The sequence below is a fragment of the Balaenoptera borealis genome, assembly GCF_965194805.1.
Source record: "Balaenoptera borealis genome assembly, chromosome: 20".
Classification (NCBI taxonomy): Eukaryota; Metazoa; Chordata; class Mammalia; order Artiodactyla; family Balaenopteridae; genus Balaenoptera; species Balaenoptera borealis.
In genome coordinates, this window is record NC_138879.1 from 34,353,439 (window position 1) to 34,414,386 (window position 60,948).

Genomic DNA, 60,948 nt, shown 5'->3' on the forward strand with positions numbered 1-60,948 from the left:
TGGCTCTTAAAAAGAGATACAGAGAGAAAGAGATGGTGTCATGACTGTGTGGGATACCTGCAACCACTGAGGTCATTTTTTTAACCAGGAGGTAAGCAGAACTGAGGGCAAAGCCAACAGGGCAAGAATGGCCGTGTGGGAAGTTGGAAAGACCCATTGATGACAATGTTGAGGCACTGAGTCAGCCAATCCTGGAACTGCCCTTCCTTGGGACTACATGGTATGTGAGATGAAAATTTTCCTTATTTTTTAAAGTTGGGTTTTTTGTTCATGGCCACCAAAAGCAACATTCTAACTGATATGTTTATGTCAAGTGTGGTACGTTATAAGGAACATAGGAACACAGTAAGTGGAAATAAATGTCAGCTATGATGATGATGATGGTGATGAAGACAGAGGGTGGATTCTTGGAGAGCAGAATACTCAGGTGAGAGTAGCAGAGATTCTGGATTTTGAAGAAAACGCTCCCCTTTATGGGGGAGTGGACAAGTAGAATCAACAGAGGACAAGGTGACAAATAACCAGGAAAGGAAAGAAGACGTGACGTATGATGCAAGCCAAGGAGATGAGATTACAGGTATCTCCCACTTTCTGAAAGTTCACATTACACTATTTTGCTTTTACAAAACACCTACCTTAGTCCCTGTTTTCAACAACCGAGAGACATCCAAAGAGGATTTTCGCTTTTATGAAAAAAAGCCATTGTCATATTAATGTACTAACGTACATTTTTTGTAAAAGCAAAGTGATCTAGCTCAAATTATTTGAAAGCAGGAGGATACTCTTTGCTTTATGCCATATAGGAGCACTCTACTCTCAGATAGCGGGGGAAACCTGTATCAATACCAAGGGATGACTCCACCATATAGAATCCTGCAGAGCAGATTCTCTTGCCGTCACATCAGTGGTGAGCTCAAAGGGGACAAACTTGACACGCAAAACCCAGGTGGTCGTATTTGCTGATACCCCATGAGGTGTTCTGCTAGATCAGTGATTCTCAAAGTGTAGCCCCCAGATCAGCAGCATCAGCAACACTTGTGAACTTGCTAGAAATGTAAATTCTCAAATCTCACCCTACACCTACTAAATCAGAAACTCAGGGGTGGAGCCCAGGAATCTGTTTCCACACGTCCTTGAGGTGATTCAAATGCTTCTAAAGGCTGAGAATCACTCAGACTTAACACCTAGATGCTAGGAAATTTGCTCCTAAGGATGTTGTGTCTATGAATTGCCCTGTGGGGAGAAATGGAGAGAACTAAATCTGGGGGCAAAAGCAATTCTTTGGGGGGAGGGGGTTGGTGAGAATTTCCTATAGGGGTGTTACTGAGTCCAAGCTCTCTCTGCTTGCTGCATGACAGGCCAATAAATCGGGAGACAAGGTGTTGAGGCAAGGAATAATGACTTTATTCAGAAAGCCGGCAGACCGAGAAGATGGCGGACTAGGGTCTCCAAAAACCATCTTATTGGGGTCTGGATGTCACTTTCTTTTATAGAACAGAGAGGGGAGGAGGTGAGGAAGTAAAGTAAAAAGGCCATTAGTTTTGCCTGGCTTGGCCAGCATCAGGGAGGGGATGTGTTAATTTCTTCTTTTCTGCAGCCATTCACAGGTGGGCAGGGTCAGATTGTCTTCCTGTGTGCTGAACAAAGACGCTTTAGTTTAACATGCAGGCTGAGGGGCAGGGTTCCCTGAGACAGGCCATTATGTATGATTATAATAACAAAAGCAACGAAAAGCAAAGGTTAAAGTCAAAGAAGCAGATCCAACATGGAGTCAGAATTGGATCTTCCCTGTTACAATTTTCCACTGTCAGTGTCCATTCCACAATCTTGTGGGAAAAGGGGTGACAACTATTCTAACTGCTTTGTCAGATGGATCTTTCTGGGAGGGTCCACCATTGGTGCCAGTGTTCCAAATGTTGAGATTTGTCTTTTTTGTTCCTCTTTGGAAAGTGTCTACTTTACATCTGTAGACTTAAAAAATACTCATGACCTAAAAGTTGAGACTTATGTTTTATTCAGTGGGAATTTTGAGGACTTCAAGACCAGGAGGCAGCATCTAAAGTTAAGGAATTTAGCACTTTTCTATGTATGGGAAGATGCAGGATTCCGGGCTCACTGAAATCATTCCTTTGATATGCACCTCAGATATCTGGGGCCTGTATCCTGTATTCTCATATCCTGAGTTTCCTCAGGGCTTGCCATGAGGAGTGGCTGCAGTCTGATGGCTGCTAGATGGCAGGTATTCTTCTCCTTCCTGAGTTTCCTCAGGTCTCACTGGCTCACGTTGAAGGGCTGCAATTGCTGATGACTGATAATGGAGGGAAATATTCCATTTCTCATATCTTCTCCTCTTGGTCAGGAATTTGACCAATATTTGGGAGACATTTCATGATCAAATTTTGTCCCATGGCGCTGGGAGGCTCATCCCAGATCAGGGGGAAATTCTTGATATGTCACTCCAGGTGTTAATTTTTGGATTAGGCCCTATTGATAATTAAAGATTCTCTGGATCCTCTGTCTAATTATGATCCAGGAGACATTTTCCCTTGTTGCTTCCTCCCATACCTAGAATCACACTATTACAATTATTTTATGTTATAAATGTGATCTATTTCCTCAAGATGTTTAGCCATAGAAGTTTTGTTGGAGGCCTGGTTACACACTGGGTAGTGTAAGAGACAACAATCTTATAAAATAGACAGGATATAAGTAATGCAGCTAGTAACATTGACAAAGACATAGTGCAGCAGGGAGACACAAAGCACAAACAATTTGGAAACAAAGAACAAATTAAACCAATGATTAGCATAACTAGTTGTAATCCAGTTGCAATAACAAGCAACCAAAGAAACCATAACTGATTTAATGAGCCATCCGCAGTTTCACTGTACCGGCCATGAATACTTAGACGTGCATGGCTTAATCTCTGAGACAAGCATATGGTACTAGCAGGATCAACCAGGTAGAGAGAAAAAGATAAATGTTTCAATTCTACTTACCAAGGTATAATTTACCAAATTACTGTAAGTCATAATTAGTTTTCCTTACACCTGGAAAACACAGATTTAAACCAATAATTTTTCAGATAGAAACCATAAAAATTATAACCATATTCACCAGTTTATTCAGTCCTATGTAATTAATTCGTGTTGATCTGGATGAAGTAATCAGGTTTTCCATTAGTTTTGTTATTCATTACCCAGTCCAGTGATATTATCTAAAGGCTACCAGAAACTTATATTTGTTAAAAAATTCCTTTTTATGAGTCCTCTTGAAAATCTTCATTTTGTAAAAGCATCAGGACAAAACTTAAAATAACCTGGTTAAAGATTTGAGTACAATACAATTAGCAGGAAACTTGGATATTTCTGTGACATGTAGCATTTTAGAATAACTAGAATTATGATTGATAACATATCAGGACATATCAGATGTTAGGGATTCAAATTAAATTTTGGAATATCTATATTAATGACATTAATACATACTCTATAACCTAAGGTTCATCTCCAATCAATCACTTGACAATATTTCTGAAATAATTCAACATGCCAAATAAACTTAGTTTAACATTCCTCTCTGAGATGTCTCAGAGATGTTCTTTTGAAGTATTCCAGAGTCAGCAGGAGGCTAAAAAAGCTTTAGTCAGATTTTGATATTTGGGAAGTTTGTTAAAAATATCAAAAAGGTTTTAAAACACAACAGGATCATAGGTCACTGTGAAACAATACTTATTCATTTAACCAAAATCACAAAACGATTAAAAGAAAACAAATATGGATCTCCTAAGGGCACAGAAACTCATACAATCTGTTATCAAAAAGGAGCACTTCTAACAGAGAGAGAGGTCAAATTCCAGTCTTGTATTAGCTTACTTAACAAAATCCGTTTACTTAGTTAACTTCAACCTAAATTTAGTTCATCCTGACCATGTATAAAACTTTCTCAGTAAAATGTACTTCCATTCCTCACACTTTCGTAACTGAAAACACACATTCTACCATACTGAAATGTTCTATTATTTTCAGTAGCTTTAATTATATATTTAAAATAGAATCCCTGACTCTTAAAAATCTTAATTTCTAGTGAAAACCAAGAGGCAAGTAATAGTTACCAAAATCTGGAGAGACTATTTTAGATAATTTTTCAAACCTAAAGGCTCTTATCTCGTTTACATTTTCTTTCCTTAGAAGTTTATTAACATCAAGTTACTTTACTTGCTGACAAATTTGCAACAGGTATAACAAGATTTCATTTAACTTCTATTAAACCTAGGTGCAGTGAAAGTATTATACTTAATGTTGATGACTCTAAAGACATGTCTATATTAATTAGATCACAAACTTAAACATTAATTTAATACTAAGTATTTCCCAGTTCACGTGAAACTGAAACTAACTGAGCTTAATTTCTCTTGTATTTAGAATTGTTTGGTTTGTAAGTGCTTACTTTTCTTTAAGCCAGTTAAACAGAGCTCATCCACAAATCAACCTCAGCAATGTTGTCCAAAGACAAAGACACACACAAACACAGAAACAAACAGAGAGACCTCATAGTTCTCATTTCAAAATTTCAGCCCTGCAGGTACAGCAATGTAAAACTCATCAGTTTACAAGAGGTTGGATTAAAGTTGGGTTTCTGGTAGATGGAACAATAAAGCTCACTTCCCTAGATGATGGCTAAATATTTACAGGAATAACACTGAGGATTTCTATTTACCCTTGACAAGTCAATTTCTAAATTACTTTACACTTTTTTCAAAATTTGCATTTTAAAAAGATGGCAGAGATGAGGGTTCTTGAGAACACCAAATAGGACATTTGCATCTCAAAGATACAGGCAAGTTTCTCCTAGGATGACTTTGTTTCCTTCTCTGTGGTTTCCATGAGCACCATTTGTAGGCTTTAAGCTCCAGTGGGACCCTGATATCAAGCTGTTCTGGCGAAAAAGTTACTTGAGCATTTAATTTACAAAGGAGATCTTGTCTCAAAAAAGGGGGATTGGATGCTCTGGCATATATAAGAAGCTATGTTTCAGGGTGAGGTCCCTTAGTTGGTCTTCTAGAGGTTGTAAGAATGAAGGGTTTTGTACTTCTCCAGAACCTCCCGTGAACGAGATAGACTGCGATGTTTTCTGTGCCACCTTGGCATTTACCACAGAATATGTGGCACCTGTATCTACTAGAAAATCAGTCAACTTGTTCCCCACTGTCAAAGTTACCCAGGGCTCCTATGGGGAAATTAGAATCTGACGCCTCAAGTCTAAAGGAGTTCCCTGGCCTCTTACAGGATATCGGTGTAAGGGAAGTTGCCCTGCTGCAGAAGTGACTCCCGGTCCAAATTGGGTGCCCTGTTGGGTCTTAGATGGTAATACTAAACCAGGTCCCTGTGCTCCAGGGTTAACATAGAAACTTCTATTCGATCCCCATGGGAAGGGGAAACAGGAGGTGGTGAAAGGAGTAAATATGTTGGCGGCATGGGGGGGTGAGCAGCCCTCTGACTCCTTTTCCTCCTGATGCAATAGCATAAATGCTTCTACATATGGAATCTCACCTCTTTTCCCTGCTCTTTCGCAAAACACTTCTAATTGCGGGTTCATATAATAATTGAGGGAGCCATTCGAGCCATCACCCTTCTGAACTTAACATATATTTTGTCCACACCTTATTACAATAGTATATCATGTCTTTCTTAGTCATAGGCTCACGGCTATGTTTTGCCCATTTATCTAATATACGCCCCAAAGGGTTCTCCTTTGGGATAGATGTAGTATTTCCCACTTTTATAAGTTTGATAACACCAAAACACAAAAGATGCAAACAAATTCCAACACAAAAAGCACAAACAAATTCCAACATTGATGCACACAAAACCAAAATGAAAACCAAAACCAACAAACAAGTTCCCAAATCAGGTAAAGTCCAACAACAATTCCCCTCCCCAAGACGGTACCCCCACCAAACAACTGGCTTGTCCTGTAAAGGAAAAGACCAAATTGAGGGGAGAATATGTTCCCGGTGCACACACCAGAGCGACTTACCCTCCAAAATCGAGTCCATTGACTCGTAGAAGTTTGTCGGTTCCTTGCTTCAACTGCCAAGTGCTGGTGTAGCTGGTGCCGCTTCAGGGAATTTTGAAGGGAAGATCCTCAGGAAAGATGGTCTCAGCAGCTGCTAGGGCCTTGCCCCAATATTCCCTGACTGGGGCCAGCTAGCCACGAGCAGCACGGCTCCTAGCTGGCTCGCCAAATTTGTTACTGAGTCGAGCTTGCTCTGCAAGCTGCAGGACAGCCCAATAAATCAGGAGACAAGGTGTTGAGGCAAGGAATAGATTTTATTCAGAAAGCCAGCAGACTGAGAAGATGGTGGGTTAGGGTTCCCAAAAAACCATCTTATCGGGGTCTGGATGCCAGTTTCTTTTATAGAACAGAGAGGGGCAGGAGGAAGTAAAGTAAAAAGGCCATTAGTTTTGCCTGGCTTGGCCAGCATCAGGGAGGGGATGTGTTAATTTCTTCTTTTCTGCAGCCATTTACAGGTGGGCAGGGTCAGATTGTCTCCCTGTGAGCTGAACAAAGGCACTTTAGTTTAACATGCAGGCAGAGGGGCAAGGTTCCCTGAGGCAGGCCATTATGTATGATTATAATAACAAAAGCAACGAAAAGCAAAGGTTAAAGTCAAAGAAACAGATCCAACATCGAGTCAGAATTGGCTCTTCCCTGTTACAGAGGGATGGAGATTTTTCTGTGTGCAAGATTGAAGAAAGGGCTCTCTCTTCACTGTAAAATCAGAGGATGGGCAAGGACAGAAAAGATAGGCTAGTATCTAGAGTGCTTCGAGGGGACCCTATGAAGGATTTAAACTGTACTTTTCCTTTTTTCCTAGGACTCTGGGAATAGTCATGTTTACGGTCTGGTTGTTCTTTTTTTTTTAATTTATTTATTTATTTTTGGCTGCGTTGGGTCTTCGTTGCTGCACGCAGGCTTTCTCTAGTTGCGGAGGGCAGGGGCTTCTCCTTGTTGTGGTGCACAGGTTTCTCATTGTGGTGGCTTCTCTTGTTGCAGAGCACGGACTCTAGGCACGCGGGCTTCAGTAGTTGTGGCTCGTGGTCTCTAGAGCGCAGGCTCAGTAGTTGCGGCGCATGGGCTTAGTTGCTCCGCGGCATGCAGGATCTTCCCAGACCAGGGCTCAAACCCATGTCCCCTACATTGGCAGGCGGATTCTTAACCACTGAGCCAGCAGGGAAGCCCTATGGTCTGGTTTTTAATTTTACTCTCCCCCTCTTTTATAGATTCCTCTGGCTGCCCCCAAATGTACAGCAGAGTCTTTCATGCACTGGAGTTTGTATCCTTGAAATTCAGTCACACACTCGGCAAATGTTTTGTCTACTATGTCCCAGGCATTTTTCTGTGTATTTAGGAAACAGCAGTGAACAAAAGAGATAAAACTCCTAACCTATTGGAGCTTACTTTCTAGAGGGAAGTGAGAGAGGAGGATTAAAGGGAAGTGTGGCTTCCTCACATTACCTCAAACTTGAAATAAAATCTAAAACTATGCCACTGTGTCCTCCAAATGCCAGACATATTTCTGCCATGGAGGCTTTGCTCATCTCCCAGAACTTTGCATGGTCTGACCCTCTCCCCATTTCATTCTGGTTGCTGATCAAATGTCAGCCCATCAGAGGGGTCTTCCCTAAACACCTTGTCTGGACCAGACAAGCACACACACATATCTATCACACTATGCCCTTACCTTGCTTATTTTCATTATAGCACTTTTCCCCCAACTAATACTTATTTGTGTGTTGTGTGTACCCTCTGTTAGAATTAAGGCTCCATGAAAGCAGGGTTTGTTTGGTTTTACTTCCACTGTATCCCCAGCATGAGAACAATGCCTGGCACATAATAGGAACTCAAAATGTACTCACTGAATAAGTCACCTGTACATGAGGCCACTGTGGCAACATTAGCATTGTATGGAGAGGGGTGGTGGCCAGAGTTCTAGGTGAGGAAGCACTAATGAACCAGAGCCGTACCTGGGGGAGAGTGGGGACAGGACAAGTCCCGTGGAGGTGAAACAGAGCAAGACCCTGTGGGCCCCTCCTGGGTGCAAGTCCTTTTTGTGTTGCCCATTTCTTATTTGTAGGAAATAACTTTCATTCAGCCTCCTTGACCTTCCCTGAGTTCCAAAGGGCAGATTCAAACAGTTGCTAATCAAGGAAGGGAGGGAATACAGAAGCAAAGGAGGAGCAGTCAAGAAACAATAGTGCATCCTTGGGGCAGCGTCCTGGTTCCTCCTCAAGGAATATACATAACAATATCTTTGAGCTCTTCTGCAGGCACTAAGGCCCCCACCGTGGTGGAGGATGGTAACTTCAGGATGATCACAAGATCCCTGGAGCACCACCCTGTTACCTCATCACCAACCAGTCAGAAGAAAGTCACACACCATGCAGCCCTCAACCCAAATTTTGCCTATAAAAACTTCTCCCCCAAAACCATTGGGGAGTTCAAGGTTTTGGGGGGTTTTTTTCAATAATTATTTATTTATTTGGTTGTGCTGGGCCTTAGTTGTGGCAGGTGGGCTTCTCAGTCGCAGCAGGCAGGCTCTTTAGTTGTGGCACGCAAACTCTTAGTTGCAGCATGCATGTGGGATCTAGTTCCCTGGCCAGGGAGCAAACCTGGGCCCTCTGCATTGGGAGAGTGGAATCTTAAACCACTGTGCCACCAGGTAAGTCTCAGTTCCAGGCTTTTAAGCACAAGCCACCCGTTCTCCTTGCTTGGCCCTGCAATAAACCTTTCTCTGCCCCAAACTCCGATATTTCAGTTTGTTTGGCCTCACTGTGCATCAGGCACATGAACAGAGGAGCAGCTCCATCCTACATGGAGCAGCAGAAGATGACCCATGACCTACACAGGCAGACCCTTGGGCTACAACAGATTTAGCAAGTTGGTGGGGTTTTTCATTAAATATTGTTGCTTTGTTAAGAAATGTAGTGGCATAATTGGCAGCACAGGGGAAAGGAACTACCTACTGGAAAGGGAAAGATTAAAAATACACAAGAGAAAAGATAACTGTGGAATAGAATTCCAGCCTCTACTTTTCAGCTTCTTTTAGTCTCCATCTTGCCATAAGATTGGGAATTATCACTTCTGTTACTCTTTCCTTTTCCCCATGTAAAGACAGCTATTTCCCAAAAGGGTACAAGAGTGACCAGCACTGCTGTACTTAGTTTCTGGTAGTTGGTTACCTTCCAGAGAGGTGACAAAGGAAAGGTCACTGTGTGCCATTGTTAGAATGTGCTAAACAAATCTGACTTGAGGCATATTAAACAGCTAGACGTAAAGAGTCATGACTCATTATGAGTCATTAAGGAATAGAAATGCAAAACAGAAACCACTCCACCTAACAGGTGGGGGTCCTGTTAATAGAGCAAAGAGCTGCTCCCAGAATAGTACAAAATTGTGCAGCAACCCCACAACAGCAAAATAAATGCAGAAGTTTTTTGTTCACATTTCATAGAATTTTTTTTAAGGTGACATTGCTGGCATCCACTTCTGACTAAAGATAGTTGGCACTTCCTACATCATTAGAAAATTTAGATTTAAAAAAATAACTTTCCAAAAAGGGAACAGAGCACAGATTGCATTCAGCCTTTTCTTTAAGTGTTGTATAAAGAGGTGTCATTTCTTACAGATAAGCAATGAGTGCTTTATAAAGTGGGAATAAATTTTTGAGCTTTTTTAAAAAAAGAAGTAATTTCTGTTAAAAGAAGCATTGGTTTGATGTGGCATTTTAAGAATTTAGTTTTTTTGCTCTTAAAAGGTGACACTACTCTTTGTCACTTCAAGGGTTATTGCATCTGATAGTCCCAGTAACATCAGAGGGTGATTAATAATCCAATATTATTCATGGATATTGGTATTGAAGGTCAAATGCTTTGTGTGTGTGTGTCTGTGAATCTTTTACATAGGGAAAGATGAATGTAAAGTTGCAAACTGAGTCTTTTTTTTTTTTTTAATATGAACATTCCCCTATCCTCAAGAGTAAAACAACAGTATTTTTACAGAACAACAGTAAATTAACATAGGTGTTGGCAAGCTGAAACCAAGTGCTCCAGGAGAAAGAAAAGACTCAGCGGATTATGGTAGATTTTTTTTCCCCAGAGATGAACACAGCATTATTTCCCATTCTACATGCTCAATTACATTAAATGCAGACAGTCTAAACTCACTAATTAAAAGCAGATTGTCATTTCTGCAAGACCCAAATACATGCTGTCTATAAGAAATACACTTTAAATATAATGACACAGGTTAAAAGCAAAAGGATGGAAAAAAGATATATCACGCTAACATTAATCAAAAGAAAGTTAGACTGTCTATATTAATATCACTCAAAGTAGTTTTCAGAGCAAAGAATATTAGCAGGGATAAAAAGGGTCACTTCATAATAATAAAGGGGTCAAGTCACCAAGAGGACATAAAAATCCTAAATATTTATAAACTTAGGAAAAAAAGCTTCAAATTACATAAAAAGAAGAGTGATAGAGGGCTTCCCTGGTGGCGCAGTGGTTAAGAATCCACCTGCCGACACAGGGGACACAGGTTCAAGCCCTGGTCTGGGAAGATCCCACATGCCACGGAGCAACTAAGCCCGTGTGCCACAACTACTGAGCCTGCGCTCTAGAGCCCGCGAGCCACAACTACTGAGCCCACGTGCTGCAACTACTGAAGCCCGTGCGCCTAGAGCCCATGCTCCACAACAAGAGAAGCCACTGCAACAAGAAGCCTGCGCACCGCAACGAAGAGTAGCCCCCGCTCGCCACAACCAGAGAAAGCCCATGCGCAGCAACAAAGACCCAACGCAGCCAAAATAAATAAATAAATAAATTTATTTTTTTTAAAAAAAAAGAAGACTAATAGAACTTCAAGAAAAAGATAGATACATTCAAAGTTTTAGTTATAGATTTTAACACCCTTCTCCCAATAATTAATACAAGTAGACACAAATCAGTAATAATATAAAAGACCTAAACACTATCAACCAACTTGACAAATTGACACTTACAGAACACTCCACCCAACAATAGCAGCATACACATTAGTTTCCTTTTTTTATTGAAATGTAGTTGATGTACAATGTTGTGCCAATCTCTGCTATACAGCAAAGTGACTCAGTTATACACATAGAGACATTCTTTTCCTATAGTTTTCCATTATGGTTTATCCCAGGATAGTGAATATAGTTCCCTGTGCTGTACAGTAGGACCTTGTTGTCCATCCATTCTATATATAATAGTTTGCATCTACTAACCCCAAACTCCCAGTCCATCCCTCCCCCACCCTGCTCCCCCTTGGAAACCACAAGTCTGTTCTCTATGTCTGGAGTCTGTTTCTATTTTGTAGATAGGTTCATTTGTGCCATATTTTAGATTCCACATATAAGTGATATCATATGGTACTTGTCCTTCTCTTTCTGACTTACTTCATTCAGTATGGTAATCTCTAGTTGCATCCATGTTGCTGCAAATGGCATTATTTCATTCTTTTTTGTGGCTGAGTAGTATTCCATTATATATATCTACCACATCTTCTTTATCCATTCACCTGTTGATGGACATTTAGGTTGTTTCCATGTTTTGGCTATTGTGAATAGTCCTGCTATGAACATAGGGGTGCATGTATCTTTTTGAATTATAGTATTGTCCAGATAGATGCCCAGGAGTAGGACTGCTGGATCCTATGGTAATTCTATTTTTAGTTTTCTGAGGAAACTCTACACTGTTTTCCATAGTGGCTGCACCAACTTACATTCCCACCAACAGGGTAAGAGGGTTCTCTTTTCTCCACACCCTCTCCAGCATTTGCTATTTGTAGACTTTTTAATGATGGCCATTCTGACTGGAGTGAGGTGGTACCTCATTGTAGTTTTGATTTGCATTTGTGTAATAATTAGTGATTTTGAGCATCTTTTCATGTGCCTATTGGCCATCTGTATTTCTTTTTTAGAGAACTATCTATTTAGGTCTTCTGCCCAGTTTTAGATGGGCTGGTTTTTTTGTTATTGAGTTGTATGAACTGTTTGTATATTTTGGAAATTAAGCCCTTGTCGGTTGCATCGTTTGCAAATATTTTCTCCCATTCCGTAGGTTGTCTTTTCATTTTCTTTATGGTTTCCTTTGCTGTGTACACATTATTTTCAAGTGCACATGTAACATTTTCCAAGATAGATCATATTCTCAGTCATAAAGCTTGATAAATTTAAAACAATTCAAACTGTTGTAGGAAAATGGGGCTCAAGAGGATGGTCATGTCCCGTGTCTCAGGTAAGTCCCTGGAATGGGCCACCAAGTGAGGGACCTGGGCTTCATGCAGGAAAAAATTCAAGAGCCAGCCATAGTAAACTGAAAGCAGGTTTACTGAGAGAGAGACACTTCCCATAGGCAGAATGCAGTCTGTCTCAGAAGGCGAGAGCGGCCACGGGAGAAACACACTCCACAGACAGAGTGTGGGCCATCTTAGAAGATGAGAGCAGCCCCAAAATATGCGGTGATCAGTTTTTATGGGCTGGGTAATTTCATAGGCTAATGAGTAGGAGGATTATTGCAACTATTTCAGGGAAGGGGGCGGGGATTTCCAGGAATTGGGCCACCGCCCAATGTTTGGCCTTTTTATGGTCACCCTTAGAACCGTCATGGTGCCTGTGGGTGTGCATTTAGTATGCTAATGCATTACAATGAGCATGTAATGAGGCTAATTGTCTACCAGAAGTTGAAGCTTATGCAATCTTGGGCCTAGTTGGTTTTAACCAGTTTATGTTGTATCCTCAATGGCTATGTCATTCTTTTAAAGGTTGGGCCCTACCCACTTCCTTCCTGTCTCAAAACTATGGAAAGATATTCTCAAACACAATGGAATTAAATTAAAAACCAGTAAAAAAAGATATCTGGAAAACCCCCAAATATGTGAAAACTAAACAGCACACTTCTAAATAACTGATGAGTCAAAGAAGAAAGGGACACTTAAAAGTATTTTGAAATCATGAATATCCAGTTTCCAGTTCCACATGTAAGAAGCTTGGAGTTGCCGTTCCTTCCTGACAACAAGTAAAAAGCTGAACAGACTGAAAAATCAACAATGCTTCTTGAATCCATAAAAGAGGGGAGGACACAGGGCAAACCATTGCCCTCAAGATTGGAGAGACAGACAGGCAATAACAGGGAATCATGAATTACAAGAGCAGAGACTTGGGAGCTGAAATCACCTATCAGGGTTAAAAAATACAAGGGAACCCAGTCATAGGGACCCCACAATATTGTGAAATTTACCTCCAAAAGCTCAACGTGTTTCCCACAGTAAATATCAGAGGAAAATCCCCTCAAGCTTCTGGCGGGCAGATGAGAAAAGGAATTATTTTGAAATATGCCAGAGCATTCTGTTCTTCTGAACAAGGCCTGCCCTCAGGGTAAACTAATTAACCAGACCCTAAACTGCTGTGATTTTATCAGAGCCTAACTGACCTGGAGAAAGGAAAATACCCAATTCCAGCCCATTCTAGCATACTGTCCCACTTAGGGGGAGGAGGAAAAAACTGAGAAACACTGTGAAGTTCACAGTTTAGAAGCATAGGCTCACTAAAATACCAAGACCTAAATCATAGTACTATAGAACACTTCCCCTTCTCCCACACCAAAGGCCTATTTACAGCAGTACCATTTACCTAGTACAACACATTTGGCTAGCAAGAAAAAATTACAAGATATACCGAAAGGCAAAAACACAATTTGAAGAGACAGAGCAAGCATCAGAACCAGACATGGCAGAGATGTTGGAATTATCAGACTGGGAATTTAAAACAGCTGTGATTGATGAATGGATAAAGAAGTTGTGGCACGTATATACAATGGAGTATTACTCAGCCATAAAGTGGAACGAAATTGGGTCATTTGTAGAGACATGGATGGATCTAGAGATTGTCATACAGAGTGAAGTAAGTCAGAAAGAGAAAAACAAATATCGTATATTAACACATATATGTGGAACCTAGAAAAGTGGTACAGATGAACCAGTTTTCAGGGCAGAAATAGAGACACAGATGTAGAGAACAAACTGGACACCAAGGGGGGAAAGTGGTGGGGTGGTGGTGGTGGTGTAATGAATTGGGAGATTGCGCTTGACATATATACACTAACATGTATAAAATGGATAACTAATAAGAACCTGCTGTATAAAAATATAAATAAAATAAAATTCAAAAAAAAAAAACCCAGGGCTTCCCTGGTGGCGCAGTGGTTGAGAGTCTGCCTGCCAATGCAGGGGACACGGGCTCGAGCCCTGGTCTGGGAAGATCCCACATGCCGCGGAGCAACTGGGCCCGTGAGCCACAACTACTGAGCCTGCGCGTCTGGAGCTTGTGCTCCGCAACAAGAGAGGCCGCGGCAGTGAGAGGCCCGCGCACAGCAATGAAGAGTGGCCCCCGCTTGCTGTGACTAGAGAAAGCCCTCCCACAGAAAAGAAGACCCAACACAGCCAAAAATAAAAATTAATTAATTAATTTTTAAAAACCCAGCTATGATTAATATACTAAGCGAGTTAATGGATAAAGTAGACAGCATGCAAGTACAGATGGACAAGGTAAGCCAAGAGATGGAATTCTTAATAAAGAACAAAATGAAATGCTAGAGATCAAAAACACTGTAACAGAGGGAATTCCCTGGAGGTTCAGTGGTTAGGACTCTGCACTTTCGCTGCCAAGGGCCCAGGTTCAATCCCTGGTTGGGGAAAAAAACAAAAACAAAAAACCAAAAAAACACTGTAACGGAAATGAAGAATGCCTTAAATTGCAGCAACATCTTTACCGATCCATCTCCCACAGTAATGGAAATAAAAACAAAAATAAACAAATGAGACCTAATTAAACTCAAAAGTTTTGCACAGCAAAGGAAACCATAAACAAAACAAAAGGACAACCTACAGGTTGGGAGAAAATATTTGCAAATGATGTGACCAACAAGGGATTAGTCTCCAAAATTTACAAACAGCTCACGTGGTTTAATATGATCAAAACAAACAACCCAATCGAAAAATGGGCAGAAGACCTAAATAGACATTTTTCCAAGGAAGACATATGGATGGCCAAGAGGCACATGAAAAGATGTTCAACATGCTAATGATTAGAGAAATGCAAATCAAAACTACAATGAAATATCACCCCACACCAGTCAAAATGGCTATCATCAAAAAATCCACAAACAATAAATGCTGGAGAGTGTGTGGAGAGAAGGGAACCCTCCTACACTGTTGGTGGGAATGTAAATTGGTAGAGCCACTATGGAGAACAGTATGGAGGTTTCTTAGAAAACTAAAAATAGAGCTACCATTTGACCCTGCAATCCCACTCCTGTGCATATATCTGGAGAAAACCATGGTCCAAAAGGATACATGCTCCCCAATGTTCACTGCAGCACTATTTACAATAGTCAGGACATGGAAGCAACCTAAATGTTCATCGACAGAGGAATGGATAAAGAAGATGTGGTACATATATACAATGGAATATTACTCAGCCATAAAAAAGAATGAAATAATGCCATTTGCAGCAACATGGATGCACCTAGAGATGGTCATAGTGAGTGAAGTAAGTCAGACAGAGAAAGAGAATATCGTATGATATCACTTATATGCGGAATCTAAAAAGAAATAATACAAATGAGCGTATCTACAAAACAGAAATGGACTCACAGACTTAGAGAATGACCCTATGGTTATGGGGGTGGGGGGAGGGGGGAGGGAAGGAATAGTTAGGGAGTTTGGGATTGACATGTACACACTACTATATTAAAAAGGATAAGCAACAAGGACCTACTGTATAGCACAGGGAACTCTACTCAATGTTATGTGGCAGCCTGGAGGGGAGTCTGGAGGAGAATGGATACGTGTATATGTATGGCTGATTCGCTTTGCTGTGCACCTGAAACTATAACAACATTGTTATTGTTAATCAGCTATATATATATATATATATATATATATATATATATATATATATATATGAAATGAAGAATGCCTTTGATGGCTTATTAGTAGACTGGACGTGGCTGAGAAAAGAATCTCTGAGCTAAAACATACACCAATAGAATCCTCAAAAACGGAAAAGCACAGAGACCAAAGACTGAAAAAAAAAAAGAACAAATATCCAACAATTATGGGACAACTACAAAACGTGTAATATATGCATAATAAAAATACCAGAAGGAGAAGAAAGAAAGAAAGGAACAGAACTATTTGAAAGAATAATGACTGAGAATTTCCCCAAGTTAATGTCAGACAGCGAATCACAGATCCAGGAAACTCAGAGAACACTAAGTAGGAAAAGTACTTTAAAAGGCATATCATTTTCATGCTACATAAAATAAAAGATAAAGTAAAAATCCAGAAAGAAGCCAGAAGGAAAAAAAACACCTTACCAATAGAGGAACAAAGATAAGAATTACGTCCAATTTCTCCTTGGAAATCATACAAGGTAGAAGTGAAATATTTAAAGTGTTGAGAGAGAAAAAAAAATACCATCCTAGAATTCTGTACCCTGTGAAATCATCCTTCAAAAGTAAAGGAGAAATAGAATTTTTCAGACAAACAAAAAGTGAAGGAATTTGCTGTCAGTAGACGTACTTTGCAAGAAACGTGAAAAGAAGGTCTTTAGAGAAAAGGAAAATAATGTAGGTCAGAAACTCAGATCTACACAAAGTAAGGAAGAACACTGAAGAAGGAATAAATGAAATTTAAAATTTTATTTTCCTTATTCTTAATTGATCTAACAGATAACTGCTTGTTCAAGATAATACCAACAATGCATTTGATTATGTGTTTATGTATATATCTTATGTTTATGTATGCTTGTGTATACTTATATATAAGTCAAATAAATGACAGCAATGATAAAAGGGACAGGAGGGATAAATTATGATAATTTTGTTATTTTAAAAATTTTATTTATTTATTTTTGGCTGCATTGGGTCTTCATTGCTGTACACGGGCTTTCTCTAGTTGTGACAAGCAGGGGCTACTCTACGTTGCAGTGCACAGACTTCTCATTTTGGACTCTAGGCGCACGTGCTTCAGTAGTTGTGGAGCATGTGCTCAGTAGTTGTGGCTTGCGAGCTCTAGAGCGCAGGCTCACTAGGTGTGACGCAGGGGTTTATTTGCTCCATGGCATGTGGGATCTTCCCGGACCAGGGATTGAACCCTTGTCCCTGCATTGGCAGGTGGATTCTTAAGCACTGTGACAACAGGGAAGTCCATGATAATTTTGCTATTATAAGGTAATCACACTACCTGTGAATTAGTATAGAGGTATTTGAAAGTGGACTTCGATTAGCTGTAAATGTATATTGCAAATTCTAAAAAAAAACAAACATTCAAAAAAAGTTTTTTAAGTGCTAAGAAGTATGCTAAGAAAGAAGAGAAAATGGAATCATTTAAAATGCTCAATTAAAACCATGAAAAGCGGAGGAGCTTCAAAATGGTGGAAGAGTAAGACGTGGAGATCACCTTCCTCCCCACAAATACATCAGAAATACATCTACATGTGGAACAACTCCCAAAGAACACCTACTGAATGCTGGCAGAAGACCTCAGACCTCCCAAAAGGCAAGAAACTCCCCACGTACCTGGGTAGGGCAAAAGAAAAAACAGAGACAAAAGAATAGGGATGGGACCTGCACCAGTGGGAAAGAGCTGTGAAGGAGGAAAGGTTTCCACACACTAGGAAGCCCCTTCGTGGGCGGAGACTGTGGGTGGCGGAGGGGGAAGCTTCGGAGCCACGGAGGAGAGCGCAGCCACAGGGGTGCGGAGGGCAAAGCGGAGAGATTCCCGCACAGAGGATCGGAGCCGACCAGCACTCACCAGCCCGAGAGGCTTGTCTGCTCGCCCGCCGGGGCGGGCGGGGCTGGGAGCTGAGGCTCGGGCTTCGGAGGTCGGATCCCAAGGAGAGGACTGGGGTTGGTGGCGTGAACACAGCCTGAAGGGGGCTAGTGCGCCATGGCTAGCCGGGAGGGAGTCCGGGAAAAAATCTGGAGCTGCCAAAGAGGCAAGAGACTTTTTCTTGCCTCTTTGTTTCCTGGTGCACGAGGAGAGGGGATTAAGAGGGCAGCTTAAAGGAGCTCCAGAGACAGGCGCGAGCCACGGCTATCAGCGAGGACCCCAGAGACGGGCATGAGACGCTAAAGCTGCTGCTGCAGCCACCAAGAAGCCTGTGTGCAAGTACAGGTCACTATCCACACCGCCCCTCCCGGGAGCCTGTGCAGCCCGCCACTGCCAGGGTCCCGTGATCCAGGGACAACGTTCCTGGGAGAACACACAGTGCTCCTCATGCTGTGCAACATCACGCAAGCCTCTGCTGCCACAGGCTCGCCCCGCACTCCGTATCCCTCCCTCCCCCTGGTCTGAGTGAGCCAGAGCCCTGGAATCAGCTGCTCCTTTAACCCCGTCCTGTCTGAGTGAAGAAAAGACGTCCTCAGGCGACCTACACGCAGAGGCGTGGCCAAATCCAAAGCTGAACCCCAGGAGCTGTGCGAACAAAGAAGAGAAAGGGAAATTTCTCCCAGCAGCCTCAGGAGCAGCGGATTAAATCTCCACAGTCAACTTGATGTACCTGCATCTGTGGAACACCTGAATAGACAATGAATCATCCCAACTTGAGGAGGTGGACTTTGGGAGCAACGATATATTCTTTTTTCCTTTTTTCTCTTTTTCTGAGGGTGTATGTGTATGCTTCTGTGTGTGATTTTGTCTGTATAGCTTTGCTTTCACCATTTGTCCTAGGGTTCGGTCTGTCCATTTTTGTTTTTGATTTTGTTTTTGTTTTTGTTTTTTAGTATAGTTTTTAGCGCTTGTTATCATTGGTGGATTTTTTTTTTTCGGTTTGGTTGCTCTCTTCTTTCTTTCTTTCTTTTTTATTATTGTAAAAAAAATTTTAATAATTATTCTTTATTTTTTATTTTAATAACTTTTACTTTATTTTACTTTTATTTTATCTTCTTCTTTCTTTCTTTCTTTCTTTTCTCCCTTTTATTCTGAGCCATGTGGATGATAGGCTCTTGGTGCTCCAGCCAGGCGTCAGGGCTGTTTCTCTGAGGTGGGAGAGCCAAGTTCAGGACATTGGTCCAAAAGAGACCTCTCAGCTCCATGTAATATCAAATGGCAAAAATCTCCCAGAGACCTCCATCTCAACGCCAAGACCCAGCTCCACTCAACGACCAGCAAGCTACAGTGCTGGACACCCTATACCAAACAACTAGCAAGACAGGAACACAACCCCACCCATTAGCAGAGAGGCTGCCTAAAATTATAATAAGGTCACAGACACCCCAAAACACACCACCAGACGTGGATGTGCCCACCAGAAAGACAAGATGAGCCTTATCCACCAGAACACAGGCACTAGTCCCCTCCACCAGGAAGCCTACACAACCCACTGAACCAACCTTAGCCACTGGGGGCAGAAACCAACAACAACAGGAACTACGAACCTGCAGACTGCAAAAAGGAGACCCCAAACACAGTAAGTTAAGCAAAATGAGAAGACAGAGAAACACACAGCAGATGAAGGAGCAAGGCAAAAACCCACCAGACCTAACAAATGAAGAGGAAATAGGCAGTCTACCTGAAAAAGAATTCAGAAAAATGATAGTAAAGATGATCCAAAATCTTGGAAACAGAATGGAGAAAAGACAAGAAACGTTTAACAAGGACCTAGAGGAACTAAAGAGCAAACAAACAGTGATGAACAACACAATAAATTAAATTTACAATTCTCTAGAAGGGATCAATACCAGAATAACTGAGGCAGAAGAACGGATAAGTGACCTGGAAGACAAAATACTGGAAATAACTCCTGCAGAGCAGAATAAAGAAAAAAGAATGAAAAGAATTGAGGACAGTCTCAGAGACCTCTGGGACAACATTAAATGCACCAACATTCAAATTATAGGGGTCCCAGAAGAAGAAGAGAAAAAGAAAGGGACTGAGAAAATATCTGAAGAGATTATAGTTGAAAACTTCCCTAATATGGGAAAGGAAATAGTTAAGTCCAGGAAGCACAGAGTCCCGTACAGAATAAATCCAAAGAGAAACATGCCAAGACACATATTAATCAAACTATCAAAAATTAAATACAAAGAAAAAATATTAAAAGCAGCAAGGGAAAAACAACAAATAACATAAAAGGGAATCCCCATAAGGTTAAGAGCTGATCTTTCAGCAGAAATTCTGCAAGCCAGAAAGGAGTGGCAGGACATATTTAAAGTGATGAAGGGGGAAAACCTACAACCAAGATTACTCTACCCAGCAAGAATCTCATTCAGATTTGATGGTTTTGCTTTACAGACAAGCAAAAGCTAAGAAAATTCAGCACCACCAAACCAGCTTTACAACAAATGCTAAAAGAACTTCTCCAGGCAGGAAACACAAGAGAAGGAAAAGACCTACAATAACAAACCCCAAACAATTAAGAAAATGGTCATAGGAACATACATATTGATAATTACCTTAAATGTGAATGGATTAAATGCTCCAACCAAAAGACAAAGACTGGCTGAATGGATACAAAAACAACACCCGTATATATGCTGTCTACAAGAGACGCACTTCAGACCTAGGGACACATACAAACTGAAAGTGAGGGGATGGAAAAAGATATTCCATGCAAATGGAAATCAAAAGAAAGCTAGAGTACCAATTCTCATATCAGACAAAATAGACTTTAAAAAAAGACTATTACGGTGGCTTCCCTGGTGGCGCAGTGGTTGAGAATCTGCCTGCCAATGCAGGGGACACGGGTTCGAGCCCTGGTCTGGGAAGATCCCACATGCCGCGGAGCAACTAGGCCCGTGAGCCACAATTACTGAGCCTGCGCGTCTGGAGCCTGTGCTCTGCAACAAGAGAGGCCGCGATGAGAGGCCCGCGCACCGCGATGAAGAGTGGCCCCCACTTGCCGCAACTGGAGAAAGCCCTCGCACAGAAACGAAGACCCAACACAGCCATAAATAAATAAATAAATAAATAAATAAATAAATAAATAAATAAATATTGTATAACTTTAAAAAAAAAAGACTATTACAAGAGACAAAGAAGGACACTACATAATGATCAAGGGATCAATCCAAGAAGAAGATATAACAATTGTAAATATTTATGCACCCAACATAGGAGCACCTCAATACATAAGGCAAATACTAACAGCCATAAAAGGGGAAATTGACAGTAACACAATCATAGTAGGGGACTTTAACACCCCACTTTCACCAATGGACATATCATCCAAAATGAAAATAAATAAGGAAACACAAGCTTTAAATTATACATTAAACAAGATGGACTTAATTGATCTTTATAGGACATTCCATCCACAAACAACAGAATACACTTTCTTCTCAAGTGCTCATGGAACATTCTCCAGGATAGATCATATCTTGGGTCACAAATCAAGCCTTGGTAAATTTAAGAAAATTGAAATCATATCAAGTATCTTTTCCGACCACAACGCTATGGGCCTAGATATCAATTACAGGAAAAAATCTGTAAAAAATACAAACACACGGAGGCTAAACAATACACTACTTAATAACCAAGAGATCACTGAAGAAATGAAAGAGGAAATCAAAAAATACCTAGAAACAAATGACAATGAAAACACGACGTCCCAAAACCTATGCGATGCAGCAAAAGCAGTTCTAGGAGGGAAGTTTATAGCAATACAATCCTACCTTAAGAAACAAGAAACACCTCAAATAAACAACCTAACCTTACACCTAAAGCAATTACAGAAAGAAGAACAAAAAAACCCCAAAGTTAGCAGAAGGAAAGAAATCATAAAGATCAGATCAGAAATAAATGAAAAAGAGATGAAGGAAACGATAGCAAAGACCAATAAAACCAAAAGCTGGTTCTTTGAGAAGATAAACAAAATTGATAAACCATAGCCAGACTCATCAAGAAAAAAACGGAGAAGATTCAAATCAATAGAATTAGAAATGAAAACGGAGAAGTAACAACTGACACTGCAGAAATACAAACGATCATGAGAGATTACTACAAGCAACTCTATGCCAATAAAATGGACAACCTGGAAGAAATGGACAGATTCTTAGAAATGCACAACCTACCGAGACTGAACCAGGAAGAAATAGAAAATATGAACAGACCAATCACAAGCACTGAATTTGAAACTGTGATTAAAAATCTTCCAACAAACAAAAGCCCAGGACCAGATGGCTTCACAGGTGAATTCTATCAAACATTTAGAGAAGAGCTAACACCTATCCTTCTCAAACTCTTCCAGAATATAGCAGAGGGAAGAACACTCCCAAACTCATTCTATGAGGCTACCATCACTCTGATACCAAAACCAGACAAAGATGTCACAAAGAAAGAAAACTACAGGCCAATATCACTGATGAACACAGATGCAAAAATCCTCAACAAAATACTAGCAAACAGCATGTTAAAAGGATCATACACCATGATCAAGTGGGGTTTATCCCAGGAACGCAAGGATTCTTCAATATATGCAAGTCAATGTGATACACCATACTAACAAATTGAAGGAGAAAAACCATATGATCATCTCAATAGATGCAGAGAAACTTTTGACAAAATTCAACACCCATTTATGATAAAAACCCTCCAGAAAGTAGGCATAGAGGGAACTTACCTCAACATAATAAAGGCCATATATGACAAACCCACAGCCAACATCGTCCTCAATGGTGAAAAAGTGAAACCATTTCCACTAAGATCAAGAACAAGACAAGGTTGCCCACTCTCACCACTATTATTCAACATGGTTTTGGAAGTTTTAGCCACAGCAATCAGAGAAGAAAAAGAAATAAAAGGAATCCAAATCAGAAAAGAAGTAAAGCTGTCACTGTTTGCAGATGACATGATACTGTACATAGAGAATCCTAAAGATGCTACCAGAAAACTACTAGAGCTAATCAATGAACTTGGTAGAGTAGCAGGATACAAAATTAATGCACAGAAATCTCTTGCATTCCTATACAATAATGATGAAAAATCTATACACTAATGATGAAAAGTGAAATTAAGAAAATACTCCCATTTACCATTGCAACAAAAAGAATAAAATATCTAGGAATAAACCTACCTGTAGGACACAAAAGACCTGTATGCAGAAAATTATAAGACACTGATGAAAGAAATTAAAGATGACACAAATAGATGGAGAGATATACCATGTTCTTGGATTGGAAGAATCAATATTGTGAAAATGACTCTACCACCCAAAGCAATCTACAGATTCAATGCAATCCCTATCAAACTACCACTGGCATTTTTCACAGAACTAGAACAAAAAATTTCACAATTTGTATGGAAACACAAAAGACCCCAAATAGCCAAAGCAATCTGGAGAAAGAAAAATGGAGCTGGGGGAATCAGGCTCCCGGACTTCAGACTATACTACAAAGCTACAGTAATCAAGACAGTATGGTACTGGCACAAAAACAGAAATACAGATCAATGGAACAGGATAGAAAGCCCAGAGATAAACCCATGCACATATGGTCACCTTATCTTCGATAAAGGAGGCAAGAATACACAGTGGAGAAAAGACAGTCTCTTCCATAAGTGGTGCTGGAAAAACTGGACAGCTACATGTTAAAGAATGAAATTAGAACATTCCCTAACACCATACACAAAAATAAACTCAAAATGGATTAAAGACCTAAATATAAGGCCAGACACTATCAAACTCTTAGAGGAAAACATAGGCAGAACGCTCTATGACATACATCACAGCAAGATTCTTTTTGACCCAGCTCCCAGAGAAATGGAAATAAGAACACAAATAAACAAATGGGACCTAATGAAACTTAAAAGCTTTTGCACAGCAAAGGAAATCATAAACAAGACCAAAAGACAACCATCAGAATGGGAGAAAATATTTGCAAATGAAGCAACTGACAAAAGATTAATCTCCAAAATTTACAAGCAGCTCATGCAGCTCAATATCAATAAAACAAACAACCCAATCCAAAAATGGGCAGAAGACCTAAATAGACATTTCTCCAAAGAAGATATACAGGTTGCCAACAAACACATGAAAGAATGCTCAACATCATTAATCATTAGAGAAATGCAAATCAAAACTACAATGAGATATCTCACACCAGTCAGAATGGCCATCATCAAAAAATCTAGAAACAATAAATGCTTGAGAGGGTGTGGAGAAAAGGGAACCCTCGTGCACTGTTGGTGGGAATGTAAATTGATACAGCCACTATGGAGAACAGTATGGAGGTTCCTTAAAAAACTACAAATAGAACTACCATACGACCCAGCAATCCCACTACTGGGCATATACCCTGAGAAAACCATAGGTCAAAAAGAGTCATGTACCACAATGTTCATTGCAGCTCTATTTACAATAGCCAGGACATGGAAGCAACCTAAGTGTCCATTGACAGATGAATGGATAAAGAAGATGTGGCACATATATACAATGGAATATTAGTCAGCTATAAAAAGAAACGAAGTTATTTGTAGAGAGGTGAGTTATTCGTGAGTTATTTGTAGAGAGGTGGATGGACCTAGAGTCTGTCATACAGAGTGAAGTAAGTCAGAAAGAGAAAAACAAATACAGTATGCTAACACATATATACGGAATCTAAAAAAAAAAAAAAAAAAAGTGGTCTTGAAGAACCTAGGGGCAAGATGGGAATAAAGACGCAGACCTACTAGAGCACGGGGAGGGGGAAGGGTAAGCTGGGACAAAGTGAGAGAGTGGTAGTGTATATATGGACATATATACACTACCAAATGTAAAATAGATAGCTAGTGGGAAGCAGCGGCATAGCACAGGGAGATCAGCTCGGTGCTTTGTGACCACCTAGAGGGGTGGGATAGGGAGGGTGGGAGGGAGGGAGACGCAAGAGGGAAGAGATATGTGGATATATGTATATGTATAACTGATTCACTTTGTTATAAAGCAGAAACTAACAAACCATTGTAAAGCAATTATACTCCAATAAAGATGTTAAAAAAATAAAAAACATGAAAGGCAGAAAAAAAGTGGAAGAGAAAAATAGGAACAAAGAACAAGGGCGGGAAATAGAAAAAAACAATGAATATGGCAGATATTAATCCAACTGTATCAATATTCACTTTAAACATCAATGGTCTAAATGTACCAATTAAAACACAGAGATTGTCAGAGTGGATCAAAAAATAAGACCCAACTATGTGTTCTCTACAAGAAACCCACTTTAAATATAAAGACACATATAGATTAAAAGTGAATGGATGGAGAAAAATACACCATGCTAACATTAATCAAAAGAAAGCAGGAGTAGCTATATTAATTTCAGACAAAATAGGCTTCAAAGCAAAGAAAATTATCAGGGATTTAAAAAAAAAGGCATTACATAATGGTTAAGGGGTCAGTTCTTCAAGAAGACGTAACAATTCTTAATATATATGCACCTAACAATAAAGCATCAACCATGTGAGGCAAAAATGAATAGAATTGCAAAGAGAAATAGATGCATCCACTATCATTGTTGGATAATTCAACAATCCTATATCAGAAATGGACAAAGTCATAAGGACATCAGCAAACTCAACAACACTATCATTTAACTGGATATAATTGACATCTATAGACTATTTTATCCAACAATGGCAGGGTATACATTCTTCTCAAACTCACATGAAACATTCACCAAGGTAGATTACATTCTGAGCCATAAAACACACCCTAGCAAATTTAAAAGAATACAAATTATGCAATGTCTGCTTTCACACCACAATGGAATTAAGCTAGGAATCAGTAACAGAAAGGTAACTGGAAAACCCCAAAATATGTGGAGTTGAAAACACTTCTAAATAACACATGGGTCAAAGAAGAAATCTCAAGAGAAATTTTAAAATATTTTGAACTAAATTAAAATTAAAACACAACTTACCAAAATTTGTGGGATGAAGTGAAAACAATGCTTAGAGGGAAATTTATAGCATTGAATGCAAATATTAGAAAAGAAGGAAGATCTAAAATCAATAATATAAGTTCCCACGTTAGGAAACTAGGAAAAGAAGGCAAGTTAAGTCCAAATTAAGCAGAAAAAGAAACAATAAGAAATAGAGCAGAAATCAGTAAAATTGAAAACAGTAAATTAATAGAGAAAATCAACGAAACCAAAAACTGATTCTTTTTAAAAGATCAGTAAAATCAATAGGCCTCTAGCCAGATTAAGACCAAAAAAAAGGACATGAATTACTAATATCAGAAATGAAAAAAGAGACCTCACTACTGACCCTGTGAGAATTAGAACATTAATAAAGGGATACTATGAATAACTCCATGCCCACAGATTTGATAATCACTTAGCATCCCAGTCTGAAGTGTTTGCACTTGGATTATTTCATTGATGACTGGAAGTCATCCAAGGTATCTGTCCCAAGACAACGAAAATATCTGCCCAAAGAAAAATTCCCTGATTCCACTGTTAGCCATTAGACATGTAATTCAGGTGATTTTATTTTATTTTATTTTTTATTTTTTTTATTTTTTTTCAGAATCCATGCTGTTTTTGTTTTTTTTTTAAACATCTTTATTGAAGTATAATTGCCTTACAATGGTGTGTTAGCTTCTGCTTTATAACAAAGTGAATCAGTTATACATATACAATATGTTCCCAGTTCACTTCCCTCTTGCATCTCCCTCCCTCCCACCCTCCCCATCCCACCCCTCTAGGTGGTCACAAAGCACCGAGCTGATCTCCCTGTGCTATGCGGCTGCTTCCCACTAGTTATCTATTTTACATTTGGTAGTGTATATATGTCCATGACACTCTCTTACCCTGTCACATCTCACCCCACCCCCTCCCCATATCCTCAAGTCCATTCTCTAGTAGGTCTGTGTCTTTATTCCCGTCTTGCCACTAGGTTCTTCATGGCCTTTTTTTTTTTTTTTTCCCTTAGATTCCGTATATATGTGTTAGCATACTGTATTTGTTTTTCTCTTTCTGACTTACTTCACTCTGTATGACAGACTCTAACTCCATCCACCTCATTACAAATACCTCCATTTCATTTCTTTTTATGGCTGAGTAATATTCCATTGTATATATATGCCACATCTTCTTTATCCATTCATCTGTCGATGGACATTTAGGTTGCTTCCATGTCCTGGCTATTGTAAATAGAGCTGCAATGAACATTTTGGTACATGACTCTTTTTGACCTATGGTTTTCTCAGGGTATATGCCCAGTAGTGGGATTGCTGGGTCGTATGGTAGTTCTATTTTTAGTTTTTTAAGGAACCTCCATACTGTTCTCCATAGTGGCTGTATCAATTTACATTCCCACCAACAGTGCAAGAGTGTTCCCTTTCCTCCACACCGTCTCCAGCATTTATTGTTTGTAGATTTTTTGATGATGGCCATTCTGACCAGTGTGAGATGATATCTCATTGTAGTTTTGATTTGCATTTCTCTAATGATTAATGATGTTGAGCATTCTTTCATGTGTCTGTAGGCCATCTGTATATCTTTGGAGAAATGTCTATTTAGGTCTTCTGCCCATTTTTGGATTGGGTTGTTCGTTTTTTTGTTATTGAGCTGCATGAGCTGCTTGTAAATCTTGGAGATTAATCCTTTGTCAGTTGCTTCATTTGCAAATATTTTCTCCCATTCTGATGGTTGTCTTTTGGTCTTGTTTATGGTTTCCTTTGCTGTGCAAAAGCTTTTAAGTTTCATTAGGTCCCATTTGTTTATTTGTGTTCTTATTTCCATTTCTCTGGGAGCTGGGTCAAAAAGAATCTTGCTGTGATGTATGTCATAGAGCGTTCTGCCTATGTTTTCCTCTAAGAGTTTGATAGTGTCTGCCCTTACACTTAGGTCTTTAATCCATTTTGAGTTTATTTTTGTGCGTGGTGTCAGGGAGTGTTCTAATTTCATACTTTTACATGTACCTGTCCAATTTTCCCAGCACCACTTATTGAAGAGGCTGTCTTTTCTCCACTGTATATGCTTGCCTCCTTTATCAAAGATAAGGTGACCATATGTGTGTGGGTTTATCTCTGGGCTTTCTATCCTGTTCCATTGATCTATATTTCTGTTTTTGTGCCAGTACCAAACTGTCTTGATTACTGAAGCTTTGTAATATAGTCTGAAGTCAGGGAGCCTGATTCCCCCAGCTCCATTTTTCGTTCTCAAGATTGCTTTGGCTATTCGGGGTCTTTTGTGTTTCCATACAAATTGTGAAATTTTTTGCTCTAGTTCTGTGAAAAATGCCAGTGGTAGTTTGATAGGGATTGCATTGAATCTGTAGATTGCTTTGGGTAGTAGAGTCATTTTCACAATGTTGATTCTTCCAATCCAGGAACATGGTATATCTCTCCATCTATTTGTATCATCTTTAATTTCTTTCATCAGTGTCTTATAATTTTCTGCATACAGGTCTTTTGTCTCCTTAGGTAGGTTTATTCCTAGATATTTTATTCTTTTTGTTGCAATGGTAAATGGGAGTGTTTTCTTAATTTCACTTTCAGATTTTTCATCATTAGTGTATAGAAATGCAAGAGATTTCTGTGCATTAATTTTGTATCCTGCTACTTTACCAAATTCATTGATTAGCTCTAGGAGTTTTCTGGTAGCATCTTTAGGATTCTCTATGTATAGTATCAGGTCATCTGCAAATAGTGACAGCTTTACTTCTTCTTTTCCGATTTGGATTCCTTTTATTTCTTTGTCTTCTCTGATTGCTGTGGCTAACACTTCCAAAACTATGTTGAATAATAGTGGTGAGAGTGGGCAACCTTGTCTTGTTCCTGATCTTAGTGGAAATGGTTTCAGTTTTTCACCATTGAGGACAATGTTGGCTGTGGGTTTGTCATATATGGCCTTTATTATGTTGAGGAAAGTTCCCTCTATGCCTACTTTCTGCAGGGCTTTTATCATAAATGGGTGTTGAATTTTGTCGAAAGCTTTCTCTGCATCTATTGAGATGATCATATGGTTTTTCTCCTTCAATTTGTTAATATGGTGTATCACATTGATTGATTTGCGTATATTGAAGAATCCTTGCATTCCTGGGATAAACCCCACTTGATCATGGTGTATGATCCTTTTAATGTGCTGTTGGATTCTGTTTGCTAGTATTTTGTTGAGGATTTTTGCATCTATGTTCATCAGTGATATTGGCCTGTAGTTTTCTTTCTTTGTGACATCTTTGTCTGTTTTTGGTATCAGGGTGATGGTGGCCTCGTAGAATGAGTTTGGGAGTGTTCCTCCCTCTGCAATATTTTGGAAGAGTTTGAGAAGGATAGGTGTTAGCTCTTCTCTAAATGTTTGATAGAATTCACCTGTGAAGCCATCTGGTCCTGGGCTTTTGTTTGTTGGAAGGTTTTTTTTTTTTTTTTTTCATAAATTTATTTATTTATTTATATTTATTTTTGGCTGTGTTGGGTCTTCGTTTCTGTGCGAGGGCTTTCTCCAGTTGCGGCAAGCGGGGGCCACTCTTCATCGCGGTGCGTGGGCCTCTCACTATCGCGGCCTCTCTTGTTGCGGAGCACAGGCTCCAGACGCGCAGGCTCAGTAGTTGTGGCTCACGGGCCTAGTTGCTCCGCGGCATGTGGGATCTTCCCAGACCAGGGCTCGAACCCGTGTCCCCTGCATTGGCAGGCAGATTCTTAACCACTGCGCCACCAGGGAAGCCCTGTTGGAAGGTTTTTAATCACAGTTTCAATTTCAGTGCTTGTGATTGGTCTGTTCATATTTTCTATTTCTTCCTCGTTCAGTCTCGGCAGTTTGTGCATTTCTAAGAATCTGTCCATTTCTTCCAGGTTGTCCATTTTATTGGCATAGAGTTGCTTGTAGTAATCTCTCATGATCTTTTGTATTTCTGCAGTGTCAGTGGTTACTTCTCCTTTTTCATTTCTAATTCTATTGATCTGCGTCTTCTCCCTTTTTCTCTTGATGAGTCTGGCTAATGGTTTATCAATTTTGTTTATCTTCTCAAAGAACCAGCTTTTAGTTTCATTGATTTTTGCTATTGTTTCCTTCATTTCTTTTTCATTTATTTCTGACCTGATCTTTATAATTTCTTTCCTTCTGCTGGCTTTGGGGTTTTTTTGTTCTTCTTTCTCTAATTGCTTTAGGTGCAAGGTTAGGTTGTTTATTCGAGATGTTTCCTGTTTCTTGAGGTAGGCTTGTATTGCTATAAACTTCCCTCTTAGCACTGCTTTTGCTGCGTCCCATAGGTTTTGGGTCGTCGTATCTCCATTGTCATTTGTTTCTAGGTATTTTTTGATTTCCCCTTTGATTTCTTCAGTGATCACTTCGTTATTAAGTAATGTATTGTGTAGCCTCCATGTGTTTGTATTTTTTACAGATCTTTTCCTGTAATTGATATCTAGTCTCATAGCGTTGTGGTCGGAAAAGATACTTGATACGATTTCAATTTTCTTAAATTTACCAAGGCTTGATTTGTGACCCAACATATGATCTATCCTGGAGAATGTTCCATGAGCACTTGAGAAAAATGTGTATTCTGTTGTTTTTGGGTGGAATGTCCTATAAATATCAATTAAGTCCATATTGTTTAATGTATCATTTAAAGCTTGTGTTTCCTTATTTATTTTCATTTTGGATGATCTGTCCATTGGTGAAAGTGGGGTGTTAAAGTCCCCTACTATGATTGTGTTGCTGTCGATTTCCCCTTTTATGGCTGTTAGTATTTGCCTTATGTATTGAGGTGCTCCTATGTTGGGTGCATAAATATTTACAATTGTTATACCTTCCTCTTGGATCGATCCCTTGATCATTATATAGTGTCCTTCTTTGTCTCTTGTAATAGTCTTTATTTTAAAGTCTATTTTGTCTGATATGAGAATTGCTACTCCAGCTTTCTTTTGATTTCCATTTGCATGGAATATCTTTTTCCATCCCCTGACTTTCAGTCTGTATGTGTCTCTAGGTCTGAAGTGGGTCTCTTGTACACAGCATATATATGGGTCTTGTTTTTGTATCCATTCAGCCAGCCTGTGTCTTTTGGTGGGAGCATTTAATCCATTTACATTCAAGGTAATTATCGATATGTATGTTCCTATTCCCATTTTCTTAAATGTTTTGGGTTTGTTATTGTAGGTGTTTTCCTTCTCTTGTGTTTCTTGCCTAGAGAAGTTCCTTTAGCATTTGTTGTAAAGCTGGTTTGGTGGTGCTGAACTCTCTCAGCTTTTGCTTATCTGTAAAGGTTTTAATTTCTCCATCGAATCTGAATGAGATCCTTGCTGGGTAGAGTAATCTTGGTTGTAGGTTTTTCTCCTTCATCACTTTAAGTATATCCAGCCACTCCCTTCTGGCTTGCAGAGTTTCTGCTGAAAGATCAGATGTTAACCTTATGGGGATTCCCTTGTGTGTTATTTGTTGTTTTTCCCTTGCTGCCTTTAATATGTTTTCCTTATATTTAATTTTTGACAGTTTGATTAATATGTGTCTTGGCGTGTTTCTCCTTGGGTTTATCCTGCATGGGACTCTCTGTGCTTCCAGGACTTGATTAACTATTTCCTTTCCCATATTAGGGAAGTTTTCAACTAGAATCTCTTCAAATATTTTCTCAGTCCCTTTCTTTTTCTCTTCTTCTTCTGGGACCCCTATAATTCGAATGTTGGTGCGTTTAATGTTGTCCCAGAGGTCTCTGAGACTGTCCTCAGTTCTTTTCATTCTTTTTTCTTTATCCTGCTCTGTAGTAGTTATTTCCACCATTTTATCTTCCAGGTCACTTATCCTTTCTTCTGCCTCAGTTATTCTGCTATTGATCCCATCTAGAGTATTTTTAATTTCATTTATTGTGTTTTTCATCATTGCTTGGTTTCTCTTTAGTTCTTCTACGTCCTTGTTAAATGTTTCTTGCATTTTGTCTATTCTATTTCCAAGATTTTGGATCATCCTTACTATCATTATTCTGAATTCTTTTTCAGGTAGACTACCTATTTCCTCTTCATTTGTTAAATCTGGTGTGTTTTGACCCTGCTCTTTCATCTGCTGTGTGTTTTTCTGTCGTCTCATTTTGCTTATCTTACTGTGTTTGGGGTCTCCTTTTCACAGGCTGCAGGTTTGTAGTTCCCGTTGTTTTTGGTATCTGTCCCCAGTGGCTAAGGTTGGTTCAGTGGGTTGTGTAGGCTTCCTGGTGGAGGGAACTAGTGCCTGAGCTCTGGTGGATGAGGCTGGATCTTGTCTTTCTGGTGGGCACGTCCACGTCTGGTGGTGTATTTTGGGGTGTCTGTGGCCTTATTATGATTTTAGGCAGCCTCTCTGCTAATGGATGGGGCTGTGTTCCTGTCTTGCTAGTTGTTTGGCATAGGGTGTCCAGCACTGTAGCTTGCTGGTCGTTGAGTGAAGCTGGGTCTTGATGTTGAGATGGAGATCTCTGAGAGATTTTTGCCGTTTGGTATTACGTGGAGCTGGGAGGTCTCTTGTGGACCAGTGTCCTGAAGTTGGCTCTCCCACCTCAGAGGCACGGCCCTGATGCCTGGCTGGAGCACCAAGAGCCTTTCGTCCACACGGCTCAGAGTAAAAGGGAGAAAAAATAGAAAGAAAGAAAGAAAGAGGCTATAATATAGTGAAGTAAAATAAAGCTATTGTAAAGCAAAGCTATACAGACAAAATCTCACCCAGAAGCATATACATATACACTCACAAAAAAAAGGAAAAGGGGAAAAATTAATATATCCTGCTCCCAAAGTCCACCTCCTGAATTTGGGATGATTCGTTGTCTATTCAGGTATTCAACAGATGCAGGCACATCAAGTTGTTTGTGGAGTTTTAATCCACTGCTTCTGAGGCTGCTGGGAGAGATTTCCCCTTCTCTTCCCTGTTCGCACAGCTCCTGGGGTTCAGCTTTGGATTTGGATCCGCCTCTGCGTGTAGGTCGCCTGAGGGCGTCTATTCCCCGCCCAGACAGGACGGGGTTAAAGGAGCAGCTGCTTCGGGGGCTCTGGCTCACCCAGGCCACGGGGAGGGAGGGGTACAGAGGAGGCGGGGCGAGCCTGCGGCGGCCGAGGCCGGCGTGACGTTGCACCAGCCTGAGGCGTGCAGTGTGTTCTCCCGGGGAAGTTGTCCCCGGATCAAGGGACCCTGGCAGTGGCGGGCTGCACAGGCTCCCGGGAGGGGCGGTGTGGAGAGTGACCTGTGCTCACACACAGGCTTTTTGGAGGCGGCAGCAGCAGCCCCAGCGTCTCACGCCCGTCTCTGGGGTCCGCGCTGATAGCCGCGGCTCGCGCCAGTCTCTGGAGTTCGTTTAGGTGGCGCTCTGAATCCCCTCTCCTTGCACGCAGCGAAACAAAGAGGCAAGAAAAAGTCTCTTGCCTCTTCGGCAGCTGCAGACCTTTTCCCGGTCTCCCTCCCAGCCAGCTGTGGTGCGCTAACCCCGTCAGGCTGTGTTCACGCCGCCAGCCCCAGTCCTCTCCCTGCGATCCGACTGAAGCCGAGCCTCAGCTCCCAGCCCCGCCCGCCCCGGCGGGGGAGCAGACAAGCCTCTCAGGCTGGTGAGCACTGCTCGGCGCCGAGCCTCCGTGCGGGAACCTCTCCGCTTTGCCCTCCGCACCCCTGTGGCTGCGCTCTCCTCCGTGGCTCCGAAGCTTCCCCCCTCTGCCACCCGCAGTCTCTGCCCGCGAAGGGGCTTCCTAGTGCGTGGAAACCTTTCCTCCTTCACAGCTCCCTCCCACTGGTGCAGGTGCCGTCCCTATTCTTTTGTCTCTGTTATTTCTTTTTTCTTTTGCCCTACCCAAGTACAGGGGGAGTTTCTTGCCTTTTTGGAGGTCGGACGTTTTCTGCCAGCGTTCAGTGGGTGTTCTGTAGGAGCAGTTCCACGTGTAGATGTATTTCTACTGTATCTGTGGGAAGGAAGGTGATCTCCGCGTCTTACTCTTCCGCCATCTTCTCTCCTCCCCCTCAGGTGATTTTAGAATAGGTATTTTGTCCCTGCATCCAGCCATCAAGGGTTCTGAAACATTGAGGTCTAGACCCAGAATGGTCCAATCCAGCCAGTATGGAGTGAATCCTGGCTGAGTGGTGAGTAAACACTCAGTACTCAGACAGAAGAACATTCTGAATCCTGAATGGTTCAGGAATTCTCAGTGGGAATTCTGTCTCACTGAGCTCCTGGCTCTAGGAGAGGGACTGACCTAGGCAAGACCTCTTCTAGATTTGACCTGGACAAACTGGTTGTCAAGGCTGGGTGAGCAGTTACAACTTCTAATAGATGGATTAGCTCTTGTTTAATGGAGACATCATTGGTCTAGGGGTAAGAAATTGGGGAGCTTCAAACTTCATATATCCTTTCCTGGAATAAACTATCCTCATAAGACAAAGAACTGCTTTTTGCATATGACACTGGATGGAGGACTAGCATGAGTGTGGGCACAATGGTGTTGCTGCCAGGGACCCAAAGAGGATGAGCCATGGGTCAGGGTGCAGGAAGCGTGAGGAATCTCTCTCGTCATCTTTCTCAGAGGGGACACCTCTGAGAAAGCTGAATTGGATCCTTCAAGGCCATGGGACCCTTGTAGAAAAGACAGGTGAGATGAGTACAAAACGGAGTCTTCAGAGATGCTTTAAAAAGCTGAATTGTTGGCACCATGGAAATGAAAAATCATCATTAGTCACTAATAGAAGTTTGGAAATGGTGTGTGACCCCTGCTTAAGAGCCAGTTAGCAGTGAAGCAGCTTCTCAAATCCTATACTCACATTCCATCTGTAGATAATAAGGCTTTAGGGAATAAATCTTCTGGGAAATCCCTATAGAGAAAGACAATCACCTAGAGTCACACTACATTCGTGTCTGCCCACTAAGCCTCTCACAGGGATTCTGTGGAAATCTAGGATGAGACCCACATATCCAGGCTCCAGGACTCTTCAGAAGCCACAGAGCATGGATGTCTCCCATGACTGTCAGACACTGTCAGCCCACGCAGTGGACCCAGCAGCTGGACATCCTAGAAGCACTGCAGCCTGGGCCATGCCCCACGCCATGCAGCTTCTCATCAGCAAGCTTCTGAGGGAAGGGCCTGGGGGCTGCCCAGCAGGAACTTTTCCAAATCCAACTAGAAGGAGATGTGCCCCCACCTACATGTTTTCAGTCAAGAAAATCCAGAAGCATATGGGGAAATGTAAAAAAAAACTCGAGTGTCTGAACTTTTGAGAGGAAATAACCTCAGCACAGAAGATAGGCAGGGGGCTTCCTTGGTGGCGCAGTGGTTAAAAATCCGCCTGCCAATGCAGGGGACACGGGTTCGAGCCCTGGTCCAGGAAGATCCCACATACCGCAGAGCAACTAAGCTCCTGTGCCACAACTACTGAGCCCACGTGCCACAACTACTGAAGTCCGCGTGCCTAGAGCCCGTGCTCTGCAACAAAAGAAGCCACAGCAATGAGAAGCCCACGCACTGCAACAAAGAGTAGCCCTCGCTCGCCGCAACTAGAGAAAGCCCACGTGCAGCAACGAAGACCCAACGCAGCCAAAAATAAATAAATAAAATAAATTAATTAATTAAAAAAAAAAAAGAAGATAGGCAGGAAAATCATCAGTCATGAGGTGTTTTTACCCCAATTATCCCCTTTCAGCTAGGCTTTCTTATTGTGTCAGTATTACAATCCCTTCCTTTACCCCCACTCTTAGACCCACTGTTTTAGAGTCTTCCTGTAGTATATGCATTAAGATTGTTCCACAGTAAGAGACAGGTAGATCACCACCCAGGGTCAGTAAAGGCTGGGGAGCCTCCCATTAATCAAGGTGCAATGGCCTTTTAAGACCACCTGGGAACTGGAGAGAAAACAGATGGAAGACCCATGAGAGAATCGAGGAAAAATAAATGAGTCACTCCCTGACCACAGGTGACTTTGAAATTAGCCCCTCATACACACACACATAAACACACACACATAAACACACACACACATAAACACACACACATAAACACAAACACACATATAAACACACACACACCACTCACCACCCTTCTGTACTTTACTAATAAGGAGTCTCAAGTTACCGTCCTGAACTTTTCACTGGAACAGAAGAGTGTCCCATGACAGTTTAAGTGGCATCTCTGAATGGGAGGACACTTCTGTAACTGACATCCTGAGTATTTTTGTGGGCACAGTGACACTGAGGAAGAAAAAGCTGCAAGATGAGTGGGGGTTAGAGAGCAAAACCAAAGACTTTAAACCCTGGAGACTTGGCATCGGAAAGAAGAAACTTCCGAAGCTCCTTTAAAGAGCAGTGTGTTTTAGGGAATTCCCTGGTGGTCCAGTGGTGAGGACTCGGTGCTCTCACTGCCAAAGGCCCGGGTTCAACCCCTGGTTGGGGAAGTAAACTCCCACAAGCTGAGAGGCGCGGCCAAAAAGAAAAAAAAGAAAGAAAGAACAATGTGTTTTATTTTATTTTATTGTATATATATATATTTCTAACATCTTTATTGGAGTATAATTGCTTTACAATGGTGTGTTAGTCTCTGCTGTACAACAAAGTGAATCAGCTATATGCATACATATATCCCCATATCTCCTCCATCTTGCGTCTCCCTCCCACCCTCCCTGTCCCACCCCTCTAGGTGGTCACAAAGCACTGAGCTGATCTCCCTGTGCGATGCAGCAGCTTCCCACTAGCTATCTATTTTACATTTGGTAGTGGATATATGTCAGTGCTACTTTCTTACTTTGTCCCAGCTTACCCTTCCCCCTCCCCGTGTCAAGTTCATTCTCTACATCTACATCTTTATTCCTGTCCTGTCCCTAGGTTCACCAGAACTTTTTTTTTTTTTTTTAGATTCCATATATAGAACAATGTGTTTTAAACAGAAACAGACTCATAGATACAGAGAACAAAACAGGTTGTTGCTAGAGGGGAGGGGGTTGTGGGGATGAATGAAAGAGGTGAGGGAGACTGACGGTGACAGATGGTAACTAGACTTATCGTGGTGATCATCTTGTATAGAAATATTGAATCACTATATTGTGCATCTGGAGCTAACAATTATACTTCAATAAAAATTAAAAAACGCTTTATTGAGGTATAATTGACACAGTAAACTGCATATATTTAAGTTGTACAATTTGAGTTTTGACATATGCAAATACCCATGAAACTATCACCTTGATCAAGATAGTGAACATAACCATCTTCCCCTAAGTTTCCTCATGCCTCATTATAATCCCTCCCTGCAGCCTCTCCTGCCCACCCGCCTTCCGGGGCAATACCTGAACTGCTTTCTGTCACTATAGATAGTTTGCATTTTCTAGAGTTTTACATAAATGCAATCATACGCTATGTACTCTTTCACGTCTGGCTTTTTTCAGTCAGCATAATTATTTTGAGATTTATCTATGTTTTCATGTGCATCAATAGTTCCTTCCTTATACTGCTGAGCAGTTTTCCACTGTATGGCTACAGCAAAATTTGTTTATCTATTCACCCTGTTGATGGACACTTGGGTTGTTTCCAGTTTTTGCAAATAAACCTGCTATAAGAAATGTTTAAAAAGAAAGAAAGAACAGTGTAGTTTATTCTGACAAGTTGGTCAAGGGCTTATTCAAAGTTTGCAAGTCCTGCCATCTCTCTCTGACACCAGCTGGCATCCTGCAGTACAATTCTGCTGATAACCCCTGGAGTCGGAGTCAGATTCAGGCTCCACAGGCCAAAGGACACAGTCCCAGCAAGACTGCCCTCACTTCAGACCCCAGCCACACTTCAGGGGTTCCCAGGCCACCCACACTTCTGACCAACTGGCTACACACACGTCCAGAAGGCTTAGTTTGATCTGCTATAACAAAAATGCCATAAACTGGGTGGCTTAAACAAAAACACTTTTCTCACAGCTCTGAAGGCTGAAGTCCAAGAAGCAGGCGCTGGCAGATTCAGTGTCTGGTAAGGAACTGCTTCCTTGTTGATAGACAGCTGTCTTCTTGCTGTGTCCTCACACGACAGAAGGGGTGAGGGAGCTCTCTGGGGTCTCACGTATAAGGGCACTAACCCCATTCATGAGGGTGCCACCCTCTAATCACCTCCAATACCACCACACTGGGGGTGAGGTTTCAACATATGAATTGGGCGGCAGCACCAACCTCTGGTCTATAGCACACGACCTCCCCCAGCTTCAGTGTAAGTGTTACTCGAACTCACAGAGCTCAGGAAATCGCTACACTTATGATTACAGTTTTATTGTAAAGGATACAGATCAAGACTGCCCAAATGAAGAGACACATGGAGTGAGGTCCAGAAGGGACACCAACCCAGAGCTCCTGTGGAATCAGGGTGTTCAGTGGAGCTGAAACCATGCACCTCAGATTAGGACTTGAACCCATGTGCCGGGACTCAAACCCGGCCAAAACCCACGGTCTTCCAACTGAGATCACACACCTGGTTTCAGGACTTAATGAAGCTCAGGTTCTTGATGTCTCATTGCAGAAAGAATTCAGTGAGAGACAAAGTGATAGGTAAGAAGTGGCTTTATTTAGAAAGAAACACACTCCACAGACAGAGTGTGGGCCATCTCAGAAGCTGAGAGCAGCCCCAGGGTATGGGGTTCTCAGTTTTTATAGGGGTGGGTAATTTCATAGGCTAATGAGTGGGAGGAGTATTCCAGCTATTTCAGGAAGGGGTGGGGATTTAGAGGAATTGGGCCACCACCCACTTTTTGATCCTTATGGTAGGCCTTGGAACTGTCATGGTGCCTGTGGCTGTGTCATTTAGCTTGCTGATGTGTTAGAAAGAGCGTATACTGGGCTTCCCTGGTGGCACAGTGGTTAAGAATCCGCCTGCCAATGCAGGGGACATGGGTTCGAGCCCTGGTCCAGGAAGATCCCACATGCCACGCAGCAACTAAGCCCGTGCGCCACAACTACTGAGCCTGTGCTCTAGAGCCCACAAGCCACAGCTACTGAGCCCACGTGCCACAACTAATGAAGCCCGTGCACCTAGAGGCCATGCTACACAACAAGAGAAGCCACCACAATGAGAAGCCCACACACCGCAATGAAGAGTAGCCCCTGCTCGCCGCAACTAGAGAAAGCCCGCGCGCAGCAACAAAGACCCAATGCAGCCAAAAATAAAAATAAATAAAATAAATACACTTAAAAAAAAGAAGAGTGTATACTGAGGCTCAAGGTCTAGTGGAAGTCGACTTGTCCTCCAGCTTGGACTCATTTGCTTCTAATCAGTTTATGTCATGTCCTCGGGCTATGTCATTCTTTTAAATGTTGTGCCCTGCCCCCTTCCCTCCTGTTTCAGATCTTCGGGGTGCCCAGCTTTCATCAGGGACGACTGATTGAATCACTGACCACATATTTCAACTCGATTTCCAGCCCCTCTCCCCTCCTGGGGGTGAGGCTGGCTCGATGAGACCAACCCTCTAATCTCATGCCTGGTCTCTCTGCCGACCAGCCCCGATCCTGGGTCATCTCACTTCTTAGCATAAATTCAGGTGTGATCCAAGGGGCTCATGAATAATAAGGACTCTCCTATTACTGGGGAAATTCCAAGGATTTAGCATCTCCCCACCAGGAATAAGAGACAAGAGCCAGTCAAATTATTATTCAACAACCTCAAATCCATACCAACCACAACTCCTACCTCTCTTCAAACAAGGATAAAAATCCGTGAACAGGGCCCGTTGCTGGCTGGTTTTTGTTTCATTTTTTAAACTTTTTATTATAGAAATTTTCAAACAGAGGCAACAACAGAAGGAATCATACAATGAACCCTCCCACTTCCATCACTGTTTCCCTGATTACCCCATTGTGGTTTATTTACCTTTTCATTCATACCCCTCCCCTTTCTCCCCACCCCCATCCTGATGCAAAGCCCAGAAGGACATCTTATCTGGCTGAGATTTCAGCATCGAAAGCTTCCTGAGGCGCTGCCACACCCATGGCAGCCTCAAATGGGCTATAGTTCTGCTGAAATCTCAGCCCCCAGGCATCTGGGGGGGAGGCAGCCAGAGGCCCTTGGACACCTCATTTGCTGACTCCAGCATGACAGATAAGTAGTAACTTTCTACACACACTGCAATGTGTGAAACAATACCACACACAGCTTTATTGCATTCAAAGCTTCTAAGGCATGTCAGCCAGCCTTGGCCCTGGTATTTCTCGTGGGTTTCAGAAGATCTGTGTCTACAGCCCTTACTATCTCTGAAAGAATCAACTCTTAAAAATATAAGCTCAAGAATATAAGCTGAAATACTCCTAATTATTTAAAATCAATACAGGTGGGGCAGAATAAGGTAAGAAATAATGTATCAGTATTAGTTATAGATCACAGACCCATTTCAGAGTAATTATAACAGGAGAACCAATCAATCAGCCCTTGAATAATAAAAACTTGACCCTGACTTTTCGTTTATCACGCCAGAGTGACTGAGACAGCCCCTGATACCTAGGTTGGGAGAGTGTTTTTATGTCTGTGTATCTGGGAAGTTCTGACCCTTCCTCCAGGGTACCAGGGGCATCTAAGGAGGCACCTCCTCCATAATGGGATGTCAAGAGCGGTGAGTGGAGTCATCCAATACCTCCCCATCTGACTTACTTTGCAAAACGGGAAGTCAGATGAACACAAGATTCCCCCCAACTCTAGGACTCTAGTGTCGGGCACCGGCCCCGCAAGGCAAGGGAGGGGATGTAAAGTCTCACCACTGGAAACAGAATGGTTTGGAATGCCCCTCAGTTCACGGAAAGAACCCACACAGGGCTCACCTTGGGTTACCTGCTTGCCTCTCATCAACAGAGGGGCTCATGCTTCCCTTTCCTGAGCTGGATGATCGACCATCAGGGAACAGCCCTCTTGGCTGCCCTCATTTCTGCAGAAGAGCCCAAGCAGGACCTGTGGTTTAATCTTCTGCATTCTCCTCTAAACCCAGCTGTTTCCCGAGTATAAACTGGCTTCAAGCAAGGCTTTTGTTTCAGGAGATCAATGAAGATGCTTTGGACCATCTCCAAAAGCAGAGAAGAATCAACAAAGAACTTTTCTTCCCAGGAGCAAAGGAAGAAAACTTTTAAAAACCACATTTCAGCTATTGCAGGGGGATCTTCCCTACAAAGATGATTTCTCTCCCAAGGAAGTGGAAGTTCTTGTTGGGAGGTGACACAGATGAACACATCTGTCAGAAATATCAAGTGCTCTGGGCCTGACTAGAGTGCCCTGGGGGCCCAGCACAAGGCCCCAGAAGTGCTAACTTGTCAAACCTCCATATGGAAAGGCCTGGGGTCCCTGTCTCCAGTGGTATTGTCCTTTTCATACCACAAGGAGCCTGACCTCAGCTCTCCTCCTGGCAAAGCCCAGAGCAGGACACATTTCACCACAAGAGGTTACATTTCTCTCACTTTGGGGATCAGAACTTACATCCTGACAATGCCAGGATATAAGGAGCTTGGGAAATTCCAGCAATCCATTCACTCCCGCCCTGAGTGGACTGGGGTTATTTTCACTGCACAGAAACACTGCAGGAAAAATCGCCCCTTGTGCTTAAGCCTGGCACCTCCTTTCCTCCCTGGTCCTTAAGTCTTCCTGACCTTTTGCCTGGTCAATTCCTACATCTGGAATTGGCTCAAATGAGGAAGAAAGCAGAAAGGGCTAGGGCCGGTGACAGGCCTCCGACTCACCCAAGGCCCAGTGCTGGGTTGAACAGGAATGTTGCTGTTTCCCATGGATCTGCTGGAAGGCCCTTCTGGCCATAGGTAGTCAGCCCAGCAGGTGACCGAGTATGGTCCCTGAGGTAGCCACACCTGGCCTGTCTGCCTGACAGCGGGCTTAGCTGAACGCTCCACTGCGCTGGCCACGGTGGTATCTCCACCAGCCAGTGCAGGATCTCACAATCCTGGGGAACGGAGGCTACCACTGAGGAGAGTGATCAGTGAGAAGGCAAGACGCTCTGATAAGAGCAAAACCACCAACTGTGAACGCGGTCAGGGTCCCTCTTGCCTGGTGAAGAGCCTTGCCCCAAAGCCTGCGCTAGGGGAAGAAGCCTCCGTAGTTGCAGCCAAGGCATCTCTGCTGAGATGCCTTTCATGATACATGAGAGTGGGAGGGGTTTCTAGCCACATGGGACCTGGGTCACCTTGACCCTGAATCACAAATCCAAAACAGGCTGATTCAGATTATGGTTTGAAATCTTAGACTGAAAAGGTTCCTGTTGGACTAAACATTTTAAAACCATGGATGGGGTGCTGAGGTCCAAGACAGAAAGGGAAACAGTGGAGGAAAAGGACATACTTCTTTGGGAAACTCTGGTCTGGGTGAAGACCTGTTGTGCGTAGCTTCCCTCAAGCACAGAAAATAACCAGAAGTCTGAGCATTCACCCCAACTCCCACATGTAGGTAGTGGAGGGTGAATAATAATGAAATTCAATGACTTTGGAATTTTTTTAAAAATCTAGAGTTAAGTAGCTCTATAGAGAATCATCAAAACTCCAAGATTTGAAGGCTACTCCAGACAGCAGAGAGGCGGACACCAGAGGCCTAAGGAAGAACCCACAGTGGCTATAGATTATGTCCAAGAGCAGAGCGGCACTAATGACTTCACTCCCCAAAGCCCCACCCGGCCACCCAGCAGCCTGGAGATCTACCAGAACGAGGGGAGGGGGCCATCCTGCCTGATGGGCACCAGGAGGCAGAAAGGCTTCCTCACCCATAACGCAATCACCCCATCCCTTTCCCTGGCCAAAGCCATCCTCTTATCCCATCTCCCTAACCTCCCACCCTCACCAGCTCCCCTCCCATCCTTTCAGCCCCTGGGGACTCTCAGGAACCTCCCCGAGAGCTCCACCTACAGCATCTTCACTAGAGTCTTGGGCACCGCACAGGCAGTCAGGCCAAGCGTCCACAGCCTGCCTACTTGGAGCAGATGGAGAGCGTAGCACCTGTGGAGAACAGCCAGAAGGCCGGGTACAGAGCTTCAGCAAAGTCCACCTTGTACTTATACAACAAGTGGACCTTGTCAGCCACGGCGAAGAAGATGACAAAGCCATGGTCGCAGTTGAGAAGCACGCCCACTCGCGAGGCCTTTGTGGAGGGCAGGGTTTTCTCCACGTTGTTGTGCCAGGCAGAGACCTTGGTATTGAACCACTCCACGCACCAAGAGGCACTGTTGCGGCCGAGCCGGCTCTCAGGGCCCTGCCGTTCCATGCTGCCATAGCAGATGCCCACCCCACAGAAGTTGTTCTTCTGCAGCTCCACCTCCCAGTAGTGGATCCCTTTCTTGTAGCAGTGCAGGCCCAGCACCTGAGAGCAGTATGTGAACCTCTGGGGATGTTGTCGGTAGTTGTGGCATGTGTCAGCCACAGAAGCCACGGTGTAGTTCTCGGACAGAACCACCTTGCTGTGGGCAGTGTTGTAGTCCATGATGACTTTAACAGTATCTAAGGGAGCATCAACGAGTCAGTTACAAGGAGCCCAAAGTGCTCTCACTTTCAATCCTTTCCCTAACTGGTAATATGTACTCATTTGTTTCATCCATCCACCCATCCATCCATCCATTCTGTCTAGCCAGGCAGACATTTGTCCATCTCTCTATCCGTCAATCCAGCCGTCTGTGCATCTATTAGTCACCTATCTCTCTGTCTATTCCTCCATCTAAAACCATTTATTGAGCCCCTGGCTTATGCCAGATTCTATGCAGGATGTACAACCATGAACCAGACATGGTGCCTGGCCTCGTGGAGTTCACACTCCCACAAGCAAGGCAAGCCCGTCAGTAATGACAACACTATGGGCCCCGCACTCTGCTAAAGGGCAGGCACACTGCTGGAGGGACACAGCCACGGGGCAACGGGTAAAGGGTGGGGAGAGCACAGGGGAACACTTCACACGTGGGCTAGAACTGGAGCTGAGCGACAGGAAGAGGAGGAGAATTAAACAGAGGAGAGCAGAGGAGGGAGAAAGGCTATGCTCGGCAGAGGGGACAGTGAAGGCAAACGCGGAGTCACGAGGACGGTGGACAGGTGCTGGGACCAGGGAAGGCTGGGCAGCTGGGAGCACAGAGGCCACAGCAGGAGGAGAGGGACACATGGAGCCACAAGTAGAGAGCTAAGCGGTCTAGACTTTAATCGGTTGCAACGGGGAACCAATCAAGGTCTGTGAGCACACCAATGACCTGAATATACTCCTTGGTTGGGACACGAGCATGGCCTCCCCGCCCTTCCTGCCACACTTCCAGCCAGTTCTGGCAGGTCCGAAGACTGAGCAGAGATGAGTGCTGTCCCCACCCTCCACCTCCTCCCCAGGACACACCCATCTCTGCCCCTCCCGCTCACAGGGAACCCTGGACCAGTGGGAGACAGCAGGCACAGAAGGACAATCCCTAGCTTGGGAATTCAGGACTGGGGTTATCTGCCACTCCCTGGCTGGGAGGCTCAGGGAAGGATACTTTGCACTGGTTCTCCCCCAGGGCAAAATGAATGGCCTGGGAAAATGTCCTCTAAGATCCTAAGTCCCTAGAACTCACTTCCTCTGCTTACACGGCTGTATCACAGAGCGCAGGGGGCTCCACAAATCGGGGGCGGCGGGGGGAGGTTCTCGGGTGCCGGCCCGAGAACCAGGCATCCACTGCCCCCCAGCAAGCCTGCCGTGGCTGTGTGGAAAGGAGGGCCAGAGCGCACTTTGCAGAGAGAGGTTCTGGCCACTGCGTGGAAGTGAGCACAAGTGGAGGACGCTCTGTGGGTGAAGCTATGGGCGGGTGGCCCCTAGGCTGCCCTGGAGGAAGGAACTCCCACCACTTCCGGGCTGGAAGCCGGACAGGAGCAAGTAAGGGTGTGACAGAGTAGAGCACAGTGGGTCCTCTAGGGGAGAGGCTGACCAAGCTAGACGGAGGCAAGGGTAAGCAAGCCAGCAGCTACTCACACGCCAGGAGCTCAGGCCTGGACTTGGCTAGGAAGGTCTCCAGCACCTTGGCCTTGAGAGACACCGGGGTCGGCAGTACGGTGGGGACTTTGGCCTCAGCTGGATGAAGAACAGAGAGATGTTTTCAGAACAAACTCAGAGCGGGCAGCCCACTGCCCCTGGCCCACCAGAACTCACCCTCCTGGCCAGTTTGCTTGAGATCCACTAAATGTTCTGGGACTCCAAAGGTGGGAAGCTTGCTGGGTGAGGCAATGGTTGGGGCTGAGGGAGGAGACGCCATGAGTTGGGGACATGACAGAGTGACCTGATGGCCTATACTCCCTCCCACGCTGATTCTCAAGAGCTGCTTCCACAAACACACACCTGGACAGCCAGGGCGACACAAATGAGTCCAGACAGGGCAACACTCATCCTAGCGGTCTTACGCATTTACACTTGCCACCTCCAAGCCCAGGCCTGGCTGCCAGCACGGGACACAGTCACAGAGCCCAGACCCCCAAACCCACGGCTCAGCTTTCCCTGCTGGCATTTAGTTCTACACTCAGGCACTCAAGAAACAAAAAGATGCAGAAATGCGTAACTTACGAGGTTTCTTGGGTTTCTTTTCTTCTTCTGAAAAAGAAAATTTTCAGAATTAACATATTTTAAACACAATGACACTTTCAAAACACCATAATAACAATCAATGCACTCATGTGACCCATACAAATAAAGCTATGATGTTTTAACTTGAAAAATATAAGGGGTCAACAGGCAAATGAATCTACGGTGATAGAAACCTGAATCATGGTTTTGGTAGTGAGGGGCTCACTAATAAGGAGCACGAACGAATTTCCTGGAATAATGGAAATCTTTATCCTGATTTGGGTAATGGTAACACAGATGTATGTATTTGTCAAAATTAATCTAACTGTACTTTTAAGATCTGGGCATTTTACTGTAGGATTAAATCATATCTCCACAAAAGAAAAAATGCAAAACCAAACACAAAAGAAGACACACATAGGGAGCCAGCCAAAAAAATGTGCTTGCCAAGTATCACGATCATCTTTAGAAAGTATCCCGAGTGTGTGCCTGTGGGAACTGAGTTTAGCTAAAACACCCGTCCTCAAAGCATGGTCCCCAAACCAGCAGCAGCATCACCTGGGAAGCTGTAGGGATGCAAATTCTCAGACCCACCCAGACCAGCTGAAAACTGAGAGTCTGGGGGTGGGGCTCAGAAGTCTGTTACAAGCCCCTGGGATTGCAATGAGGCTCAAGGTTGAGCAGGCTAGAAGATTTCAGGTTCCCTTTCTGCTACCTTCCCCACCACTGAAATGACAAGGGGGGTTTTGGATCTCATCCCTGCCTGCCTGCAGGATCCTGTACATTCCAGACCAGCCCTGCTCTCTCCCCACCAGACCCTCCCTGGTCCCACATGCCCCACTGGCTCCCCGTTCCTCCCACTTCAGAGCCGTATTTCTCAGGAGTCGTTCTCACTCTCCCCGTCTCCCCCCCCTGCTCCTCTCCTGCCCACTGCCACTGGACCAGCATCTTGGCAGGACCCCGGGCTATGACGTTGGCTTCAGGCAAAGGGCCCCCTCCCCAGTCATCGCAATTCCTAGGAGCCTCATCCACAGTGATAAGCCTACCCTTTCCTTGCCTGTTTCCCTGCCTCAGCCCCGCCACAGCTCACTCACGTGAAGAGCGGGCCTTATGAAGTGGGGCAGCGGGAAGGAGGCTTTCAGGGGCTGTGCCTTGAGAAGGACACAGGTTTACAGTACTTGTCACCTCCTCTTCCACCTCCCTCTTCACACAAGGTGCCCTGCCACGTTTTCAGGCTCCACTGATGGCCCCCTCCTCACCTGCCCCAGGCACCCCAGTCCCCGACCCCATTCCACTCCGGAACTGGTACCACACATTTGTCTGCCACAGACAACCACTAAACACTAACACCAAGCAAACAACAACAAAAACCAGCCCGGAGTTCTCTCATCCCAACCACCCAATGGGGGGCAGCCCTCCTCCGTCCTCGCTGACTTTTTGGCCAACAGTTTGGTGACATATGCCTGTCCTTTAAAGAGCTTTCACCATCAGTGTCCCATGTGAACCTCACACAATAATCCCATGAGGTGGACATCATTATGGTCCAAAATTGATAGATGAGGAAACTGAGGACCATTCTTCACCCCAGTCCCACCCATCTCAACAAGGGTGATTTTGCCCCCAAGGGGGAGCAAAAATTGATTCTTAGGAGGTGAGGGGGAGAGAAGGATGGAAAAAACTTGTTCTTTTTATGTATAAAAGCACAGTGTATAAACAGATATATCATATGTGTGGTATTAAAATTTCATGGATGGGGGTGATTAGGAAAAAAATTTCTAAAAGGTCCTGAGAGGTAAGAGCAAAGGAGGGCAATACGGAAAAAAGGTTGAAGAGCTCTGTGATGGCAGAAACACATCCCAACCTGAGGCTGAACGGCACTGGGCTACGGTGAGGCTCAGCCTCTGCTCAGGGGGTCACCCCAAATGCCAGAACTCGGGCATCGTAAGTATTTCTCAAGACAAGCCAGCTTCGGTCATCTTGCTGTTCCAGGCAGTCAGAATATCCAGTGCTGATGGCCGGTCCTCCCGCGTGCCCCAGCAGGGCTCCTGCAACAGCCCCGCCACCGCCCCTCAGCGGGGTCAGGCAGCACTTGCCTCCAGGTGCGCCCGGGCCCCGCGGAGCCTGGGGTGGGCTGTGCTCCGCTGGAAGGAGCCGTGACGCCTGCTGGTACCTCAGCCCGAGCACCGCCTGCCACAGTCGCTGCTGCCCCAGGGACAGAGGTGGGGTTATTTTACTTACTTGGGCTCTTCTTCACAGGCCATGGGGGTTTCGGAATGTGCAGCAGGCCATGTCCTCCAGGGCCCCCTGTGCCAAAGAAGAAGAGGGTAGTCTATGCGGCTCTTCCAAACCAAGCCTAGGAGCCAGCCCCGCCGTCGGCAGGCGGGGAGAGGGCTTACAAAGTTGATTTCCGCTGACCTTCCCCATCCGATCGTTTACAAGCACTAGAAACAAGATAACTGAAAGACAAATTCGGTACGTTCCTTCCTTTCTCTGCCTTAAAATGTAGCCAGGGTGGACTCTTTCCTCCACCAGCACCCAGCTCCATGACCTCTGAACCGTCTGTGAGCTTTGGTTTCTTCCGACGTATGATGGGGATGACTCCCCTCGCTCGTGGTGGTGAGATCAAGATGCCTGGCATGTCGTGGTAGCTCCTTTCCCTCTGGTTTCTCTCACCCCTCCGTCCCCAGACCAGTGATCGCTGACATAGCAGAAAAACAAATATGCAGGGCTAATTCATCAATGGCTTTTGCCTCTGTGCCAGGCGCTGGGGAGAGTGTTGGATGAAAACAGACCCAGCCCCTGCCCTCACTGATCACAGTCTGGTGGGGGAGACACACGGGAATGGCAAGGAAGAGTGAAATGACAGGTGCGCAAAGGGCCCCAAGGGATGATAAGGACCCGGCAACCTGGTCTGAGGAGCAGGAGTGGCAACAGGGGAGGTTTGCTGAGAAATGTAATGTTTCAACTGATCTCTGAAGGGTGAGAGGAGTCACCTGGTGAAGATGTTGGAGTCTGAGCCCTCTAGGCAGTGGGGGACCATGTACAAAGGCCCTGTGGCAGGAAGCTTGACATATTTGAAGAATTGTAGAGTGTAGAGGGACTTATGGGAGGAGGGGGTAACTTCAGGGCTAACGAGACAGACGGGGCCTGACCAGGCAGGGGTTAACAGCCAGGGTCAAGAGTCTGGTCTGCAATCTAAAAGCAATGGAAAGTCTCTGAACAGGAGGCAGGGGAGAAGGTGCCAAGAAATCAGATCTGCATCCTGAAAAGCTCTCTCCAGCTGCAACAGGAGTGGATGCAGAGGGACTCATTAGGAAGCTGCCACAGGTGATTGCAATGGAGAGCAGGTGAGTGGTGGCCGGCAGTGAAACCAGCTGACTGAATCAGGAGATATTTAAGAAGCAAAATCTGACAATGGGTTGGATATAAGTGGAAGGGTAGGGGGTATCAAGGAGAAATTCCACGTTTCTCTGACCCCCCCAACTAGCCATTTCCCTACCAAATAACAATGAGAACCCAGAATCCATTCAACCCATCTGAGCCAACCTCAGACTCAGACAAAAAAAGCCTATCTAGAAAGACCCTTCATAACATCCAGCCCCCAAAAATATTTTAGGAAGGACAGCTACAATCTCAGGATGAGGCAAAAACTCCCCACTACCTCCTAGATGGAGGGCAGATGTTTTGTAACCCCCGAAACTCAAGCCCCAATGCTCCAGATCAAGATTTCTCTCCCACCCCAAAACACTGAGGGGACACATCCCATTTCAGGGGTCCCAGTGGAAAGCACAGGAGGTTGCTAATAGTTACCTGGGATGATGAGCTCCTCAGGCTTCTTGTCCTGGAGCTGTTTGAGGTACTGCTTCAGCTCATTTTTGAGCTCAGAGGTGCCCTGACAGACACCCTTTAGCAGCTCGTGATTCAGCTCCACCTTGGGGACGTAGACTGGCTTCGTCGTGATTCCTTGCAGTTTTGCTGCTTTCTGCAACAAGCCAGGGGGTTAGTTCAGGCAGCTCTGGTGAAGCCAGGGCCTGGGCTCAGGCCTCATGAACCCCAGAAAGAGCTTCCCTGTGCCCATGGGCACTAAGTCTAATCAGCCTCTCAAATGAGAGCCAGAGGTCACTGGGGGTTAAAGTGCCACTTCAAGACACAGCGATCTGGAGCTGGAAGGGCCCTCAGAGGTCGCTCACCTTACAAATGGGAAAACTGAAGTCAAAAATGACAAGTGTCTTGCCAGGACCTCTGCCAATTAGTGGCAGGCACAAAGCTGGGACCCAGATCTCCTGACCCCCATGAATAATGCTCTTTCCACCCCTCCAGCTGTGGCTGAAAAAGTACAGGAGACTCATCACCATGTCCATCCTGCAAGGACCAGCTCTGAACACGTGTCCTGAAGATAGACAGGAGTGCCTGGAAGGCTGCAGGACTCAGCCGCATATCCAACGGAAAAGAAGGATCTTACAGAAGCTTCCAAATTTGGAGACCAAATCATGCCATGCAGTATCAAGAGGACCAGATGTGGACTCAGAATCCTTCTGTAAGAGCTCAAGGCAGCCAGGTCAACAAACAGGAATGAGCACGTGCGACGAAACCTAATGCCATCCAGCCTAGGTGTGGCTAGAAGATCCTGAACAGAGAAGAGAAGGTTGCCAGGCACTCCTGTCCCTCCTCAGGACCTGAACGTGGAATCTGGGCCTTTGACGGGTCACAGCAGCACGTCACCCAATCAATGGGCCTCCCCAGAACATCTGCCGCGTGCCAGACACTCTGCCGTGCACTGGACATGCTAGGAGGATGAAGGGCCCCGCCCGAAAAGAGCTGACAGCTTTTTTTTTTTTTTTTCTTTTTCTTTGGCCACGCTGTGCGCATGCGGGATCTTAGTTCCCTGACCAGGGATTGAACCCACACCCCCCTGCATTGGGAGCACAGAGTCTTAACCACTGGACTGCCAGGGAAGTCCCCTGACAGCCTTTTAAACAGACATGAAAACAAGCACATCTAAAACAACGTTGTCGAGGGCAAGAGCAGAGGCAGGTAACATGCTCCGGATCGCCAGCAATGGCAGAATAACGGGATCCGAGGAAGATGGGGGAACTGGGGTTGCCCTGAACAAAGGACAGGGTTTACTAGGCAGAGGCCAGCCATGGCCTTCCCTCCCAATGCCCGGTGCATCTGACGAGTGCTCTGCTGTGGTTAGAGCACAGGGCATGGGCAGGGGGTGGCTGGCAAGACATGAGGCTGCTGGCAAAGGCAGGCTGGTCACCAAGGCCCTGTGGGAATGTGAAATCAGAAAGGGCGGGGAGGGGTGCCTGTGCTTTAGAGAGACACTTCCAGGGGCCGTGCAGAGGCGGGATGGAGCGAAGCGGTGGAGGCCTATGCAGTAGGCAGTATGCTAAGATGGCCCCCAAGACTCCCGCCTGCCCCGGGTACACATCCTATACATCCTCTCCTCCTGAGTATGAGCATGACTCTGAGTATGAAAGGATATTACTCCATGGTTAGGTTACATTACATGGAAAAACGGAAGGAATACTGCAGATGTAATGAAGATCCCAAATTTGTTGGTTTTGAGTTAATCAAAAAGATGATTCTCCCAGGTGGGCCTCACTTAATCAGGTAAAAGTCCTTAAAAGAAAAACGGGGCTTTCCTGGAGGGAGAAATTCTCTGCTGGTTTTGAGGAAGCCGGCTGCCAACTCGAAAGAGGGCCACACAGCGAGGAATCACAGCAGCCTCTAGGAACTGCGGGTGGCTCCTGCTGACAGCCAACAAGGACATGGGGACCCCAGTCCTGCACCACAGGGGACTGAGTTCTGCCAACAAGAATGTGAGCTTGGAAGACAACCTTGAGCTCCAAAAGGAATGTAGCCTGGTGAGACCTCAGCCATGCCCTGAGCCACAGAAGTGTGAGATAACAGATAACAGTGGTTCTTCTAAGCCACTCAGCTTGTGGTAAGTTGTCATGAAATGTAGAAAACTAACACAGCATGTGTCTCAGGGATGCTTCCCATGACCTCATACAGCCTCAACTCCTCGAGGGCCCCAATGCACCTACAGTCAACATCATGACGCTAGGCAGAAAGCGTATTCAATGTCCTCATCTTGACCCACCTCCAGAAACTCATACTCGTCCCCCTTAGTCAGGGCAAGTTCAATCTCCTCCTTCAGGGTCTGGATCTCACTCTTCTTCTTGAGGAGAACCTGATAAATGCTGTCGAACTTGCTGTTGACCCTCTTCTCCTCTTCCTTTATCTTTCGTGTGGAGCTGGCCTCTGAGGCATCAATGAGAGCCTTCATTTCCAGGTATTCTTGTCTCAGCTGGTCCATCTTCCTGTGTGCAACCTCCTGAGAAGCCAAAACAAGAGGGCATCCATCAGACTGGCAAAAAAGCTAAGCCTGAGACATGGAGCGCCAGGAACTCTTACCTATACTTCATGGGAATACAAACAGACGCAACCACTTTGGAGAGCAAGATCTGGTGTATTTGAAGGTGCTCATACCCTTTGACCCAGCAACTCAGTCTAGGAATATACTCTAGAAAAAATCTGGGGACTTCCCTGGTGGCGCAATGGATAAGACTCCGCACTCCCAATGCAGGGGGCCGGCGTTCAATCCCTGGTCAGGGAACTAGATCCCACATGCATGCTGGAACTAAGAGTTTGCATGCCACCACTAAGGAGCCCGCGAACCGCAAGTAAGGAGCCCACGTGCCGCAACTAAGGAGCTGGCGAGCCACAACTAAGGGGTCCTGGAGCCGCAACTAAGGAGCCCACCTGCCGCCACTAAGACCCCATGCAACCAAGTAAATAAAGAAAGAAAAAAATCTCAGAACCTGCCCAAGAGACACACAAGAATGCTCTAAGCAGCACTGTTTGAATTAGCAAAACCCTGGAAACAACCTGAATGTCTATCAATAGAAGACGGAAAATTATTCACAGGATGGAATATTAAACAGTAATAAGGGAAAAACAACTTGTAGAAGAAGACATACAGTATGATGCTCCTTACATAAAGGTTAGAAACAAACAGAATGGTAGTATTTATTGCCAAAGGAATACATACATACATATTAAAAGTATAAAGAAACACATGGGAATGGATAAATTCAGGATAGTGGTTACTTTTGGAAGAGAGGAAGGGGGATATAAAAAGGGAGAAGCAAAGCAGGGGCTTCATCTTCCGTGGCAATATTTTATTTCTTAAGCTGGAAAGCAGTTCATGAGTAATTTTTTTTTTTTTTAAAGAGTAGTTTTTTTTTTTTTAATTAATTTATTTAATTTGGCTATGTTGGGTCTTCGTTTCTGTGCGAGTGCTTTCTCTAGTTGTGGCAAGCAGGGGCCACTCCTCATCGCGGTGCGCGGGCCTCTCACTATCGCGGCCTCTCTTGTTGCGGAGCACAGGCTCCAGAAGCGCAGGCTCAGTAGCTGTGGCTCACGGGCCTAGTTGCTCCGCGGCATGTGGGATCTTCCCAGACCAGGGCTCCAACCCGTGTCCCCTGCATTGGCAGGCAGACTCCCAACCACTGCGCCACCAGGGAAGCCCCATGAGTAATTTTTTAAAGGGTATGAAGCTGCTCTAGAAAATTTCCTCTAGAACTACACTATCCAATACCATAGCTACTTGCTACATGTAGCTACAGAGCACTTGAACTATGGCTAGTCCAAGTTAAGATGTGCTATAAGTGTAAAATAAGAGGAATTTGAAATATCTCATTAATACTTTATACTGATTAAAATAATATTTTGGATATACTGAGTTAAATAAAATATATTATTCAAATTAATTTCATGTGTTATTCAAATTAGAGTTATATACAGTATAAGGCTCACTTTGTATTTCTAGCGGACAGCACTGCTCTAGAAGCTGCAGTTTCGCTTTACATGTTGGGAAACCTCAATAGCTCAGAATGAAACGTGACAAACAGAAACACACATAAGGGCTTCCCTGGTGGCGCAGTGGTTGAGAGTCTGCCTGCCAATGCAGGGGACGCGGGTTCGAGCCCTGGTCTGGGAGGATCCCACATGCCGCGGAGCAACTGGGCCCGTGAGCCACAACTGCTGAGCCTGCGCGTCTGGAGCCTGTGCTCCGCAACAAGAGAGGCCGCGATAGTGAGAGGCCCGCGCACCGCGATGAAGAGTGGCCCCCGCTTGCCGCAGCTAGGGGAAGCCCTCGCACAGAAACGAAGACCCAACTCAGCCAAAAATAAATAAATAAATAATAAAAATAAAGGAATTCCTTTAAAAAAAAAAAAAAAAAAGAAACACACATAAGAGGGACAGGAAGATTGGAATTCAATTATTTCTTTCTTTTTTGGCCACGCTGCGCGGCATATGGGATCTTAGTTCCCCGACTGGGGATTGAACCCATGCCTCCCTGCAGTGGAAGCACGGAGTCTTGACCACTGGACCGCCAGGGAAGTCCCGGGAATTCAATTATTTCTTTAACCAACACTTTACCCTGCCACCTCCAGTGTGACTACCAATGTCCCCGAGGATTCATCCTCCTTCTGCTCCCGTCACTAAGAGAACACCCCTGGAGTTTAGACCGGCACGTGGCTGCCCAGCCACAGACTACATTTCCCAGCATCCCCTGCAGCTGGGCTTGGTCATGTGACTAAGCTGCTCACGACAGGAGCGAAAGTGATAATGGCAACACTCTCCTTCCCTGTCCCCCTTCTCACAGGCTAGACCAAAGATGTAATGGTGACCCAGCTGCAACCAAAGAGATGAGGAAGGGCAATAAAAAGGAAAGATCCTGAACTCTGAAGGATCACATGGAGCAGAGCCATCCCACTAGCCTGGGTTGCTCAGGTCCCACTAGCCTGGGTTGCTCACCTGAACCGTCACAGGGAGCAAAATAAACGGCTATCTTAGTTAAACCTCTGATTTTGAGGGGTATCTCTGTTACAGCAGTTTAGCCTGCCCCCCAACTGATACAGGTATTTTCATGTGCATCCTTTCATTTAAGCCTCATAACTCACCTTTGGAAAGAAGTTGTGATTGCTTCAAAACTAAGGCTCAGAGATCTGCCAACACAGGCTAGTATTCTAACCCAGATTTCATCTAATTAAGCCACAGCTGTGGCAATAAAACTGAATGCTGCAGCTCCAGACCAGGATGCTTAAAAATCAAATCTTCTTTGAATATAAAAACACTGTAACCTTATAAAAACTGTAAAAAAACTAGAGGGAAAAAAATATCCCTAATTCTACCACTCCAACACTTGCAGTACTATTCCTTTACTATATTTCCTTCCAGTCTTTTTTCCTATACTTCCTGTAATGGGTTGAATGGCAGCCCCCCAAAAGATATGTCCATGTTTCAGAACTTAGAAAATGAGTCTTTGCAGATGTAATTAGGGTAGAAATCTTGAGATGAGATCATCCTGGATTACAAAGGTGAGCTCTAAATCCAATAGCAAGTGTCCTTATTAGAGACAAAAGAGAAGACGGAGGAGACCATGTGAAGATAGGGGCAGAGATTGGAGTGATGCAGCCACAAGCCAAGGAATGCCTGAGCCATGAGAGGCTGGAAGAGGCAAGGAAGGATTCTTCCCCAGAACCTTCGGAAAGAGTGTGGCCCTGTCGACACTTTGAATTTGAACTTCTGGCCTCCAGAACTGTGGGAGACCACATTTCTGTTGTTGTAAGCCAAGTCTGCAGTAACTTGTTACAGTCGCCCTAGAAACGAATACACTTTTTAAAAATAAATAGATGCAACTTTTACTTCCTGTTTTTCTCCCCCTTAAATCATAACCATTTTTTATATCACTATATTTTAACTCTAATTTTTAATGGTTGGGCTTGTAGGTAGGCTTTGAGTCTGTGAAGCATCTCTCTGGGCACATAGCTTTTTGCATGTTTCGCACGGTTGAAGTTGAATTCTGACACTGTGAGTGAACCTGACACGAGCCTTGTCCTCCCCAGAGGCGGAGGGAGGCTCCAGGGCCAGGCTGGTGGCGGGGAGCCCTGTCTCTCACCCGCACGTCCTGCTGCCTGGCTCTCACGTCCTCCAGTGCTCTCGACGCCCTGTTGATCTGACTGTACGTGACAGTCAGTTTATGCCTCAACTTGTTCTGCGGAGAAAACAAACCGAGTGAGAAAACACCCCATCCAGCCCCCCACCAAGCACCCAACACCAGTGACTGCCCTCAAGTCTATCCCACAGGTGTTTCCACCACCCCAAGTCTCACCCGCTTGTAGCTATTTTTTTATTAAGTTTTTTTTCTTTTTTTGATGTGGACCATTTTTCAAGTCTTTATTGAATTTGTTACAATATTGCTTCTGTTTTATGTTTTGGTTTTTTGGCCACGAGGCATGTGGGATCTTAGCTCCCTGACCAGGGATCAAACCCACACCCTCTGTACTGAAAGGTGAAGTCTTAACCACTGGACCGCCAGGGAAGTCCCTGCTTGTAGCTTTTTGAAGCATTCTCATATTTACTGCCTCCCTTCATCCTTTCAGGGTAACTGGACAGTAAAGAAGTTACAAGGATAGGATTTGGAGCCAGACAGACCAGACTCAATACCCAGCTCTCCAACTGTCTCTCACTTGTTTCTTTGGCCACGAAATAGATACCAACGCAACTGTTCCCACCCCGCGGGGCTAGTAGGAGAATTAACTGAAGCAGTGTAAGTCCTCAGCATAGTGCCTGGATCTTAGTCAGGACAAATGGCCTTAGTAAATTTCAGCTTGGATTATTATGAGCTTCTTCACTAGCACCCATTTTATAGATGATGAAACTGAGGCAAAGAGGACAGCAAGGTGGTCAAGCTCACACAGACAGAACGAGCTGGGACAGCTGCTTCAATAAGTGGCAGACGGGGTGGTTCAAACCAAGCCTCCCACTGCAAACAACCAGAAAAGGAGACAAAATATTGGGGGAGAGGGATCTACTAAAAACCAATGGGGAGCTAAGAAAGCAGGGAAGGATTATGTAATTAAGATCCAGAAGAAGGAAACCCAGAGAGATAAGGCTGGCATCGGGGGTTGTTCTCCCAGAGCCATCTGCCAGTTCCGGAAGACAGCTGGGAGGGCCTCTGTCAGCCTCGGAGAGGCAGGTGGACAAATATCAGAGTCCAAGGCTCACTTGACAAGCACCACAGGCAGGGACCTCCAAGGGCTAAACCTTAGGAATAGGGACGAACCAGCAGTAAACCAGCCATCGACAGTTCAGTCCCTGAAATTGAACTAAGGTGATTCAGAATTGCTAGGCACCTAGCCTTCAGATACAAAGGCTAATTATGCACAGTGGAAGCTAATATCACCCAAGGCCTCTTAGTATTGCCATAAATTTTCATAATCAATATCCAATTTCACCCTACTCAGGTGAAATGCTGGGGCATAGAAATGGGTAGGAAAATCACCACCACCACCACCATAATGGCAGCTAGTGTTTATCATGCACTTACTCCAAGCCAGGCATTGTTCTAGTGCTTTCCATGTATTAACTATGTAAAGCTAAAAACAACACTAGGAGGTAGAGGGTTATCCGCCCTTTACAGATGAGGTCACTGAAGCACAGAGTAATTAAGTGGCTTGCCCTAGGTCACATCGCTATTAACTAGTGTTACAAGATCCTGGTGTTACAATTACAGACTTGTGTCCAAACTGAGCACATAGGAAAATTCTAGAAAAAAATGTATGTCCCCTAACTAACTGGCTCAACAATACTCTGGCCCTCCCTTCCTCTTCCCTGCCTCTCCCACTCCACCAGTGACCTTGACTCTGGATTTGAACAACCCAGAGACAGTCACATGTAAAGGCTAGAAGCAGAGACCAAGGCCACACTAACTCAACCCCAAAAGCCCAAGTCATTGATAGTGTTTCAGATGTGACCTCTGTGACAATGCCCTTTGACCTGGTCTCTAACAGTGGCCAAGATGAACTGTGGGCCAAAGGCAGAAGGCCAGGCCCGGGCAGATCTGGCCTCACAGGTCTCAGAGCTGGAAGAGACCTCAGAATACCTGGGGGCTGCCAAATGTTTCACCTCCAAGACTCACGCTTAGTAGTACACCCCTGAACCCTGTATTTTGAAAGATTTTACCCACCATTAATCAAATGCATACAACAGTCCCCTGATGGTAGAGAGGGGCCCACAGGGCTATAGATGACGAAAGGAAAGCCACCAAGGACTTTGACAGCAGCGACAATCCCCTAATCAAGGGTAGAGAACTTTTCGAAGTTCTGAGGATCCCTTCACAGACTGGGGACTTGGGTCCTCCACGTGGGAGGCACCAGAGTCCTGAGTCCGCCCCACACCAGTGACCGAGCCAAGCTGGGCTGGCTCTGCCACCAGTGCTGACCAGCAGCAGGGCTGGAAAAGGAGACAGGTTAAAGGACTCAGCAAGCCAGGACAACGAGGGGTAGGGGAGAGATGGCAGGAAAGCCTTGTTAAAAGGATTAAAAAGCCAAGTGTGTATGGCATACAAATAATCTGGGCGCAGACTCCAGCTCCAGGCCCTGGAGGCTGAGAGGGAGCTGGGGCTCCAGACCAGGGGGAAATGGGTCCTTCTACCTCCTGGGAAGAACTTCTAGAAGGGTCTTTCGATAGGAGCCAGGCTGCCCTAGTCCTCAGAACCATGCATCCTGAGGCAATGAAGATCTGGGCAGCCTAACACCCTCTATGCAGCAAACTCTCCTCAGGGAATTTCTGCGTGAACAGAAATGATAGTGGCAGTTCTATGGAGCATTAGCGAACTGTAAAACGCCATTTATGAAACACCTCATTTAATCCTCCCAATAACCTTCTGAGATAGGTACTATTATTGTGTCCTTTTTTTGAGTTCCTAGCTAGGAAGCAGAGCCAGAATTCAAACGCAGATCTCAACATCCAGCTCTGGTCGGAGCCCGTGTCAACCAGCCTGACCCTGGGGCCCGCCTATGAGGCACTTCCCACACAGTTCATCCCTCCGGAGCCTCCTGGTCACCCTTGGAGGTGGGGAGGGAATGCTGTTAATCCCATTTTACGGATGAAGTTGAGGTTCAGAGAACTCGGTGACTTGCCCTGAACCACAGCGGATGCAAGGCAGCGCAGGGCTCCAGCCTTCGAAGGCCAGGCAGGTCCTTTCCTGCAACAGGTAGAGGCCCAGGTAGGCTGGGCCTGAGATGGTGGTACCCCCAAAGTCAACTGTCAGGCACTGCCTGACGTCTGACTTCTGGGACTCAGGGAGGAAGTACACAGAAACCCAGCTCAGACTGGAGAAGCAGACCAGGCCAGGGAGGAGCCGTGTCCGGACGGGAGCAAAGCCTGCACCCTGGCCCTGGCGCCACTGCAAACCTCCCACAGGCCTCACGTCTCCTCTGATCACACGAGGACAGCCCTTGTTCTCCCTGACAGCGCTGCGAGAGTGAAAGGAAATCAGGCTTCACTCTGGAGCTCAGACTGATACAATGAAAAGTAGTTAGACTACACCTTTTCAGCCTCTGCCTCGAGTCCACAGGGGGAAATTACGATCCCCAAACCACTGAAATCATCACAGACACAGAAGGCCCCTTAGGAATGAATCCACCCGGTCCCACCTCCTCACTTTACTGATGAGGACCAGTCCTGTGCTTTAAAGTGGCACAGGAAGTATATAGGGCGCTGTGGTGCAGGAGCGTGGCTCGGCATCCTATCCAGGGATTCCTGGGACTCTGCCCACCCTCCCTGGTCACTGGAAGTCTCTGGCTCACCAAAGGCTTTTTCTCACATGACCTCAGGAATGTCCTATGCTCTGAACTCTGCGGACTTGGCTTTGAGGCTGGTCCATAGGGAGAAACGGCAAATGTGGAGTCAGACCAGCTGGGGGCCCAATGCCCACTTGGCCACTTGGGTTAGCTCACGTTAAATTAACTTCTCTGAACCTCCATTTCCTCAGCTGTAAATAACTAATTATACCCACCTCCTGGGTGCTACCCGGATTTATTCAGACAACAGAGGTAACCTCTAGCGCTCATATTTGATGTTCAAAACCCTGTACTAAACATGTCAGACAAGTGCTAGCCTCAAGGCAAGCAACATCCCTCTGTATAATGGGTGAGAGGGGTCGGGGCAGAGAAGGTGGACCAGGAATGATCCAGGAGGGCTGTATGTTCTCCCAGCCCCTTTCTACCTGGACACTGGGGATGCCCCTGCCCTGATCTCAGGCCCAGCAAGGCCCATTGCCCCGCACCCAGGTGATCCAAGTAGGCCAAGATGCCCACAGTGGTGCCCACTGCACAACCCAGCAGGCCCAGGCTGCCCCTCTGGGCCCTCGCCCGCCAACCCCTACCTCCAGGTCAGCGCTGGCCTGACTCAGGGGCGCAGGCGAGCAGGTCTTGTGCTCCACCACGCAGATGTGGCAGATGCACTCGCCGTGCTCAGGGCAGAAGAAGTCCCGCAGCCGGTTGTGCTGGGGGCACTTGCGGCGCATCAGCTCACGGATGGGCGGCTGCAGCGGGTGGTCCCGGAAGGCGGGGCTGTCGAGATGCGGCCGCAGGTGCTCCTGGCAGAAGGAGGCCATGCACACCAGGCACGTCTTGACGGCGGTCGCCTGCAGGCAGTGGTCGCAAGCCACCTGGCCGGCCGGGCTGGGGGCGGCGGCCCGGGTGGGCGGCGTCCAGTCGTCGGGGAGCTCGGGACGGGCCTGCTCGGCCTGCAGGAACTGCTCCACCACCGCACACAACACCGTGTTCTTGTGCAGCTGTGGCCGCGTCTGGAAGCCGGTGCGGCACTGCGGGCACAGGTACGGCGGGTCCTGGACGGCCCACGTCTGGTCCAGGCACGACCCGCAGAAGTTGTGGCCGCAGGGCGTGGTGACCGGCTCCTTGAAGGGCTCCAGGCAGATGGAGCACGACAGCTCCTCGGCCAGGGGGCACAGCTCCGCCATGGCGCTCCTGGGGGGACCCGACGGGACGCGCTGGAGCCGCTGCCGCGTCTGCTGCACTACCGCCCGGAAGCCACCAAGGAAACGAAACTGAGCGGCGCGAGGGGCGGTCCCCGGCCCTTTCGGGAAGTCACGTGGGGCGGGCGGGGAGCGCGGGGGGTGGGGCGGGCCGCGCGGGCCCCCGGGGGTTGATGAGGTGCGAGTTGCGACATTCGTATCCCGGTGGTTTCCGGGGGTTGGGTGCGGGGCGCTGGGCTCGGGGTTTCAGACGAGCCTCTGGACCACCAGCGGGTTCTTGCGGCCACTCTGCGGATGAGGAAACTGACGCCTCGCGTGATGAACCCCGGATCCCGGGAGTGAGGGGCCTACTGCACAGAAGCCCCTGCAGCGGGCCCCTCCCTTCGGAGAACTCATCCGGGCAGGAGTTGTCCCCCCGCCCCCGCGAGCACGGCTGTCCTAGCAGGACAGGGGTTTTAAAAAAATAACTGCAGGAGCAGTAAACGACTGACTACCTTTTTTTTTTTTTTTTTTTTTTTTGATCCTTCCTTTCTCTTCCCTGGTCCTGGGCTCTGACGGAAAGGCTTACAATCTCTGCAGGCTGGAGCCCGTGGTCACAC

General features: G+C 44.9%; 1 protein-coding gene and 1 long non-coding RNA gene across 3 annotated transcripts; one reads left to right on the plus strand and one right to left on the minus strand.

Moving 5' to 3' along the window:
* The first annotated feature begins 20,496 nt into the window (after nucleotides 1–20,496).
* On the plus strand, nucleotides 20,497–32,741 carry LOC309618353. Its single transcript, XR_014238434.1, has 2 exons — nucleotides 20,497–29,417; nucleotides 29,741–32,741. It is a non-coding gene; the product is annotated as an uncharacterized lncRNA (long non-coding RNA).
* A 5,763-nt stretch (nucleotides 32,742–38,504) lies between these two features.
* Nucleotides 38,505–60,425, minus strand: TRIM25 (tripartite motif containing 25). Of its 2 annotated transcripts, XM_082371895.1 has the most exons (9): nucleotides 59,738–60,424; nucleotides 55,466–55,561; nucleotides 51,599–51,832; nucleotides 49,300–49,471; nucleotides 47,728–47,793; nucleotides 45,490–45,516; nucleotides 45,082–45,165; nucleotides 44,905–45,003; nucleotides 38,505–43,424 (listed from the first exon to the last, which is right to left on the minus strand). In XM_082371895.1, the coding sequence occupies exons 1-9, from the start codon at nucleotides 60,332–60,334 to the stop codon at nucleotides 42,898–42,900; spliced, it is 1,902 nt and encodes a 633-aa protein (XP_082228021.1). In that variant the 5' UTR covers nucleotides 60,335–60,424; the 3' UTR covers nucleotides 38,505–42,897. The 2 variants fall into 2 exon arrangements, with proteins under 2 accessions (XP_082228021.1, XP_082228022.1); XM_082371896.1 differs by lacking the exons at nucleotides 44,905–45,003; nucleotides 45,082–45,165 and having other exon boundaries at nucleotides 59,738–60,425.
* Between the last annotated feature and the right edge of the window lie 523 nt (nucleotides 60,426–60,948).

Coding starts and splice junctions, on each gene's coding strand:
- TRIM25 (XM_082371895.1), bottom strand. CDS start 60,334: ATGGCGGAGCTGTGCCCCCTGGCCGAGGAGCTGTCGTGCTCCATCTGC. Junction 47,794..49,299: donor TGAGGAGCTCATCATCCCAG/GTAACTATTAGC, acceptor TCTTTGGCACAG/GGGGCCCTGGAGGACATGGC. Junction 45,004..45,081: donor CAAGCAAACTGGCCAGGAGG/GTGAGTTCTGGT, acceptor TTCTTCATCCAG/CTGAGGCCAAAGTCCCCACC.